Source organism: Medicago sativa, chromosome 8 (genome assembly GCF_051527215.1).
Source record: "Medicago sativa cultivar Bolivia chromosome 8, Bolivia_mono, whole genome shotgun sequence".
NCBI lineage: Eukaryota > Viridiplantae > Streptophyta > Magnoliopsida > Fabales > Fabaceae > Medicago > Medicago sativa.
Window position 1 is genome coordinate 5,901,577 of NC_140756.1, and position 67,225 is coordinate 5,968,801.

Below are 67,225 nucleotides of genomic sequence, written 5' to 3' on the forward strand. Positions count from 1 at the left end.
TGACAACAGATGCAGCAGATTGTTTTGGCAGTGAACTCGAAATTGAAGAATCCTCAGAAGATTTAGAATGCTGTGTAGAGATTTCCGAGGAGGTTTCGGGATTTTGAACACCACAGATACTAGAATTAGTCAATGATGAGTCTGTAACAGCAGAAACACCACTTGGTTTAATGGTCACAGAAACCCCCGTTGAAGCTGATGATGTCACTTTAGGCACTTCACGAGAACGTTCTGCAGTGGGAGCTTCAGCAATGTGAGGAATAGGAGTGCTGACTTTAGTAACGGGCAGAGAACTAAGAGACGATGAATTGATGAAAGCCATATTTTGTGGACCATTGTTCCCAGGATAACTAAATATCGGTGGCTGAGTGTTGGGAGTTATCTGGCTACTTGTTAACGGAAGAGAACTAGGAGGTGGATAATAGGGAGGACTGGAACTATATGAGCCGGAAGGATAATAATTCGAAGGCTGAGAAGCAGCAATGGATTTAACAGGATGGGATTGAGAAGGTACATTAGGATGCGTCCTAGCACCAGATGACCCACCATCTGAATATCCATCTGCCCTTTTATCAAGCCTTAGCTCTTCATGCGTTTCAGGGTGGGTTATCTTGACAGTAGTAGTTTTTCGAGGACCCGCAAAATTTCCACCCTGCTGCTGGGGATATGGAGGGCCGGTGCCAATGCCCATGTTGCCCATTTGATGGGGCAACTGATGACCCATTTGATGAGCGAAACTTATGTTATGGCTTGGATGCATCATCCCATGAGAGTGCATTGGATGAGGATGAAGACCTGGAATAAAAACCGGCTGTTGCACTTGTCCAACATTTCCGATTGGTATAGGCATTGGCATAGGAATATGCATGGGTGTCGAAGACATCCCCTGAGATTGAATATGTGGATTAGGACCGCCAAACTGTAAAGATGGCTGTGACTGCTGAAATGGTGTTGGCATTGAAAGCCCAGGTACAGGAACAACAGAAGGCCTCTGCATCTGGCTTGCCGGTGTCAAAGCTGGCAACTGGGGATCCTTTTTAGCCTTAGCCCCCAGATGAGTATCTCTTGCATTAGTTTTCTCGGTTACAACTGCATCATTCCTAGGTGGCTGCTGCTGCTTCGGAGCAGTAGGGATTGGCACTGAAGGCACGGGTTTAATAGATTCGTGACGAGCCTGAAAGTTTAAGAAAATAGAAATCAGGCAAAAACTTGCTATGAAAAGTGAAGAAAAATAACATAAAGCAAGCTAACTTCAAGTAGACAAAACTTGTTATGTGCTCCTCTTTCATATTCAATTTCAAAAACAGTATCTATAGTATTCATATCATTCCTTCGGAAGCATTGGGAAGTAGCATCAACTATATATAACTATACAAAAGTACGGACATCAAGGAGAAAGTGCCAAATAGAATAGAGGTGAATACCTGATCACGCTTCTGCTCATCTAAATTAGGAGGAGCTGAGCTTGTACGAGCAGGAATCTGCATATTATAAGAACATGATCAGCTACTCACCATACAATTCAATAAAACACGTATAAACCATACATTTAGCAATAATATGTCAGAACTTACAGCCACCCCATTCATAACACCAGGAACAATCGATCCAAACTGAAAAGGGAATGCCTTTGATGTATCTCCTGAGACAGACATAAATATTCAAATTACTTAACTATCACAGTCAAAGAAAACAAAAAACAACTAATCAAAAACAAATCAATCACTAACAAAACTTCATGTGACCCAATCTACGAATAACAAAAAACAGGAGTCAATCTACATTTGACTAACATACCCTTAGCAGGGCTTGTAGGAACGGTTGGTTCAGAGCTCACAGGGGGCGGTTGAGAAGTTGGTACATTTTGAGCAACTCTAGGGCTCCTCTGTGCAGCTGTTGATTCAGATGCCTTTGCAACCGGCCCATCAGATGCTCCTATCCTACCACGTAAACTAATGAATTACATAAACAAACAAAACCATAATTTACCAGACTAAAACACAAACATTATTTGCAATTGCATATTCTTCCCGTATAAAGCAGAAGGGATCTTCTCAGGTGTAGTAAGCTTTTACTGAACAGCATAACCAGACACCAAAAACCAATGAAGAGAAGAATCAGATTTTCCAAAATTAAATAAAAACTCATGTTAAAGCTTACCATGCATCTGCGGTTGTACATGAGTACCGTTATGCATGGTCCGAGCAGCGTAAGTACTGTTTGGCTCAGTTGAATTCACTGGTGAAGGGTTCACCCTATATTGCCCACCTTGTGCATTATTAGACTTTTTGCTAAAACTGGAACTGGAACACACAACATAAATAATCAATAAAATAGGAACAGAGGAAGGAGAGAGAGAGAGAGAGAGAGAGAGAGAGACCACACTACTCATAATGGGAGAAAAAAATTGTTAACAAATTAAAAATCATCAAACTACATGCAACAAAACAAGGATTTTTATAACACTGTTGAAAAACCAAAATAGTAAATTTTCACAAACTCATGATATTATGTAATTTGTCTTAGGCAAATGTTAACATGTTCCCTTAGGACACTTGTTAGTGAAGTAAATATAGAAACTTTGTTTTCGAAATTGTGTATTCAAATTATTCAAAATGTTAAAAAACCGATTTTTTAAGACAAAATTTATATTGGCTGATTCCTTAACATGTGCCCTATTAGCAAGACCCTTTGTCATATGTATATGTATTTCAAGCATTTTATTTTAATCTGGAGTGTGAACTTCACTCATGGATTCCATCAAATAAAGACTATAAAAGTGATTTTATTACCGGTAAACAACCATTTTGGGTTGTGAAATTGCAAGTGACTGTCACAAATTGGGACCTGAAATTTACGAAACACCAAAATGCTGCCTTGAATTGTCGAACGTCAGTCACATTGCTCATTCCGTCAAGTCGCTTTGTTACAATTGCTCATGTATCCACGTGGACACACCACAATGACACTTAACGTGACACATCAGCAACTGTGATAGAGAAGCAGCTTGAACAATTTGACTGACGTTGGAAAATTCAAAGGAGCATTTCGGTATTTCTTAAATTTGAGGTCTCAGTTTGACACATTTACAATTTCATGATTGGTCCAAGATGGCGGTTTACTCTTTTATTACCCTATGTAAAATACACACAAATTCTACAAAGCAAACCCAGTTTCCCAATCCAAACATAAATCACTTTACCTTCAACTCGTTCATTCGAGTCATTTTTAGCCAGAATCAATTTAACAAAACCAATTCACTCAAAATCAATTTTTGTAACCGCATAACCAAATATACAAAAAGTGATTTTGTAACCCTTTATAAAATACACACAAATTCTACAAAACAACCCCCCATTTTCCCAATCCATATCGACCAACACTGTTACACAATTCAAAACTACATATTATTCACAATTCATCAAAAATTAAAACAAAATCACAAAAACACAATAATTCAATTAAAACACATATAATGGCAAATTAGTAAACCCTAACTGACCTCCTATTAGAGGAGAGCGACGAAGCCGGTGCGCGGCCACCGCTGCCCCTTCCATGACCACCTGAGGGACCTCTCTGCTGATTAAAGCTAGACGGTCGCCCAGATTTTTGATAATAGGCGTCGTTCTTTTCGGTTTTTGGTTGATTGAAGGACATATATACCAATCCTGAATAATCCCTCAAATCACAAATTTTCACAAAATTGAAATTGAAAGAAGAAAAAATGAATTTTTTTTCCTCTTCTCAAAACTTCCCTGCAAACCCAAAAACGTAGATCCATTAAAACCGTTAAAATCATACACAATTATACCGTTAATTGAAAACCCAATTGAAAAATTGTCACGAAAATGAATGAAAGTGATGAATTTGATAAGAGAGTGAAGCAAGTACCTTAAAAGTTGAAATTAGGGTTTTGTTGAATGAAGATGATCACAGTACTCTGAGAGAGAGAGAGAGGGAGGGAGAGAGAGGGAGGGAGAGAAGAAGAAGAGGGAGAGAGTGAAAGAGAAACCAGAATTGGAAGAGATTGTGGAGGAGAGAGAAAATTGAAGAGAGAGAAAGTTGAATAGGTAAGAAAGTGAGACAGACAAGAGAGGTTAATGTGTGTGAAGATTAAGGTTAAGGTTAAGGTTGGTCAAGGTGGTAGGTTTTTTAGGAGAGATTGCGGTTCTTGTGACACCTATTCACTTCAACACTTGAACACATCATACAAATTTTACTATGTTTTTTTGAGCATATACTCTAAAAATAATAATTTATTTTTGTATGAAACTATATGAATGATTGTCTTTAGTTTTTGTTTTCCACGTGTTTAGTCCACTAAGATATGTTTGATTAGAATATTAGTGACGATGACGATTCTTCGAATCTACTCTATCTCTTTATTAGACATGATGCAGATAATTAGTGTACAAAGGTTTTGAACCATAATCAAAAGGTATTAAGTTACTCATGGTAACAAAAGACATAATAAAAAAGAAATAGAATATATGCTCTGCAGATAAATAGTGTACAAAGGTTTTGAACCATAATCAAAAGGTATTAAGTCACTCATGGTAATAAAAGACATAATAAAAAAGAAATAGAATATGCTCAAGAACAAAAGTTGAGGATATGTGAGACTCCTCCTTGATGCTTCAAGCGTTTTACTTTCTCTTGTTTTTGTATATTTTATAAGTTGTTTTCATTAGCTATCTTAGAAAACTTATGAAAATAAAATTGAAAACAATTAATGAACATGTTATAAGATGTTATCATAAGTTCTTACAAACAGTCTTACAAGTGTTTATGTCGGTACTTAAGCTTAAATAGGGCAATTCAAATAGGCTCAATGTATTGTGTGTTGTTTCTCTTTACTAGGTGGTCAATCCACCAAGTTAATCATGTTTGACTATATTGTCCTACATTAAATCAAACGTAAGTATATATTTCAATCAAGACTCAAACCATGATTTGTCACGTTGTAAGAATCTAGTTCTTTATTCTTGACCTAATTCATGACCTAATACATGCCTGCAAATCTTGTCTCTTTTATCTTAACTTTTAATTTTAGTAAAAATGGAGTGTGGTATTCTTAACTTCCACCATAAAGTAGGTAATGTATGATCAATACTATTTTAGAAAGGGTTTGAACTGAATTTTATGTTAATGATTAATTGAACATTCATTGTAAAGTTCATTAACGACATGACCACGATCACTTTATTTCTAAAGTTTTGTCTTATTTGACTCCTGCGAAACAGGCAAACAAAATTCTGACTCATGCTGCGCATGCGCTTCATTGGCCAGATTTGATATGGCGGTCTTGCATCCCTCCATCTAATGCTTTCATTTTTTGGCGTTTGTTCCACAAAAAGATGCCCACCGATGAAAACCTTCGTGTTAGAGGTTGCGTCACTGTCTCTGTAATTTTGTATGAAAACTGATGAATTTTATGTGCATTTGTTCCTCCGTTGTCCATTTGTGTTGGAGCTTTGGTCTTGGATTGGGGGTAAGCTGAGTTATATGCTCGATCTTGTATATGTTGTCTCCCTTATGGCGTTTGTTCCTACTCATTGCTCTTCTCAGGCCGCAGACATCTGTGTGTATGTCGTCGTTCACACTTTGCATATTATTTGGCTTTCGTGTAATTCGATACGGTTCTCTTCGGATGTAGTGTCTCTACATGTTGTTAAGGTCCGCTTACAGATTGCGGTGTTATTGAGCGGTAACTTATCTGTTGGTCACTGTTTATTATCGAATGTCCTTCTTCTTGATGCCTTCTCTGTTGTTCCGCACCATAGGCGTTTCAAGGACATTATTATTGTGCATTGGAAGGCGCCCTCTCCTCCTTGTATGAAGGTTAATACGAATGGGTCGATTGTTGGTAATTATGCTGCTTGCGGTGGTCTTTTTCGGGATCATTTAGGTACATTTCTTGGTGCTTTCACTTGTAATTTAGGAATTGCTTCTGTTTTTTCTTCCGAGATTCAGAGGTTTATCTTTGCATTGGAGTTTGCTGCTCAAAATGGTTGGAATAATCTTTGGTTGGAGAGTGATTCTACTAATGCTCTGCTTGCCTTCAAAAATCCTTCCTTGGTTCTAATTTCGCTTCGTAATCGATGGCATAATGCTTGTCATCTTGGTGTGCAGCTGAGATCTTATCCCATATTTACCGAGAAGGTAACGTTTGTGCTGACATGTTGGCTAATATGGGACATGCGGTTCTAGGTGCAGTTTGGCTATCTGTTTTACCGTCTGAGTTTGATTCTGATTTTTTTCGGGACAAATGTGGTCTTCCTGACTACAGATTTCCCTAATCTGTGGTAGTTTTTATTTTTTTGTTCTTTGTTTCCAAGGGTTTTGGCCTAGTCCCCCTCTTTGTATTTATTTTCCCCCCTTTTTTAATAAAATTTGAGATTGACGACATATGATGGTGGTTCTCCGGGGTGAAAAGTATAGTTGGGATGTCGGTGTTTCCTCTTGATGCATGTCCTCTTTTCCGGTTTATCCAAAAAATAAAAAATAATAACAAATATCATTACATCCTTTGGTAAAGATAACTAAATTTTTCATAAATAAAAAAAAAAGTTGGATATTATGTTAACTACTCATTTTGGTCGAGCATTTTTATATAGTATCGAAAGTAAGTATAAGTTTTATTGTGTCCACATGAAGTTGAGTGATATTATGTCGTTCAACAATGATTATATTCTAAAGTTAATGATTGGTTGGTTTTCTTTCATAAGTTTGAAATGATATAAAAATAATCGATAAAAGTAATGTGAAACAACATGGAGATAAAAATGACGGAGATAGATTTCATTAATTACTTATTCAAGTTAACATCAATATCATCATCACTAATAAAATAACATTAATTCCTTAATGAGATGAGAAATCAACCTTTCCTCCCTATATGGTGTATTCTCTCTCAACTTTTGTAGTTCACTAATGACATGTCATCTTAAGTTTTTTTCAATATGTTTTTTAGTCAGTTTATTAGATAATTGAGTTATTATAGAAGAATTTTAGAGAAGTTGTTCATGGTTTAAGGGATGATTTGTGATGTTTTCAATTGAGTCGTGCAATTCTGTTTCTTGCCTAATCCAAACAATTTCATTGGTGATTTTAATTTTTTATGGAAAAATCTGAAGTAGATAAAATAGTCACAAGGAATGGGGGTTTGAAATACGACCCTTTAAAAATTATCATGTAACTTAAAAGGTAATTCTCAAGTTGAAACTTGGAATGGTTAAGTTAATAACAGACTTCAGAACGTTCTGATGTCTGAGTGCAGAAACAGTTTAATAAGATAAATGTGTTTGTGTGTGTTTGTGTTTGCAGTAGGTAAAGAGTATAGGGAAGAGAGAATAAACACACAGAGATTTATAGTGGTTCATCCAATGTGGGTTAGTCCACTCCTCACAATCTTGTGAGAGATTCCACTATGATGCTTGAGATAACCTCTCAAATCCTGCACCTTACGATCTGTGCTCACCTGAACACTTACAACTTTGCATTCTCTAAGCCTTGGCAGGCTTGCACCTTGTTGCTAAGTTAACCACTTAGACTTTTACAACCTTTGCTCAAACTAACACTTTAGTACCCCTGAAGCTAGATGAGACTTGATTACAATTTGTGAGAAGTTTGAATGTTTGAGAATCAAACATAAGAGGGGGAAGAAGAAGTTATCTTTAAAAGAGATAACAAAGAGAATTGATTTACACTACAAAGAAGGTAAAAAGAGCCTTCAGTGATGATCAATTTAATTTTAAGAGCATCAAACAATTTCAGTTGTTTTCTTGTATGCTTTGCAATGGTGCAAGTAATGATGAGCCTTTGATCTCTATTTATAGAGTTTTTGGGCTCATATAGTCGTTGTAGGGTGTCCAATGGTGTTATGCCATGTGTCCTGGTTTCCACTAACTTTTACTTGAAAATCTGGGTGAACATTCTGACCATCAGAATGTTGTTGTGTTTCCAGGATGAACATCAGAATGTTGTTGTGTTCTTCATCAGAATGTTGATATTTATGATGTTCTTCATCTGGTTCATCAATGATGAATGTTTGATGAGTTTTTGGGTTTGTTCAATGTGTGGCATACGTTTTGTTCAGGTTTTATCCTTACTTCTCCATATGCATCAAAAGTTGCATGATAAAGTAGGATAAAGTTACCAAATCTGCATTGGACATTGTGCAGGAGAGAGAGAGAGAGGGGATAGTGGATCTGCAGCTTCATGCCCATGCTTCTAGGATATTTGCTTGATATTGATCAGAGGACATGTCTATCTCTGCGCAAGATCTCCTTCTGCTTTGCTTGCCAACATTTCACCAACTACACTGTTCATAGTTAGAAGCATGTGCAGAGCTGAACATTCTGATCATCAGAATGTTCCATTTGTTTCTACTTAGGACGATTTGTAAGACTTGTACTTGATGTAATCAATCCTAATAGTAAAAACATAACTGAAGTGCAGTGAATGCAACATCTAGGATAATATTCTCATTGAAATATTCCTAGTACTTTAATGTTCATAGTCTCTTTCCAAACTTCCTATTATTGAGATAAAAACCTATCCTCTATTTTGCTAGAAGGTTTATGTTAACCACTCTATGCTCTCGCAACTCTAGGATCCCTTCACTTTTTATTTTTGTAATATTCTCCTATTTCACCCAATAAATGTTCTTTTAATTCCTTAGTTCTCCAAAAAGAAACTCCTTCTGAATCTTAATCACCTCCCTTCATACCCTCATGGACACATCTTCATGAAAGATAGGTAGAAATTAGGGACCACACTCAACACCAAATTAATCAAAAGAATCTTACCTCCAAGGCTAATGTATTTGTTTTCCCAAGATCATGATCTCTTCCAAAAAAAAAAACCTCCAACATTGGTTGTCACATTGACAATTTTCGTGGATTAGCCCCCATAGGCAGACCAAGATACTTGAATGGGGTCGTTCCAAGTCGAGAATTAAGAAATCTAGCTGCCATAATAATAAAATTTTGTTACGCGATAGTTTCTTTCAAACAACTCTTTCAAAAGTTGACTTTTAGACCCAACGTCATCTTAAAGCCTCTCGTAACCTCTTTAAGAACTCATGGATTATAGTCGCCACTACAACACACAAAGTATTGTTCACATGTTGAAGGTGAGAAATGAGAATTACTCCACAAACCATCGAAAAAGGTTTTAAATTTATAGGAGAAACTCCTTGCATCATGACACCAATGTTGGACATTATCTGGAAGCAATATGTTCTTGGGGAAACAAATGCATTAAAATTGAGAGTATGATTGTTTTGATTAATTCAATGTTGAGTGTGATCCCTATTTTCTACTCATCCTTCATGAAGATGTCGAACAAGGCGTGGATGGAAGTGGTTAAGATTAAGAGGGAGTTTCCTTGGAGACGATTAAGGAAGTCAAAGAAGATTTTGTTTTTTCTAGATTAGACACCATGAGTAGGAAGACTGTGGTGAAGAACTTGAGCAACTTAGTGTATGGAATAATACAAAAATGGACCTAAACATGGGACACTAGATATTTTTATTTATAGAATCATATAAATGTGCAGTCTCTTGAATATAAAGTAAATGAATCACTACAATTAAAAATTTTGAAATTCACAGTCGAAATTTAACAAGTGTAGGTTGATTATATATTTAAACACATGATATATTCCAAACACTTGTATATACGATGTTGCAATTAAAAATAAAATAAAAATTAATTTTACATGAACTCTATTGTACGTGATGTGCAGTTCAGTTCTTTAATTTTAAAATGTGTTAGACGGTGATCGAAATTCTCACATGTGAAATGGTTATATTCAAAAAGCTTGACAAAAACTATAGTGCTATGTGAAAAATGAAGGGTTAAACTATAACATCACATATTTTATGTATTGTCAAACAACGGCTTTGTGATTGCATAAATGTAAATACCTAGTTTTTGGAATGAAAATGACAATACAATCAAAGAGAAGAAGTGGTACATCCAATTTAAGAAGGGTCAAACTCCAAAATTTAGATAAAGAAAGAGAAATGATATTTTGACAACCACTTTTTGACAACTTTTGGACAACTTTCTCTCTCATACTCACATGATGTTGTTATCCTCTCTCTTCCTTTTTTTCTCTCCATTGTTTTTAACCAATAAGAAGTGAGAAAAACAAGGTTGTCAACAAAGTTGTCATCAAATGGATGTCAAAATATCATTACTCATAAAGAAATCGAAGATGAAATAAGGAGAAATGTATCTATTTTCCATTGGTTCCCATCACGAGGCTAAATAATGCTCATAAAAACTAGTGCATACACATAGCAAGATAGCTAGATCAACAACACAATAGCGCATCTAATAACTATTCTCTTAGCCTCAAATATCATATAAATAAGTTTTTGATTGCATTGCAAGTTTATTAATGATACACTATTTAAATAGTTTTTTCCCCGCGTAATGGAGGTCAATAAAACATCAATTAACTAAGCAAGTGACACTTGGAATAGTATTTGTCGCTGTTCCATGAGCATTTTTACACTGAGAATAAGTCTTTGTTCCTGGTTGAGCAGAGACAATGTTATTTTGATCCAATTGAATGTTGAAACAACCAGAGGGGCTACAATTTAACTGAATAGCTACGTCGCTAGCTGAAGTTCCAGTAAATCCTCGATATGTCACATGACTCACCATCACATCTCTATCCTAATAATTTACAAAATTCACAATATATAACTATGCTATATAAAACAAGTCAAAATTATTACAATTATCGATAGATGTCATTACGCGAGAAAGGTAAAGAAAATAATACATTGTTGAAATCACAAGAGATATAATAATTATGAATAATGTAGAAAGAAATATGTACCTGAAGAATAATATCATTGTAATATTGATCTATAATTATAGGGTTCTTAACATTAACAAGGGTGATTTGGTCAAATGTAATATATCTTGCATAACCTGATCCACCCTGCAAAAAAATTGACGATGAGATTGGAACTAATATTGAGTGTAAACCATACCAAGATATCTATGATATGCTATAAGATACTATTTTCAGTAACAATAGCTTAAAGTTGCCTACAATTGATTCATAATAACAAAACTTTCATTCAGTCATGTATTCATCGATTTTTCATGTTTTGCCAAGTATATATCTATGTAATAATAAGTGGTAGCCACAAATGTATTCTCGTATATAGATTAATATTGTCAAATAACAGCTATAACATCAATGTAGTATAGCTGAATTTAAACAAACTGTTATTATTCCGTGATACAATATTGTGTTTTTGTGTATAAAAAATATTAGCATGTTTTTAGTTAATGCAGAGATATTCAAATCACATTGTTTATGTAAAAGATAAGGACTAAAATTGAATAATATATTAATATGGACAGATTTTTTTTTTAGAGATAGCATGGATGGAACTTGAAAGATCCATATTTTTATAAGAAGTATACATATATTTAACTTTATCAATTATACTCACCAGAACTGTCTTGATTCGTGCTCCATTTTCAGTCTCCATGAATGTGCAATTTCGCACATGAACATTGGAAACTTGATCATTATTTCTTTTTTTACCAAGGCTGCCAACACTGATTAATTCATAATATACATTTTTATGAGTTTTATGGAAGAAAAAGAAATTAATACATGTGCAATATAAATATAAATTTAAAACTCTGGCATCCGAAAAAAGTTTAGGAAGTCAAGCAGTCACCCTTTGATTACTACTAACAATTAATATTTGTCTATAACAAATTTATTTTCAAAGTTAAAACTAAGATTTTAAATATCAATTTACGATGTTAGATGTTTGATTTCATACAAGATTGATATCATGATTAGAGCGTGTGTCATGTTTTGAAAATCATAGATAATCCAAATTCCATTTGCATATATATATATATATATATATATATATATATATATATATATATATATATATATATATATATATATATATATGGAGAGAGATATATATTTGGTAAAAAAAAAAAGCTAAAGTGGAAATAGTATACACATAAGAAATTAAACTTTAAATATACACAATTTTTATAAACCTTATCCCATGACCAGGTCCACAAGTAACTTCGGTAACATTGATAAAATTAGAACCACCATTAACGGCAATGCAATCATCACCTGTTTATTAGAAGAAGAAAAAATGAAACTCATTAAATTTACGCAAAATTTAATCATTTCAAGGATAATGATAATTTCTCTAAAAAAAATTAACATTTATTTATACTACTGTTTAGTTCTTCTCTCTCTCTCTCTCTCTCTCTCTCTCTCTCTCTCTCTCTCTCTCTCTCCCCATAACAATTTATGGTTGACTCTCTTTTTTAAAATAATAACATAAACTTAACCAAGTTGCTTGGGCTCTAGTGGCAATGAGCTCCTTCCAAGGACGTACCCGGGAAATATCGGGTTCGATTTCCAGTGGGAACAACGCCTTGCTAGTGCGCATGCCTCTACGCATGAGCCGGATTAGTCGTCCACCATTGGTGGGTCGGAAACCGGTGCGAAAGCAAAAAAAAGTAACATAAACTTTCTTTTAAGACATACTAAATATTTAAAATATTATAAGATTACATAAAGTTTAATTACCAGATTTTATGTTGGAATTTTCTATACGGGTATAATTGGAAAAAGAAATGTCAAATCCATCCGTGTTGGGACTAGTAGCAGGTGAATTGATGGATACATGAGAGAATGTTGTATGATTGCATAGATTAACGGATACATGAGAACTCGGGCTATTGGTGATCCTTAGGTTACTAACACTGAGATCGTTGCAAGAATGAAAAAACAGTGCCTGTACCATCATCAGAAAAAAAAAATATGTCACAAAATACTCACAATCAATTCAAAATATAATTTTGGGGCTCAATTATTTAATACATACCCCAGGTCTTTCACCACCGCTTGCCCACCAAGTTGAGCCGTCTCCATCGAGTCCTCCTTGACCATTACCATCAATTGTGAGTCCATTTACATATTCAACGCTAAACCAATATGATTGTGCTTTCGAATTCGCCTTAGAGGGTGCAACTATCTGCCCTTCAAGCTGCAATATAGATAGATGGAAAGATAATATATATATATAAATTAATAGAATTTATTCATTATTTAAATCATCGCTAATTTTTGCATTTCAAAAAACATATATTATATTTAAGAGTAGAGGTTGAGAATATTTAATTGCAATTACTATATTTAAACTAATTATTTATATATGTACAAAAAATAACTATTTAATTATATATCACATTATTCGTCATAAATCTCACACGACCTTTCATTAAAAATTAATTATAATGCTGATATAAAAAAATGTATAACTATAAGAGATTGACTTTATAATCGTAATTGACAAAGTTTAAATAATCTTTGATACAATTGTTAAATAGTCATTATGCCGTTTAATTAATTATGATTTCTCCCGTTCCTAATTTCTTAAAACAAATGATATAATAATATAAATAAGGCTATCAGAATGTAATTTACTATTCCAAATGTTGACTTAAGAAATACTCCATGAGGAATGATAAAAAATATAAATATATAAATAAATAAGAATGCATGTCAAAAAATAAGAATTTATATACATATACAATGTAAGTAGAAGTTACTCAATAAAAGATGTGAATAATTGTTTCCGTAAGCTCAATTGATAAGGACATTACATGATATATGGAGGGTCGGAGATATACACCTCACTCCAGTTTAAGAGATGGAAGTTTAACCACATAACCACTTCATAAAAAAAATTATCTATCAATTTTTTTAATTTTATGATTATGTTATATATTTCGAAGAGTTTACATAGGAATGGTAAGAAAAGGGACATAAATCATGATCATCACTTGATAATCTAGACTCTAGAGATCATAGTATGTTCGTTCGTGGGTTTAGTTGCTATGTATTTCATAAAAGTAAGTTTTATGCTCTTTTTATACTACTATCGGTGTATTACTATTAAATTGAATATCCTTAAAAAAACTATTAAATTTAATAAAAAAATTACATTTTAATTTTGAAGAATAAAAATTGAATTTAATAATTACTAATATTTAAAAAAACACTTGATTTCATCTTAAATTTCAAAAATACCCATAAAAGATAAGGAATCGATATCATAAAATTAATTTAACATATGATTTGAGATTGATTGAGTCTATACAAAGTTTAAACACTACATCAAAATCATTCTCTTATTTTATTGAACAAAATTAATATTGTTTATATTAAAAATATTAACATCTTTAACATATATATACTATATTTTCATAATATGAAAATTTCCAGAGAACAATAATATACGTATATTTTTTTTAATAAGAATGTATACAAATACTTTCAATATAAAATATTAATATTTTTTAATATTATATTATTCATTTTAAACTATATTTTTATTTTTAATAATTTATCTAATATATTATAAGTCTAGTCCATCTAAATAATATTTTTTTTGGTAGAAATTCCCAAACTACAATTAATAGGTGTTATATCTTATTCTTTCAAAAATAAAAAAGGTGTTATATCTTATGTTGAATGTTAGATATATATATACCTGAACAAGAACTTTGGCGTTACAAGGACCGCTAAAAATTACTTTCGACACCATAAATGTTTTTCCTGCTGGTATAACTAGTGTTGACATCCCTGTTGCTTCACACGCACTGTTAAATGCACTAACAAATGCCTACAATTTAACACATACAATTAAAAAAGGGTCACCCAATTAGTCATAATCTATCAACCCACAAACTTCTCATAAATATAAAAAATTAAAAAATTAAATAATAGAAGAGAAAAGTTTATCATGAAAAGTATAGATATTAATTAAAATTATTAAGAAAAAGTTTATAGAAATATATACTTGTGAATCATCAGTTTTGCCATCACCATGTGCACCATATTGCATCACATTATAAATAGTGTTTGTGGTTCCACCATTTAATCTCGTACATAGACAAGGTAAAATAAAACTAAGAATCAAAACAAAAGTGAGGAACCCTTGCATTTTGACGAGATAAATGATTAAAAAAGAGGAAGATTAAGTGTTACTATGAGTCTATGATGATTTGTGAAGAGTGGTGTGGGGTTTATATAGAAAATTACATGAAAGATATTTTTTTTTTGTCAAGACATGGAATATATTTTATTAAAAATATAAGAGACTAGGAAAAAACATTTGACCAGAAAAATATAAAAAAAAAATAGGCTCTAGAAGTAATAATATTATTTTATAATCCAAATAAATGTATTAAAAAGCCATTCAACCTAAAATAAAATAGATACAAAAAAACCTAAAATAAAATAAAAATACAATAAAACAGATACAAAGAACATGGCAAAACCAACTGAAAACTAAGAGGTGAAAAAACCAATACTCGCAAGGGTTAGTCCGGGAAACGTTCAAATCAAAAGACAAATTCAAATTCACAGCCTTTACCCGCCATCTTGCTAACAATTTAATTTTGTTGCGCAATTGCTAAAGAGACAATTCTTTGTTACTAAAAACCCATGAATTTCTCTATTTCAAAAGAACTCAGATACAAGTCAACTAGATTACTTGAAAACAACTGTGAATGTCTTTACTACACAAACGAGAACCACAAAATTGGAGAGCATGCATACATACATTATTCAGAAGAACACAAGAAATCCCCAACCTCTTAAGAATACAAGTTTATATCTGACCGAAAAATTCGCAGCTAAAGAAAAATATGATGAATACTTTATTCTTTCCCACATCCATCATCCATATGAGCAACCAAAGAATTAGAGAATAAAATATCTCGAGTCGTAAAATTATCACGTTTAATGGCAAAAAGAGAAACTATTAATGACAATGCCTTATTCAAAGATCTCCTTTTAGATCCAACAGTGCAAGACACTCAACTTGAGTCAACAACTAGTAAACTCCTTTGAAAAAATGGCTATCATGTTTCCATACTCGTTAATCAGCTACATTACCTATTAAAAAATATTATTGAACCGTCAATATCTTCCTAAGGACCTAGAAAAATCTTATAAGGGTCCAACCCACTAAGATCCAGCGTAGGGTGAAAATATAGAGTTTGCACCTTAGCACGCTCAAAACCTCCATCGAAAGTTTCCGCCAGTGCCATCTTTCCGTTTTTCACATCAGTATGAGCTTGGGCAATGTCCTCCTCGAACTTGGCAAATTTCTCCTTCAGCTCGTCCCTTTCCTGAATAAACGAGACATTCTCCTCTGTCAAATTTATCACCTCCTTCTCAGCTTTATTCTTCGCATCAATGGTGTCCTACGACCTTTTCTCAATAGCAGTCGCCTTATGCTTAAACATCTCCACATCTTTTGAAGAATCTTTGTACTTCTCCTCTAGAGCCTCACACTTTCTTTCCATGGCATGCACCAGCAACAAAGATCAAAGCTCAGACATCCATGCATCCTGCACCAGCTCCGAAAACTTACCATGAAAACTCGCTTCACCATCTATGGTGGAGAAAGACACGTTTTCCTCCATGTATTTTTGGTAATCAAAATTTCACCACCTCGTCCAATTCGGCGACTCTATCACTCGCCTCAACTTTCCTAGTATCAGCTTGCCCAGTCTTCGTTTTCTTTCGTTTTGGCGAGTAAAAATATTAGGACGCTAGGCATAGCTACCCAATAAAAAGGATTCATTAAAGGTGCTACAACGTCATGCCAAATGCTCAAAGCTTGCCAATGGATGTGTAAAATGAAAACTTCGCCCATACTCCAAATATCCAAACCAACGTCATAATTAATCACTTCGCCTTGTCCGAAGACCTTGTGGATACACAAGTTTTAGTTTAGTTTTCTAGTTAATGTTTTCTAGTTAGGGTAAAAAAAGTTAATGTTAGTTTATGGAAGCATTATGTGTTCGGATTTGTCATTTCTTATATTAATTGCTATGAGTTCTACCTTTAAATTTCTTCTGTATTTTATTATCTTTTACCTTTTTCTTTTGTGTTAACTATATTCTATCTTTTATATATAACAACTAATGTAGTGCCTTCGTTAAAATAATAAAAAAACTATGTAGTGCCTATGATCATGATTTTATATTTTACTAGTATCAACTAGTAACTTTTTATTTCACGTATTTTTAACTGTGCATAAATTGAATATGGTAGCACCAGATCGACCCCAGAATCCTTGGAAAGGTTACCCCACTGGTCCAAATTGAAAATTTTGACTTATTTGTACAGTTGAAATTATAAAATATAATTTATTTGTTGAAGATGATAACAGGGGATGTTTCAAATGAGAGGAGTGTTATTGTGAGAGGGTGAGAGGAGCTATTATTAGCCTTTGGATGAAAATGAAGGGTCAAGATCAAATTTAAGCAAAAAAGGCTAGACACATGTGATTTCTTATGATTATCTTCTTCTTTTCGTTGGTCTCTCTTCTCTTCCACCTGAGATCTAAACCATCAGAACCTTCACCATCAATAACCTGATTATCTGCCATCGACCACAAATTCTATGTGTTTTTATAAACCTCCATGTAAATCTACCGATTACAGACTCTAAATATCCATGTCTATTCATATCTTTAATTCCTTCCAAATTCCAATATCCAATCTTAATCTTTAAATTTAATTTAATGCACAGATTAATTTCGTTTCTCATGTTCAGGTGTGCTAATTTAATTTAATTAATTAATTTCAAGAAAAACACAAAGAAAACCAGAACAAAGATCAATAGAAAAATCGAATAGCTCAGATTCAAACAAGAAAAGATGCAGAAAAAGAATTAGAGTTGATTCAACTAAGAACCAGAAAAAATGGTAACAGTAATACGAGAGAGAAGAGGACGATTGGGTTTTTTCTTCTTGAACTAAGAACTGAACAAATTCATCGAAGCCCAAAAATTGAAAAAGTCAAAATTGAAAAAAGTTGCAATAGTAACACACTAAAGATAAATGCAGAAGGTGATTCTTAATTTAATGAGGAAAAAATGTAAAAGCAGAAGCAGCTGAGGGTAGGCGAGAGTGGAGAAGATGAAAGGTAGAGGATGTAGTGCATGACCCTTTTTAAAGAACAATTAAATCTGAAGCGTTGATTTTAATCCAATGGTCCAGATTAATTCCTCTCATCCTCTCATTATAACTACTCCTCTCACTTGATATGCCCTCGATGATAACAAATGTAAAAACTAAATTTTTCAACTGTTACAAAAGACAAACACGTTAGTGAGGTATATATCTCAATTAAATAGTGCTAGCAAATAAGATAAAAAGGTATTGTTCTAATTATAATTGGATTATTCATATTTCATTGGCTTTTAACTTTTTTATAGGCAAATTTATAATGAGTTTAACTGGTTTTTTTTTTAAAAATTTTTTAGATGAGTTGGATTCCGAGACTCACTAGAGTCAAAATTAACCTCAACTCAAATATCATCAATGTGAGATACGAGTCAACTAATTTACAATTTTTTTTATCAAGAAGAAATGTTAAAAAACAAAGCCAAATTAAACTACAATTTCAAGCGAGCAACTTCAAGAGCATCATCCAGAAGGGAATGATGCAGTTGAGGAGGGCAAAAAACCCAAGACTTTAGAGCATCCGAAGAAGAAGCACCATGCTTAGCAAGCCAATCCGCACACTCGTTACCTTGACGGAGGGTATGCTGAAAATGAACAATCCAATCTCGATGTTGCAGTTGGACAATCTCACAAATAAGAGGAGCATGAGGATGATGAGATTGGACATCCGACATAATTAAATCAAGAGTCATCCTAGAATCTAAAGGGGGTGTATTGGATTGAGATTTTAAAAGACTATTTTAACAAAAAAAATCTTGAAGATTTTAAAAGATTGTGTAGGAATATAACAGACTTTTAAGATTTGGACGGATTTTAACTCATAGACTTTTAAGATTTGAAAGTATTTTGTGAGAATTCGTAAGATTTGAAATGACTCTATCAAATTTTAGTAAAACTTAAAAAATACAGGAGTGGATGAACGAAGATGTTAAAAAATTAAAGGTTTGCATGATAAAAAAAAATGGATACAATTTTTAAATTTACAATAACAATTTTCATGAGATTGCTCTACTAATATAATAATAAAATCAAAACTTATTACTTAGAAAGAAAACGTATTGATACTAATATAAATATGTAAGAACACAACAACAAAAATAACATAAACATGCTATAACGTTGATCTTGTGCTATAACGTGAACCACAAAAGAAATCTGGAAAAAAGAAAAAAATGACATAACGACACTCGTAGGAAAAAAAATGAAAGAGGAAGTCAAGAATAACAAATGTTGATGAGTGTACTGGGAGAACAGCCGAAAAAATATATACTTGGAGTAAAAAGAATCTCAAGAAATCTCATGTCTTTGTATGAGATTGTTAGTTTTAAAATTTTCAACTAAAAAGTCTCACAAAATCCATTATACCAAGTAATCCATTGAAATCTATACATTTTTGAATACCAATAGACAATTTTTAAGTTGACAAAAATCTTGATTGAATACCACCGGATTTTGTTGGACTCTTTAAAAAATCCTAATTGAATACCACCGGAGTTATATATAATCTTTTAAAATCTTGATTGAATACCTCAGGATTTTTTTATAACTAAAAAGTCTTTTAAAATAACCAAGTTGCTTGGACTCCAGTGGCAAAGAGCTCCTTCCAAGGACGTACCCGGGGAATACCGGGTTTGATTCCCGGGGGAACAACACTTGGCTAGTGCGCATGCCTCTACGCATGAGCCGGATTAGTCGCCCACCTTTGGTGGGTTGGAAACCGGTGCGAAAGCAAAAAATAAAAAGTCTTTTAAAATCCTTCAAAATCTCAATTTAATACACCCCCTAATTCAAGTCGCCCACCTTTGGTGGGTTGGAAACCGGTGCGAAAGCAAAAAATAAAAAGTCTTTTAAAATCCTTCAAAATCTCAATTCAATACACCCCCTAATTCAAAATTAATGTTCCTGTGGCCCGCATCATACGCAATACAAAGACCATGATTACAATTGAACTAACTTTCATTGACAATTATAGATTTAAATAATGCTATTTAAGTACCGTATTAATGAACCATATAAACCGGAGGAAAATATGCAAAATCAAACCTATCAAAGTTTGAACTCTAAATTTTCTATCATCTAATTGTTTCCTTTTCCATAGTTGCATTAGATTCATTCGGCAGGTTCACATCATGTAAAGAAACTTCTTTCACTCAATCAAAATAATTACATTCATGCGGAGATGGGTATTTCAACTTGTTCAAGATAAGGGTGAATTGGAACATTGAGAAATGTTAGCAACACTCATTTTTCAGTACTCTTTTTGTCTTTTACTTTTTTATTGGATGAAATCGATTTTCAACTTGTTCAAGATAAGGGTGAATTGGAACATTGAGAAATGTTAGCAACACTCATTTTTCAGTACTCTTTTTGTCTTTTACTTTTTTATTGGATGAAATCGATGTATGTCCTACCACTTTGTATGAGTTTTATTTTAAAGTGTAGACCCACAATGATTCAAATCAATAAAAGAGTGAGTATTAAAGAGAATGTTCAAAAAAGAGTGTTGCTAACACTTTTCCTAAAACATTTTGATCAGTTGCATTTTCTTCCACATGACATTTAATTGACGACATCACCACTTACAAGTCGTAATAGTCTGAAAATAAGAGTTGACATAATGCTTGACCATATTGTATGTTTTTGGTAGATGGAGTTTATGGTAGGATTCCATAAACGTGTGTTTAGATTGAGGGTTTAGGAGGGAGAATGGTGAGAACAATTTAATTCTCTTTTTTAAATTATGAACAATATAAAATACATATATTTTCAATAAATCTGAGATTAATGGTGGGATATATTGAGTGACTCAAATGAACAATATGAAAAGGAAAAAACTTAGCAACAATAGAGTGTATAGAAAGTCATGATTGCTCACAATCCTAGATGAAAAAGATTTGGACGCATAGACAAATAAAAAAAATTAAAAGAAAATTATTTAGTCCCATCATTTTTCATCACATAATTCTTTTCTCGGGTAAATTTTTCAATTTTTTTTTCATCATATAATTTATTTTGGTTAGTTCAAAAATAAAATTTCTGAGGTAAATACAAAGTTTTAAAGAAGACGATTAAAATGTTTTTAATCCTCATCGACAAGTTGACCGAGTCAGAGGCTTGACTTAACCATTTCGATAAGAATAATGATATATGTACAACCGTTTGGGACAACTTTGATGACAACTTTCATTTTATCTTTTTTTGTTGGTCCAAAACAATAGAAAGAGAAAAAGAAAAAGAAAGAATAAAAATATAACGTGAGTAAGAGAAAAGTTGTTAAAAAATTGTAATAAAGTGGTCGTACAAATATGATTTCTCTTTCGATAATGACCTTGGTGTAAATCATATCACGTCTCACATTGTTTGTTCAGGTACGACACATATATGAGACGGATAATAATGAGAATGGTATAAATTAAGCAAGATTCAAAAACCCCAGCTTGAAAATCGTCACTCTCACTCTCAATGTCTCCAAAACCAAAACCAAAACCAGAAGAAGTTCTGAGATTAAGGAACAAATTCGTAAGCTTTTTGATATGGCAATCAATACCCACAACTCTCATCTCTCTTCTCTATTTTACCATTATCCCCAAAACCTCATTTTCGTCTTTTCCCCCTTTCCTCTTTCTCCGACTCCTCTTCTCCGTTTCTATCTCCTTAATCGCTTCGCCTTCGCCACACCCCATTTTTCGTCCTCGTTTCCTTCTCTTTCTGGTCTTCACTGTGTTCTCCTGGTCCGCTTCGCTGCTTTGCCTTCTTGGGTTTAACCTTGACGATGATGTTGGAAGAAGAATTGTGTTCAGGGGTTTTATTGTTGGTGCCTTGTATGGGGTTCTTTACGTTCTTAACCGTCGTTGGGTTTACGTTTTGGATTTTCCCAGTGTTCAGGTTTAATTAATTAATTAATCAAATGGGTTTCTTAAAGTTTTAATTTTTTAATTTTAATTTTTTTTTTGTTATTCTGGAGCTGTAGAACTGATTTTGGTTACTTTGTTTGTTTGTGTGCAGCGTCCTCCTTTCTTGAATTATAAGATTAGGATTCCAAAGATTGTTGATGTAGCTTATAAGTTTTCCGTTGTTGGTTCCGTTTTTTCTGCTCTTGTTGCGATAATTATTCCCCACAAGTGCAGCATTGCATCATGGAACTTTGTAGCCGAGCAGATTCTGTTTTTTCTTGCTAACTTTGTTATCTTCTTCTCTTCCGAATCAACTCATGTTTTATATCGGGTTCGTTCGTGTTTCCTACTTATACAATGTTTATATTATTATTGGTACCATCATTTAGTATAACATTTAGAATTGTATTATGCTTAATATGATAGGCTTTATATACCAAGAGATCCGTATTTGCTCCCCCAAAAGGATCAGCATTTGCGGTAACAAATCCAAGCGAGCTCCTCCTTTCAGCTCTCGAGGAGAGTAATCCAACATCTCTTCTTCGATATCATGCTTATCTCGATCTCTGTATGGTTTCCGAGAACAATGCTGATGCTTGGCGGCGTGCAGCATTTTTCGAAGAAACCGGTGAGACTTACAGAAGGGTAATTGCTGTGTGCTTAAGGCCTCTGGAACAACTTGCCTCAAGATTAGCTGAGGACTTGGGGAATTCTGCCGACAAACCTACAAATCTATCCTCCCCAACAGATGTGAAGCACATAGAAGAACTGGATTACTTCCAGGTACATGTATAACTCTATTATTTGTAGATTGTTTATTTTCTGCTAAGAAATCATTTATTTTTTCCGTATAACTTGAAAGCTTTAAGATTTTGGGTGGTCACACTAAACTTTTAAACTCAACTGTAACAAAATCTCTGAAACAGTGTCTTCTAGACCTTACTGTTTGATTTGAAGTTTTCACTTTGCATATGATATTTGTGAAATTTATTTTAAATTTGTGGAGCCAAAATGGTCTGGATGGAAAATGCAGAGAAACATGCTATGATATAAAAAAAAGAAATAGAATGCACATTCAAATCTGAATCTTCGAAGACTCAAAACACTACAAAATTCTAGTTTTTATACAATGGTACCCGTGGAAATGGATAGTTTAATGCTGTTCTTGTATCAAAATTAAAAGTGACAAAACTCAAGTTTTTAACACCCTGAAACCTCATCTTGTGTTTGTTTAAAACTTAAGTTCCTGCATTGAAAACAGGGTGTCTGCATACTGACTGAAGTGAGCTTTGAAGTTTTTTCACATGGTTGAAATTATAGGATTGGATGAATTATAAAAACGATAACTTGATATAATACATTTAAGTAATGAGACTCTAACCAACTACGATGTTGTGCTGACATGATATGCTAAGCCAATACTCTTATTTATATACTATGTGTTTAGTCAATATCAAGCTTAGTATAACTTGTACAGTTCATCTATGTAACAATCCTAGACAATAATATGTCTTACTATATATTGAATTTTCTGTGTTACACCCATAGAAAATGTAAAATCGCCCCTGCAATCAATCGTCGTATGGTTGATACTTGATATATCAGCATCCCTCTTCACGTGTAAATAAATGTAAAACTAGACAAATATTTTGAACTGTTTACACAGCAAAAGCTCTCATCCTTCACTGAGAAAATGATGACAAATGTTGCTGCATGCACAGATAATGCAATTCCTGAATGTGGTTACACATATCGAGGGAAAGACCAGCCCGTGAAACATGAATTGCCACTGCCACCTTTTACATTACAAATTATAAAACCAATGGTGACAGAAAATCACTTGTCCATTGCCTTTGACAAGAATCCTTGTAGACTTGTAGTATTTGGGTCTGTTTAGATGGACTTATTTGAGTTTATCTACTGGCATAAACACTTGTGAGACTGTTTGGGAAAGCTTATGACATGTCCATTAGTTGTTGAGCTTATTTCCACATGTGCTCTCCAAGATAGCTTGTGAAAAAAACTTATAACTTATGAAAAAGTTCAACTTTATTTGACCTTTTGTTTTAAAAATAGCTCATATATAAACACTTATATGCTAAAAGCTTAATCTATAAGCTCTCAATCAAGTTGTTTATCAAAATAAGACCTTTGTATGCGAGTTAAAAAAAAATTTATTTGCTTTTCAATGCAGCCATATGCTTGGTGTTCGAGGATTGTTGCCTCACTGACTGCCCGTTCACGCAAAGAAGATAAGTTTGGGGTTGCTCGGCTTTCTGGGAGTAACGCTGCTGTGGTTTCAATCCTGTTATCATGCCTTCTTGCTGTTGAGAATTTCATGGGAAAGAAAACAAACCTGCAATCACCAAATCAGTTGGGATCTGCTGTTAAAAAAGAAAATGGGCCAGTGAATTCAAAAGCTTATGCTATTGCTGATGTTCTTAAGACATCAATCTACCAAATAGTATCTGCATTCCATGATGAGATGTTGTCTGATACTAAATCAAGTCTTCTGGAGAAGGACTGGATCACAAGCAAGAAATCACTTTTTGGTACTCGCGAGATGCTTATTCAAAAATTACGTCTTTTCCTTGTTTTTCAGGCTACCTAGATGGTACATTGTTACGTGGTTTGGTTGCTACTTAACTGGACTAAACAACATGCTTGTAAGAGGCTATACAAATTGGATGTATTCAAGTAGAGTTGATAATTATATAGTTGGTAGGGATAGAAGGAAAAGGTTCTCAATTTTGTTGTTAGAAATTTGAGATGGATATTAATCTGTAGTGATTATGTGGAACATACTTGCATATGCAGGTGAGTTATCTATCGGATTTTCTTTTTCTTCAGAATATTTAGGTGCTTCTCTGAAAGGAGACGTTTTTTTAAAAGATAGAATTGTCTCTGAAAGGATCCATTGAAAGGAGACGTTAAGCTTGTCCAAGAAGAGAGTCACATTCTAAGTTTTGTTTTCGCCTGCGACTTGATCATTACAGTAACTAATAAAATCTCAGATGTTTATTTTTTTTTTTTCAAATCTAAAATGATTTAGAAAATTGATGTGTCTACCTATAGATTTTGGTATGAAATTTATCCTTGATCGTGTCACTGTCACCATCTTGTATCATATATCATTTTCAGGGCACCCTTGGCTAGTAGTATGATCATATTGTATGCTTTTGGTAGATGCAGTTTATGATAGGATTCCATAAGTGTGTGAGGGATAGTGGGAACAATTTAATTATTTTTTTAAATTATGGACAATATATATTTTGTCTTGTGGCCAAATTTATAAACTGTTACTTTTAACAGTGCACACCAAAAATCTTTTCCTTCATCTTCATTCATGGATTTTTGCAATTCTCCTACAAACTGGTTCAATTAGCATGGTCGTTTATATGTTTTCTCCAATTTTCATTATTTCTTCATCTCTTCAATTCTCCTCATCGTTTTTATTTTCTGCATTTTATCATTCAAGTTTTTTGACATTCTATAAAATTTAACTTGGTGCATATGAATTTGGAGCATAAAGTGTTTGTTTATGAGCCAGAGACTCGACTAACCATTTATTTCCATAATAATGGTGAAAATATATCACGTCGTCTCATGTATGTTCAGATACTGCACATATATAAATTAAGCAAGCATAGCTGATTCAAAATCGTCACCACCACTCTCAATGTCTTCAAAACCAGAAATTCTCTCAACCAACAAATTATTCCTAAGCTTTTTGATATGGCAATCAATACCCTCAACTATCATCTTCCTTCTCTACTTTTCCATTATCCCCAACACCTCCTTTTCGTCTTTTCCCCTTTTCCTCTTTTCCCAATTCATCTTCTCTGTTTCTATCTCCTTAATCCCTCCACCTTTTGGTCCTCGTAAAATCAACCTCTCCCTCGCTTTCCTTCTCTTTGTCCCCATCACCGCATTCTCCTGGTCCGTTGCGGCGCTTTCTCTCTTTGGAAGAGTTGGGTTTAGGGGTTTTCTTGTTGGTGCCTTCTATGGGGCTATTTACGTTCTTAACCGTCGTTGGCTTTGGGTTTTTGAGTTTCCCATTATTCAGGTTAATTACTTAAGCTTTTTAATCAAATCAAATGGGTTTCCTTAAAGTTTTAATTTTGATTCTCGAGGAGTTGTAGAATTGATTTTGACATGTTTGTTTGTATGCAGCTGCATCCTTTCTTCATTTTTAAGAGGCAGATTCCTTTTGCTGCTAAACATGTTTGTAAGCTTTCCATTATTGGTTTCTTTTTATCTGCTATTTTATCGATGATTATTCATCACCCTTTCAAGTACAACATTGCAAACAACATTGCAACTTGGGAGGAGTTTGTAGCCGAGCAGATTTTGTTTTTGGTTGCTACTTTTGCTATCTTCTTATGTTGGGAATTGACTCATACTTTACATCGGGTTCGTGTTCCTACTTACACAATGTTTAATTCTTCATTCGTATTTTTCACGCTTCAAATGTTGTTAAATTTTGGTAGCATAATTTAGCATAAAATTTAGGATGTGTTACTTGAATTGTTGTTCTCAATGTGCATGTTACCGTATCTGTGCATTGTATTATGCTTAAGCACGAATGGCTGAAAAGAGTGCAACTCGGCATGGTTACACATTTGTAACAACTGAGTTAATCTATCTCAAGTCTTAACAATGCAAAATGAACCCCTTTTCTATATGTGTCAGTCCTCAGAAGACAGCATTCTTACATATTAATATTGGTCAAATATGATACATAGGTATTACATACCAAGAGATTCGTATTTGCTCCCCCAAAAGGATCAGCAGCCGTGGAGAAAAATCCAAGTGAGCTCCTCCTTTCAGTTCTGGAGAAGAGTAATCCAACATCTCTTCTTCGATATCATGCTTATCTTGATCTCTGTATGGTCTCTGAGAACAATGTTGACACTTGGCGCCGTGCGGCATTTTTCGAAGAAGCCGGTGAGACTTACAAAAGGGTAATTGCTGTGTGCTTGAGGCCTTTGGAACAACTTGCCTCAAGATTAGGTGAGGACTTGGGGAATTCTGCCGGCAAACCTACAAATCTATCAAAACAGTTATCCTCCCCAACAGATGTGAAGCACATAGAAGAACTGGATAACTTCCAGGTACATGTACAATTCTATTATTTGTAGATTGTTTATTTTCTGCTAAGAAATTATTTATTTTTTCTGTATAACTTGAAAGCTTTGATATTTTGGGTGGCAACACTAAATTTTTAAACTTAACTTGTACAGTTCATCTATGTAACAATCCTAGACAATAATATGTCCGAAAATATATTGAATTTTCTGTGTTACACCCATAGAAAATGTAAAATCACCCATGCAACCAATCGTTGTATGGTTGATACTTGATATATCAGCCATCCCTCTTCACGTGTAAATAAAAGTAAAACTAGACAAAGATTTTGAACTGTTTCCACAGCAAAAGCTCTCATCCTTCACTGAGAAAATGATGACAAATGTTGCTGCATGTACAGATAATGCAATTCCTAAATGTGGTTGCACATATCGAGGGAAAGACCAGCCCGTGAAACATGAATTGCCACTGCCACCTTTTACATTACAAATTATAAAACCAATGGTGACAGAAAATCACTTGTCCATTGCCTTTGACAAGAGTCCTTGTAGACTTGTAGTATTTGGGTCTGTTTAGATGGACTTATTTGAGTTTATCTACTGGCATAGACACTTGTGAGACTGTTTGGGAAAGCTTATGACATGTCCATTAGTTGTTGAGTTTATTTCCACATGCGCTCTCCAAGATAGCTTGTGAAAAAAACTTCTAACTTATGAAAAAGTTCAACTTTATTTGACCTTTTGTTATAAAAATAGCTTATATATAAACACTTATATGCTAAAAGCTTAATCTATAAGCTCTCAATCAAGTTGTTTATCAAAACAAGACCTTTGTATGCGAGTTAAAAAAGCTTTTATTTGCTTTTGCATGCAGCCATATGCTTGGTGTTCGAGGATTGTTGCCTCACTGACTGCCCGTTCACGCAAAGAAGATAAGTTTTGGGTTGCTCAGCTTTCTGGGAGTAACGCTGCCGTGGTTTCGACCCTGATATCATGCCTTCTTGCTGTTGAGAATTTCACGGGAAAGAAAACAAACCTGCAATCACCAAATCAGTTAGGATCTGCTGTTAAAAGAGAAAATGGGCCAGTGAATTCAAAAGCTTATGCTATTGCTGATGTTCTCAAGACATCAATCTACCAAATGGTATCTGCATTCCATGATGAGATGTTGTCTGGTACTAAATCAAGTCGTCTGGAGAAGGACTGGATCACATGCAAGAAACCACTTTTCGGTACTCGCGAGATGCTTATTCAAAAATTACGTCTTTTCATTGTTTTTCAGGCTACCTAGATGTTACATTGTGATGTGGTTTGGCTGCTACTTGACTGGACTAAATAACATGCTTGTAAGAGGCTATACAAATTGGATGTTGTCAAGTAGAGTTGATAATTATATAGATGGAAGGGATAGAGGGAAAAGGTTCTCAATTTTGTTGTTAGAAATTTGAGATGGATACTAATCTGTAGTGATTATGTTGAACATACTTGCATTGGCAGTGAATGATTATAAGATGTGTCTTTTTTACGTGCTTCTCTGAAAGGAGATGTTTTTTTTTTAAAAGATAGAACTGTGTCAGTATTATAGGATCCAAGTAAATGTTTAAAAGTTAAATATAAGCTTGAGAAATGTCTACTTTTCTGTCCTTTTCACGAATATGATCTAATGATAGAATTGTATTGCTACTTCGGGTTAAGCTTGTATAAGAAGAGAGGCACATTCTAAGTTTTGTTTCCTTACGTTTAAACTATCTACTTGATTTGTTTATCTGGTTGGTTTCTTAGTATCTGTTTGTTACAGCGGTGGAAGAGGCCTGTACCCACGTTTTGGCAAAAGCTACAATTTTAAGCTTCCTAAAAATCACGGTGGGTTAGCATTGGGAAGTGGTATTTATGCTCCCACCACTATACCAAACAGGCTATTAATGTCCTAGTGTGATGGTTCTGTGGTGACAAAATTATTTTGAAAGAATTGATTTTCTAGTTTTATTTTGAATGAACTACTTTTCTAAAATTTATTTTCAATGAATTGATTTTCTAAAGTTGATGTTCCTGGTGTGTATTTCTTGAATGAATTGGTTCTGTGATTCACTTCATCATTGAATACTTGAATGAATTTCAAATTATTAGCTGTGTCGACGTGTCAGTGTCCGTGTCGTGTCCGGTGTCCATGTCCGTATCCGTGCTTAATAGTAGGTAGAATTTGACAGAACTTGATGCCTATCGTATATATTTCTTTCACCTTGTAATACACTATTTATTTCATTTGAAACAAGAAACCATAAGCTGTGGTTATTTGATGATGATGATAAATTTCAACAGAAGACAACTAATTGAAAGCCACAAACACAAATTTAATTTGATGACGATGATAAAAATAATAGCATGTAGTATATAAGAAACAAAGGATAAACCAAGCAATGGCACATGGAAAATATTTATTATTTGTTTGACAACATTTATCAAATTCGCAGAACACCTCAAATTTCTACGGCGCATCAAGATAGACCTGTGTGGAAACTTGAGAAAAACAGAATCTATTCCGTTCATAGCGCATACAGGAGTATCATGGAAAAGGATGTAAATTCTCATCAGCACCAGAATGATGGTAATTGGAAGCCAATTTGGCGCAACAAAATACCTCCACGGATTAAGAACTGTTATGAAATGTGTAAAATGAATATTCTCATTTCTCATAAATGTGAAAGAGTTTACAAGAGGTATTTATAGGAAGAAAGTAAAGTATAATCATCCTATGAACAAGCTAATCCAAGTACAAACTCAATTGTAAAACTAGTTAACTTCAGACTCTAGTGATCAGAAGCTGTAACTTCAAACTCTAGTGATCAGAAGCTGTAACTTCAGACTCTGGTGATCAGAAGCTATGTAACTGCATTATTGTCTTCCTCCTTATTCTCTAATAGTCCCCCACAAGCTGAGACATGGTAAATGTCAAGCATTCCCAGCTTGGACAATAAAATGTGAAATGGTTGAGGAAGAAGTGGTTTAGTGAAGAAATCTGCCAATTGATCTTTGGAAGAAACTGGTAGCAACTTCATGATTCCTGCTTGCAATTTTTCCCTAACCAAGTGACAGTCTATCTCAAGGTGCAGTGCAAGTATCAGAGGAAAAATAGGTCCAGTTAGTGGTTATGGACAAAGGGTTGGATGGATAGGGTAAATTGTGTTCATGAAATTGAACATGTCTAGATATATGAATCTCCCTTGAGTGAATATCTAAAAGAACTGAACCTTTGAAACCAATAGAGTAACCCAGAAAAACACATTTTCTGGCTCTAGCAGATAGTTTGGATATGTGTGTTTGAAAGTAGAGGAGTAGCATAAAGAACCAAAAACTTTGAATGACTCAATATCGGGGAGTTTATTATGAAGAATGTGGTATGGTGATTTGTTGTGGAGATTTGGGGAAGTGACTCTGTTGATGATAAAGGTAGCATGCAAAAGGGCATATGACCAGTATGGAGCAGGTAGTTTGGATTGATATAAAAGAGCTCTACCTACATTGAGGATGTGTTGATGCTTCCTCTCAACCCTACCATTCTGTTGGGGGGTCTCAACACGCATAGAAAGAATGAAGTAAAAATTCAGGCCCATTGTGTGACCTGATGGCTTTAGGGGTTATATGAAACTGGTTTTCAACAAGAGAAATGAAGTTTTTAACATGTTGAGAAACTTCAGACTTAGATTTTAAAAGCACAATCCAAACGTATCTACTGAAATCATCAAGAATAGTAAGAAAATATCTATGATTATGAATAGAAGGAGTGGAAATGGGACCCCAAATATCAAAATGCAGAAGCTCAAAATTTCTGGAAGCTACAGATACACTAGAAGGAAAAGACAACTTCTTTTGTTTGGCAAAATGACATATATCACATGTGGCATTGTGATCAAAAGTGAGAGTGGGATACAATTGAGACATATGAATGAGTCTTTTGGGTGAAACATGCCCTAATCTAAAGTGCCACAATGCAGATGAAGGTATGGTTAAATTGGTATGGGTGGAAATGTGATTAACAGACAAACTATTGCACAAAGGCTTATTAAAAGAATCTAAATCTAATCTATATAGACCTTCAATCTGTTCACCCAAACCAATCATCTTCTGGGAGTGAAGATCCTGTAACAAACACTTTTTGTCATGAAAGTTGGCATGGCAATTCAAAGACTCACATATTTTAGAGATAAAGATCAAGTTCATAGTGAATGATGATGAATACAAGACATTTTCAAGATAAAATTGAGGTGAAAAATGGATAGTGCCAGCATATTGAACTAAAATTGAGGTTCCATTGGGCAAATTAACAGGTTTAGGATAAATTTTGTGATAAGATGTGAACCAGTGTGCAGAGGAAGTGATATGTTCATTGGCTCCTGAATCTAAAATCCATATATCAGACTTAGCAGAAATAGAACAAGAGAATATGGATAATATACCTGACAAGGGAGAAGAGCTAATTTGATTGGCACTGGCAGAAGGTGTGGATGATGAAGGCAACAAATTCACTTGCTGAAGCAAACTTACAGGCTGATCATACTTCTCTTGTGAGATATTGGCACTGAATGAAGATGCTTCATTGCAACTTCCTGATGGTGCTTCATTTGTTTCAAAACTACTTGAAGCATTAACAGAAGGAGTTTGTCATTGAAAATTATTTGGATATCCATGCTTGGCATAGAAATAATCCACAGTATGATTGCTTCTTCCACAAAAGGTGCACAAGCGTGGAGGCCTTGAACTAGATGAATGACCTCTCCCTCTGCCTCTGCTAGATGAATAATCTGATTTGTTACGAGAATCAGATGCATTGATCAAAGAAATGGATTCAACAATGCTTGGAGATGCTGAATTATTGTTGCTTTCTTCATGAATCACCAAAGCATAAACTCTATTGATAGTAGGAAGAGGATCCATCATGAGGATCTGAGTTTTAATAACTCCAAATTTATCATTCAATCCAGTGAGAAACTGGATGATTTGATCTTTTTGTCTGTAATTACGTGCTTCTCTCATAGCAGCACAACGACAAGGATGAGGACAAGTACAATGATGCATAGACCTATGAGAATTCAGCTCCTCCCATAGAGTACGCATCTCTGTGAAGTATGATAGGGCCAAACCGCAAGTGCACGGCCTATCGAAGTAATAGTAGTAAGTAGAGTATCGTTCCGCTAGGGAGTTGGTCAATCTAATTAACTTTTAGAAAATGATTAGAGGAGAAAGAAATAAGAAGTTGGAGAGTGCAGTTTTTGAAAGTAAATAACAATAATATTAAAAAGCCTCGGGATCATTGGTTCATCATAATAACGAATCTTTTCACAAGCAAGCCTTAAACTTATAATTATACGTTAATCTTAATTACTAAGGACAAGTTTCTCTTTAGCATAGCACAACTCCTCTCGAAGTCAGTGAGTGTATCCCTCCAACAACCACACCTATTCTCATGGGTGATTGCCTTTGGGACCCTTGAAGATCGAAACTTTATGTGTCGCAAGGTTTGCTAGACTATTCTCATGTTTCGCAAACCTTGTCTAAATTCACTTGCTCGAATATCAAAGCTCCGCGTTCGCTTTATGAATTGATATCTGTGATGATGAATTAACCATTATCAAACCCTCCGCGTTCGCTTCCACAGTTTGATAATAATTAATTCATGTTAAAATGGTGAATTTAGATTAGGAATTAAGGTAACAAATAATTAGGGTTTAAGGCTTGGCTTGATCCGGATTACGTCATTAGACTTATCCAACGATCCCAAGACAAAGAAGTCTACTCACTCATGTTCATCGTAGACATGGGGGAAGAAGAGAGAATGCGATAAAAGTAAATTGCAAAGAAGAAAGTAAATAAAGTAAAGAACTTTTATTGAAATAAAGACTTGAAATATTCAAAGTAAAGGTGAATGTTTATGGTGGAGAGCTACTCTATTTATAGCTTTACAATTGACTTAAAAACTAAGCAACTAAAAGGATAAAACGGTAAAGCTGCAACAGGGTAACTTGGGCCCGAAGAAAAAGCAGCAAAAGTGAATCTGGGGACGGGCACGACCGTGCCGCATGGCCGTGCCAAGCTTCTGAGTATGGGGGAACATATTTTTGTCCCGTATCTTCGTATTCTTGCGCTGTATTTGCTCCAGTCCTCTTTCTTTCGCTCCAAGGCACCTTCCACCATATATTCGTTCCTAAAATAAAATAAAAGACAATTTAAAGTAAAATATTCTAAAAGGAAATAAAATGCAATAAAATAAAATCAAATCTTAAATAAAACTAAACTAAATAATGCATTAAATTAGACTATTCTATGACTCATCAAAGTACTCTAAAATAGATTTTGAACCTTGTTTCAGGCTATTGATATTGGAACGAAGTGTAGCAATTCGAATCCTATCAGCTTTTGCAAAACGACCCTTAAGATCTAACCACGCATCAATCGCGGTTTCATGAAAAACCAAAGTCTGAGCAATTGGCGGAGAAACAGAGTTGATGATCCATGACTGTATGAGATGATTGCACCGTTCCCAGGAACTACGATTCAAATCCTCTTCATCAGGAACTTCCATGGAACCATCAACAAACTTCAATTTGTTTTTCGCGCCTAAAGCTCGAATCATGGAGCGACTCCATGAGAGATAATTGGATCCATCCAAGAGAGGGGTAATCTGAACAGAATTCGGACCTTCGCTTGGATGCACATAGAACACAGATTCAGTATCAACTTGATTTTGGCGAGGCATGATTGAAACGAGACGAGACGAGATCAAAGCAAGAAAATGCAAAGAAATAGCAAGGATTCACGAAGGAATCAAAGAATATGCAGAAAAAGGTTGCAGAAAATCAATGGCGAAAGGTTGAAGATGAAGAAGAAAAGTTGTTGTAACTAACTTTGTAACAAACTCTCTGCATGAGGATGAAAGAGAGAAAGGCTCTAGATACCATGTTATGAAATGTGTAAAATGAATATTCTCATTTCTCATAAATGTGAAAGAGTTTACAAGAGGTATTTATAGGAAGAAAGTAAAGTATAATAATCCTATGAACAAGCTAATCCAAGTACAAACTCAATTGTAAAACTAGTTAACTTCAGACTCTAGTGATCAGAAGCTGTAACTTCAGACTCTAGTGATCAGAAGCTGTAACTTCAGACTCTGGTGATCAGAAGTTGCAACTTCAGACTCTGGTGATCAGAAGCTATGTAACTGCATTATTGTCTTCCTCCTTATTCTCTAATAAGAACTTTCTTTGGCGCTTCCAACAAGGGTTCGACTGCAGGCTAACAGAGTCAATTGTACTCAACAGTGTCCGTTCTGCAATGACCACGAAGACAACATGCACACATTATTTCTATGAGGCAAAAGTACCCAATGTTGGCAGCGGCTGGGTCTTCGTCAAGACATAACTGTTGCGATTTTGAATTCAGGTGATATCTCCTCTATTATTTTTGCAATTCTGCATCGTTCAAAGCCTTCACAACAACCAATCATTAGCACTCTAATGTCGTGCATTTGGAAAAATAAAAATAAAAAAGTTTGGAATGATACCTCAAACACGTGCCATGTTATCTGTGATAGAGCCATGGCGTTGTTATCAAGTTGGAAGAATGCTCAGGAGGTAAAACAAACACCAAGTGTATCTCATGCGGTCAGGCAGGTTGAGAAATTGGTTAAACCATCCCCATGCAGGTACAAGTGTGATGTTGACACTTCATTTTCTGAAGCCCTGGATAGAGTGGGAATAAGAATATGTACCAAAGATGGAGAATAAGCTTTTTTGTTGGCCCGGACCGAATGGATTTCCCCTCTTCTTGATATTGATGTTGGAGAGACGCTTGGGCGGTTAAAGGCTATGGAATGGGCAAAAGAGTTACAACTATGGAACATGTATTTCGTAGTGGACTCCAAGACGATTGTAGACAACATATATGGGAAGCAGATCGGTGTATCAGAATATAATGAAATAATTAGTAAATGTGCTTACCTGCTTTGTATTGATCTTATGAACTCTAATGTTAAGTTTATTAGGAGACAGTCATGGATTAGCTAGGGCGACTCCATCGAAAGCTAGTTTCCGTATTTATTCTCATATCCCAAAATGTATTGAATCTATTATCATAAATGAGATGCATTAAGTTTGTTGTTGTCAAAAAAAAAAAGAAACAAAGGATGGGAGTGAGGGAGGTCCCCCAAAACACATTCTCACATTCTTGAGTCTGAGACTGAGAGTGCGTATGAGGGATGGGAGCTAGGCTGCCTCTCCCATTATGAGAAATTGATTTCTTCTTTAATTGACAATTATTTTATTTTTAAGGAATTGCTTTTTTTTTTATTTATTATTTTTCTCATTTTTCATCACACATTTCTTTTCTCTCTTAATTTTTCTCATGTTAGACACAAAGTTTTAAAGAAGACGATTAATATATTTTTAACCCCACCAACAGCTTGGATGAGTCAGAGTCTCGACCTAATCATTTCGATAATTGGTGAAAATCATATCACGTCGTCTCATGTTGTTGTTCAAGGTGTTCAAAACCGAACCAACCCAATAGAAAAACCGTAAACCGAACCAACCCAAACCGAAACCGTAAAAAACCGCATTTGGTTCGGATGCAATCAGATCATTTTCTTGCTCAACCGCATGGTTTGGTTTGGTTTGCAGTTTTCACTTTACCAACCGAACCAAACCAAACCAAACCGCAACATAAGAAAATTTTTAATTAAACATATTTCACCTAGATTAATAATCATAGAAATTCAATGGAAACTTTTATAGAGTGACATATTTTTTTTCTCTTGTTAGATTCCTTCTTTGCTTTTTATTTAAAAAACATATTTATGTGCTACTTGAAATTTTAGAGAATGATAAAATCTTAGTTTTTTGCATTTCTTACAAAATAGGATTACGTTTTTTCCATATTTTTAACTTGGTCTATGTCATTACCAAAAAAAAAAGACATTACCAAAAAATATTTTGGTCTATGTTGTTGGAAACATTTTAAAATGAAAATGAAATCGTAATATTTGATGAAATTTAAAACATTGCTGAAAATATGTTGTGTTTCAACTTTTTAATTTTATTTTAAGAGGAAATTGCACTCACCTCCCTTAAGGTTTATTAAAATGGCACTAACACCCCCCTCTAGTTTTAAAATGAACACTAACCTCCCTTAAGTTTTCAACAAATAGACAAACACCTCCCTTCTTAGTTAACACCGTTAAATTGTCCGTTAACTTTTTTTTTTATATAAAAAAATCATGCATGTGTAATCCTGTAACTTCCATATTCTTTTATTTTTTTTATAATGTAACTTCCATATGCTTGTCATCACATCATATATCTTTTTTTTTTCCACCAACTAGTTTTTTTTTTCTTTTTGATGATACAATCAACTTGTATCTTACTCTATTTTTTTATAATGTGTCGTTTGTTTTTTGCAATAAAATCATTCTCATTTTTTTTAAAAATTGAAGGTCTACATAAACTCATTTTTATACATATGATAATTCTTCATATGATGGCACTCATATGATGAAAAAATATATATATTTAAACACAAATGAGTATGAAACAGAAACCAGTGTAATCAATAATGGTGAAAGTAAACAACACACCAAGAAACGATGCCACGATAAGGAAACAGTGATACAAAGACGATCAAAAGCATAAAAAAAAAAAGAACAGTGAACTTAAACAACACACCAGAAACCAGACAAAACTATGCCGCAATAACCGTTGAGAGAGACAAACACAGCGATAGAGAGAATGCACATAAACAGTTGTCAGTCGTGAGTAATGAAGGAGGATGATCAGATTCAAAGATACAAGTGAGGGTAAAGATGAACAACTATGGAGAGAAGACAAAATGTTTCAATTAGAATCGCATGATTTTTTGGCGGTTTTGAGATAAAGGAAACGCAAAGGTCGTAGACCTAATTATGCTGATTTCTAACGGAGAGTTAACAGAGTGTAACAGAGGGGATGTATATGATGGTTTTGAAAATAGAGGGGAGGTTTGTTGTATTTAGCCATAACTTAAGGGAGGTTGTTATAATTTGCCCTTATTTTAATGTTGGAAACAAAAAATTTACCCTCAAAATCGAACTAAACCGTACTGCGAACACCCCTATTTCAGGTACCACACATACATCACGGATAATAATCAGAAGGGTATAAATAAAGCAAGATTCAAAAAACCCCAACTTGAAAATCCTCAGTGTCACTCCCAATGTCTCCAAAACCAGAAGAAGTTGTGAGATTAAGGAACAAATTATTCCTAAGCTTTTTGATATGGCAATCAATACCCTCAACTATCATCTTCCTTCTCTGCTTTTCCATTATCCCCAACACCTCATTTTCGTCTTTTCCCCTTTTCCTCTTTTCCCAATTCATCTTCTCCGTTTCTATCTCCTTAATCCCTCCACCTTTTGGTCCTCGTAAAATCAACCTCTCCCTCGCTTTCCTTCTCTTTGTCCCCATCACCGCGTTCTCCTGGTCCGTTGCGGCGCTTTCTCTCTTTGGAAGAGTTGGGTTTAGGGGTTTTCTTGTTGGTGCCTTCTATGGGGTGATTTACGTTCTTGACCGTCGTTGGCTTTGGGTTTTTGAGTTTCCCATTACTCAGGTTAATTAATTAAGCTTTTTAATCAAATGGGTTTCCTTAAAGTTTTAATTTTGATTATTCTGGAGGAGTTGTAGAATTGATTTTGACATGTTTGTTTGTATGCAGTGTCATCCTTTCTTCATCTTTAAGAGGCGGATTCCTTTTGCTGCTAAACAAGCTTATAAGCTTTCCATTGTTGCTTTTATTTCTGCTATTTTATGGATGATTATTCATCACCCTTTCAAGTACAAGTACAACACTGCAACTTGGGAATGGGAGGAGTTTGTAGCCGAGCAGATTGTGTTTTTGGTTGCTACTTTTGCTATCTTCTTCTGTTGGGAATTGAATCATACTTTACATCGGGTTTGTGTTCCTACTTACACAATGTTTAATTCTTCATTCCTATTTGAAATGATGTTGTAATCTCGTAATATGTTAGTTTGCCAAGTACTACATCTTTATTCGGTTGAAGTTTGTTGTGTTTGTCATTACTCATTCATAGGTTGTATTTGTATGTTGTCATACATCAGTCATGTTGTGCTTGATCATGAACAACAATTCAGCCATTGGTGCATGATTTAATATAATATTTAGGATGTGTTACTTGAATTGTTGTTCTAAACGTGCATGTTACCCTGTCTGTGCATTGTATTATGCTTATGCACAAATGGCCGAAAAATGTTCAACCCGGCATGGTTACACATTTGTAACTTAAAATAAGAAATAATTTTGAAACAACTGAGTTAATCTATACAATGCATAATGAACCCCTTTTATATGTGTATCAGTCCTCAGAAGACAGCATTCTTACATATTAACTTGAGTCTCTATATTGGTCAAATATGATACATAGGTATTACATACCAAGAGATTCGTATTTGCTCCCCCAAAAGGATCAGCAGCCGCAGAGAAAAATCCAAGTGAGCTCCTCCTTTCAGTTCTAGAGGAGAGTAATCCAACATCTCTTCTTCGATATCATGCTTATCTTGATCTCTGTATGGTTTCCGAGAACAATGTTGACGCTTGGCGGCGTGCGGCATTTTTTGAAGAAACCGGTGAGACTTACAAAAGGGTAATTGCTGTGTGCTTGAGGCCTTTGGAACAACTTGCCTCAAGATTAGGCAAGGACTTGGGGAATTCAGCCGACAAACCTACAAATGTGAAGCACATAGAAGAACTGGATAACTTCCAGGTACATGTATAACTCTATTATTTGTAGATTGTTTATTTTCTGCTAAGAAATCATTTATTTTTTCCGTATAACTTGAAAGCTTTAAGATTTTGGGTGGTCACACTAAATTTTTAAACTTGACTGTAACAAAATCTCTGAAACAGTGTCTTCTAGACCTTACTGTTTGATTTGAAGTTTTCACTTTGCATATGATATTTGTGAAATTTATTTTAAATTTGTGGAGCCAAAATGGTCTGGATGGATGATGCAGAGAAACATGCTATGATATAAAAAAGAAATAGAATGCACATTCAAATCAGAATCTTCGAAGACTCAAAACACTACAAAATTCTAGTTTTTATTCAATGGTACCCGTGGAAATGGATAGTATAATGTTGTTCTTGTATCAAAATTCAAAATTGACAAAACTCAAGTTTTTAACACCCTGAAACCTCATCTTGTTTTTGTTTAAAACACAAGTTCCTGCATTGAAAACAGGGTGTCTGCATATTGAATGAAGTGAGCTTTGAAGTTTTTTCACATGGTTGAAATTATAGGATTGGATGCATTATAAAAAGGATAACTTGATCTAATACATTTAAGTAATGAGACTCTAACCAACTATGATGTTGTGCTGACATGATATACTAACCCAATACTCTTATTTATAAACTAATATGTGTTTAGTCAATATCAAGCTTAGTAAAACTTGTATAGTTCATCTATGTAACAATCCTAGACAATAATATGTCTTACTATATATTGAATTTTCTGTGTTACACCCAAAGAAAATGTAAAATCGCCCCTGCAATCAATCGTCGTATGGTTGATACTTGATATATCAGCATCCCTCTTCACGTGTAAATAAAAGTAAAACTAGACAAAGATTTTGAACTGTTTCCACAGCAAAAGCTCTCATCCTTCACTGAGAAAATGATGACAAATGTTGCTGCATGTACAGATAATGCAATTCCTAAATGTGGTTGCACATATCGAGGGAAAGACCAGCCCGTGAAACATGAATTGCCACTGCCACCTTTTACATTACAAATTATAAAACCAATGGTGACAGAAAATCACTTGTCCATTGCCTTTGACAAGAGTCCTTGTAGACTTGTAGTATTTGGGTCTGTTTAGATGGACTTATTTGAGTTTATCTACTGGCATAAACACTTGTGAGACTGTTTGGGAAAGCTTATGACATGTCCATTAGTTGTTGAGTTTATTTCCACATGCGCTCTCCAAGATAGCTTGTGAAAAAAACTTCTAACTTATGAAAAAGTTCAACTTTATTTGACCTTTTGTTATAAAAATAGCTTATATATAAACACTTATATGCTAAAAGCTTAATCTATAAGCTCTCAATCAAGTTGTTTATCAAAACAAGACCTTTGTATGCGAGTTAAAAAAGCTTTTATTTGCTTTTGCATGCAGCCATATGCTTGGTGTTCGAGGATTGTTGCCTCACTGACTGCCCGTTCACGCAAAGAAGATAAGTTTTGGGTTGCTCAGCTTTCTGGGAGTAACGCTGCCGTGGTTTCGACCCTGATATCATGCCTTCTTGCTGTTGAGAATTTCACGGGAAAGAAAACAAACCTGCAATCACCAAATCAGTTGGGATCTGCTGTTAAAAGAGAAAATGGGCCAGTGAATTCAAAAGCTTATGCTATTGCTGATGTTCTCAAGACATCAATCTACCAAATGGTATCTGCATTCCATGATGAGATGTTGTCTGGTACTAAATCAAGTCGTCTGGAGAAGGACTGGATCACATGCAAGAAACCACTTTTCGGTACTCGCGAGATGCTTATTCAAAAATTACGTCTTTTCATTGTTTTTCAGGCTACCTAGATGTTACATTGTGATGTGGTTTGGCTGCTACTTGACTGGACTAAATAACATGCTTGTAAGAGGCTATACAAATTGGATGTTGTCAAGTAGAGTTGATAATTATATAGATGGAAGGGATAGAGGGAAAAGGTTCTCAATTTTGTTGTTAGAAATTTGAGATGGATACTAATCTGTAGTGATTATGTTGAACATACTTGCATTGGCAGTGAATGATTATAAGATGTGTCTTTTTTACGTGCTTCTCTGAAAGGAGATGTTTTTTTTTTAAAAGATAGAACTGTGTCAGTATTATAGGATCCAAGTAAATGTTTAAAAGTTAAATATAAGCTTGAGAAATGTCTACTTTTCTGTCCTTTTCACGAATATGATCTAATGATAGAATTGTATTGCTACTTCGGGTTAAGCTTGTATAAGAAGAGAGGCACATTCTAAGTTTTGTTTCCTTACGTTTAAACTATCTACTTGATTTGTTTATCTGGTTGGTTTCTTAAGTTCCTAGTGTGATGGTTCTGTGGTGACAAAATTACTTTGAAAGAATTGATTTTCTAGTTTTATTTTGAATGAACTACTTTTCTAAAATTTATTTTGAATGAATTGATTTTCTAAAGTTGATGTTCCTGGTGTGTATTTCTTGAAGAATTGGTTCTGTGATTCACTTCATCATTGAATACTTGTTATTTCTCAATTCTCAAACTCTTTGCTCTCTCTGCGAGGGCTATTCAGGAACCTACTTGTTATTTCTCAGTTCTCAAACTACTTTTGGTACTCATGGCTTTGTTTGTTGGAGATAACAAGTTTTGTTGACAACTTTGTTGAGAAACACCTCTTTATAATGAGATTCTTGTTGGTTTCCAGTTTCCACACTCTCCAATTCTCTCGTCTCTTTACTTACTATCACTTTACAACCTCCTGTTAATCGTGGTCTAGTGCAAATTGTGGTTGGTATGGCCCTTTCATGTATGCTAGGAATGTGTCTTATTGGTGCTTATGTTACAAATTATATTGTGGCACCATGAACAACAGATTTATAGTTGTCCGGAGATGCTAATAGAGTTGTGTCGGTGGCAAGATTCTTCAACACATCCTAGAGACATTTGTCTGGACACATTGAAGTGTATTTCAATAGTTAACTCCTTGTTTAATCAGATGGAAGAACTTTTTTATTTGAGTTAAAATTCCTAAATTGCACTTTTTTATTTGAGTTAAAATTCCTAAATCAGATGGAATCCCTCTGTGCCCGTTTGTCCACTTTTTTTATTGTGCAAGTATTTGAATCCCTCCGTGCCCGTTTGTCCACTTCTTTTATTGTGCAATACTACAATCCTTTTATTTTGATCCTTGTAATAAGATAAATGTAAATGTTTTTGGGGAGCTAGAAAATTATTGTGAAAGGTTATGTTCTGATAGTCTTGGATTTTCTTGGTAAGCAATGATTCTTCCTTGGAAAAATAATCTTGTGAGGTCACTGCTATTTTAATACCTTTTTACTTGAAGCTAGTTTGTATCATGAAAGTAATGATGCTAACCTAACTAACTTAAGTTGGATAGTTGAGAGCTTACTCTATATTATTTCCTTTTGTCGTGAATGCTGTTGTAGTGTGTGTGACAATTGAGGTGTCAACCATTCTATAAAAAATGGCTAAAATGATCTTGTTAAGAAAAAATTGTATACTATCTTCTTGAGACATTGAAAATTATATAGATAAATAAAAAATCAGCACAGATTTATAGAATGAGTCCTTCAGAAGCAGAAATAATACATTAACCTTCTTTGTGTTATATATACAACAAAACCAACACCAAGTGTAGCTACTTGTTATTAAGCAGAAAATAACTAAAACATGAAGAGACAGAAAAAGAAAAGTAAAAAAATCTTTCTCTATATTACAAACTATCAGCAACTATTGTGTTTCTTCTGCATTAGTGTATTCCTAGATTTTGCATTCTCTTAATAAGTCACATAGAAGAAGAAGCATTTCATTATCTCCACTCTTCCATGCTCTCTACTTTCTCCTCATGATTATTTTGTCATTGGCATCAAGGATGCTCACTATTTGTCTTGTGCTTAGCTTGGTTTTAATTTTGGGCTTAAATGAGTGCATGCACAATTCCTATTCTTATCAATCTGATCAATTCTTTGTAATTTTACTCTCCATTGAGTCCTATATTTGATAATTGCTCTAATGTTTTTTTTTATTAAAAGTAACTTCAGAATTGACTCTACTTGAAGTTAAGATTTATATACACAAATAACTTTACTTAAAACTCACTTTTAGTAAGAATCAATTTTACCAAAGTAATTCACTCAAAATCAATTCTTATCATCATCACCAAACCAACCTTTTATCTCTTATTATGATCGTTATATTAGTAGTTCTTGTTTGTAACCAAAAATAATAATTGATCTAGTAGTAACTATATACATTTTGTTTTTGTTAAAAAGACAGAAAAAAAACTATTATTACATCAAAATAGGTGCATGAAGTCTTACGATCGTCAAACTCGAGTTTTTAAGTAAACTTGTTTTGTTTAGATGAATTCGACGGGTAAACTCGTTAATATATACATAACATATATATTTATATAATACTATAAATTCATCAATAATCCAAAGAAACTTGTCTAATACTTAATCTCATATTTGTCGGCGACTTTTTTTTGTTGTGGTGGTCGGGGTTTGAACCTCGGTCCTTGTATATATTATGTATTGTCCATACTAACTGAGTTAAGCTCACGAGGACATATTTGTCGGCGACTAACAAAATAATCATTTTTATGTGTAAACAAATGTAAATTATATTTATATATATATATATATATATATATTTTTAAAGATTGAGTTAAATATGTTTTTAGTCCTTGTAAAACAGTATTCCTACAAAAATCCTATTTTTTTTTTTTTTGTGAATTGATTATCCTCTGTGCGCAACAACTACATATACTAATATTTTGAGTCGGGTAAGACCTCTATTGGTGCAAAGCTCTCCCAAGATTTAACACAGTTACATGTTGATTCGAATCCAAAACATTTGGTTAAAGTGGAAGAGATCATTTATCATCTCATTCAAGTGTTTATTGGTCTACAAAAATTGTATTCAATTTCAGTCTTCATTTTCCTTTTATAAAGACTAAATGAAATGACTAAAGTACTAATTTTTTTTTCTTTTATAAAATGTATCAAATCTATAAAATCAAATTGAATCAAGATTATATATTGTATGAAACAAATTTTTTAAAAAATATTATTGCATTTCTCTTTCAAAAAAAAAATATTATTGCATTTCGATGCATTCTTATCATCATTCATTCATGCATTTTTAATCGCAATTCTGAAAAAATATGATGTGACAATCGTTTTTTGTTAATTTTTTTTTTCTTTCGAAGCATACTTGTTAATTTACTGTTGTATTACTTGTTGTATTATTGACTTGGACCGTTTACTTAATTTTTTCTTAGTTTGTTGTTTATTATAGTATTTTGGATTAATCTTTTTTTCTTTGGGTTCATAAACAAGTTGCCCTTATAGCTTAGTGGTAGAGCGTCAGTCTTGTAAACTGAAGGTCCGTAGTTCGATCCTGCGTGAGGGCAATTGATTTCTTTTTGTTGCCAACCCTACTTAGTGGGTTCATAAACAAGTGGCCCTTAAAGCTTAGTGGTTTCAGCTTTCAAGGACAAATGGTTAAGGAAAAAGTTCACATTAACATTGTTGCCATTGGCCATGTCGACTCTGCACCGGTCACTTGATCTACAAGCTTAGACGTATCGACAAGCATGTCATTGAGAGGTATTGAGAAGCGTTCATTCAAGTATGCATGGGTGCTCTGGAAGTTTGAGACGACCAAGTACGATTGCACTGTTATTGATGCCCCCGAACACGGAATTCATTATGAACATTATCACCTGCTGATTGTGCTGTTCTTACCTTTTTTTTTTTTTGAATCAGAGCTGTTGTTATCATTGATTCCACAACCGGCGGTTTTGAAGCCAGTATTTCCAAAGATCGTAGACCCGTGAACATGCTCTCCTTGCTTTCACTATTTCTGGACTAAGTTACATGTTTTTCAGATTAAGTGTCAAGCTTGCACCGTCGTCTCACAGCTTTTGTTCTCAGAACTGGGTTCTGCATCGACGGTGGCAGGGCTTTTTCTTTTTCTTTTTCATGTTTATGCTTTAATTACTGTGTTATGTGAAAATTAATTCAATTTTGTAAGCAGCTACATTGCTGATTCGGTTTAGTAATATCGACTCTATTTTTGTAATTTTAGTCTATGGTGCTAATTTTAAATTGGAGCATTTATCGGCATGTTAATTTTTCGTCAGCATAGAATGTAACGTACGTGTAGTGTTTATGTGTTAATTTCATCGCGCTTGGAATGGATTATGTGTCATACCTGTTCTCTGATTTGTATTATGTTTGTTATTGCTGTTTTTATGTATTTGGTTGGAAAACTAATTATTATATTTATTATATTAAAAAGTGTGCAAACTCAAATGAAACACCTAAAATAAGACGAATGAAGTATTTGTCTCGTGCATTGTCTTAATTTTTTGTTTGAATGAGTACATGCAATTCCTAATCATAAGAATCTCATCAATTCTTTGTGTTTATTCTTATATCTGTTTATTGCTCTAATGGTGTTTTTCTTGATTATCTCAAATACATGAACCTTTTTTATTTATTTATTAAAAGTAACTCAGGTAGCGTAAAGTACACAACAATATGTTCAGTAGTAAGTTCAATCAGCACAACACCAAAACCATGAACATCAACAATGGTTGTTACCTCTCAAGAAAGTTCCATAGATACACAAATATATAATCCTAATGACTCTATGACTTGGAGGGCTTCTGGCATTTATGGTTTTCCGGGAAAGGGTAACAAACCTCTTGTTTACATGACTAACCCTTGTCTCCATTGGCTTTTATTTGGAGATTCCAATATTATTATTCTTTCCAACACTAAAAAAGTTGGTGGAAACCTGTATGATATTGCTAACCTAATGACCTTGATTTATAAGTTGGATAGTTGAGAGCTTACACTATATTATATCCTTCTGAAGCTTCTCAGACAAAAAAAAAAACATTTTTCCATGCTCTCTTAATGTATTTTTGTACTAAAAGTAACTTTGGTTGTCAGGGCCGGCCTTAGGCATAGACCAGGGGACGGCCTAGAGCCCATGCTGGCAGGGACCCCAAAAAAAAAAATTAAGTTGGAGGTATATATAAAATATTTGGTTTATGTGGGTACATATAGCAAAGTTCATCGAAATGCCCCAAACGTTGATATGATAAAAGGTTGAGCTGAAATCTGTTAATGTTTGTGGCCCTTCAAATTCTGAAGCACTATTTAGATTACAAATTTAACTGACTTAGAGACACTTTTACTTCGTCTAATAATCAAGAGGTTCCCACCAACATACAATGTAGATAGAATGAATTTCTAGGAAGCTCATATTGGAGTATCATATGTTCCCTCAAGCTAAAGTCCAACACCTTCCTAAGTATGCCTCTGATCACAATCCTATTTTCCTTGACAATAACCCTTATATTTATGGTACTGTGCACAAAACTAGGACTAAAAAGGTCGACCAAATTTGGCTTAAAGAGGACCAAAACAATAAAATTTTAAAGATATTTGTTCCTATGAATCTCTTCATCTTTGGAGTCTAAAGACTTTCGGCAGTGTCCCTAGCAGGATTAAAAAGCTACAATATCAAGCAAGTGATCTTCATCTTAAGATCCAAAACCAAAGAGGTGAAGTCAACGTGCTAAGCTTTATGGTTGTGATAAGAGTACACAATCATTTCACCATAAAATTAGTCAAAAAAACAAATACAACATAATTGATAAGCTCATGAATGCTACTTGCAATTTCAATGCGAACGAACATCAAGTCTACCCTATAATGAGAAAGAACATTTGGAAGAAGCTACCAATACGGTATATGGAAGAATATGCAGATATGAGGGGGGAGCTAGTATTACAATTTCAAAAAGTCAAACAAATTGTTATAAAAATATAAAGTCAAAAGAATAATGCTAGCGACATTCATTTTAACACTATTTTATGTGAGACTCGTTCTCGTGCGACCCTCCCAATACTACCACATAGTTAGGGTTAGATTAACTATCTATTATATTCTACTAAAGAAGACATCAACAAGATGGATTTAGTCGGTTATTGGATTGAATATCTAGTTAAAAAAAAAAAAAAACAGCAAATTTATATTTTACATGATATAAAGTTTGTTTCTAACCATATTATAATTTTTTTTTATCACGTAACCGTATTATAATTGATAACGCAATTTTAACTTTTGAAAGCTTTTATGTTATGCAATGTATTAACGGTAAAAGGAAGTTTTGTTGGCTTGAAAATTATTACGTTCAATCCAATGTTTATGATCCTATAAAATGATATTTTTTTCAAGGTATTCTTCGTCTATAACTAATATGAAAATAAATGTCCATCGAATTTACCATTTTGCCCCTTGGAGGGGCATTTTGGTAAATTAATTATTGAAAGTTTTTTTTAGGGTTGGCCTATGAATTTCCATTTTTGCCCCTAATCAATTTTTTAAATTATTTTCTAATTTTTATATTTTAATAACTTTTAATTATTTTCCAATTTTTATATTTTTAGCTATTTTTCAATTTTTCCTCCCAAATTCAGTTGCTTCTACATTGCCGTTGTGGGAGATTAAGGAATCGTTTGACCCGACTTTTTTAAAACTTCTCTACATTTTTAAGGAGAAGTTAGGCCGAATACAATATCAATTAAGTACTTACTAAAAAATGTACTTTTTTTGAAAGCATAAAATTGAATGGAATGAGCTTTGACCAGAAGCTGTTGAATGTTACTAAAAAATTACTTCTCGACAATTTATTTCACAAGCACCTCTTTTCAACTCACGCTGGGAACCTTTTCTTTATTTTTTAATATTATATTTTAATATGTTTTTTTTCTTCCATTTAACTTTATTTTTTTTAACCGTTCCATTAATTTTTTAAGGAGGTTCCATTTAATTTTATTACCTTTTTTTCAAAGGAATTTTATTATCTTTTTATCACTTATATATTTAATTTCAATATCGTTTAATCATCACAATCTCACAAATATTTTTATTCACGTTGTCATTTAATGATCCCAAATATTTTTTATCGTTTAATATACGATTGATGTCCTTTAGTTAAAAGCTTCAGATCTATGTAGTTTAATCACTCTAATACTTTAGGCAACTGTTTGGCCCATTGCATTGCTAAATTTGCCATCAAATCTGGATGGGGTGTAAATAGAAGATATACTAAAACCTTCACATACTTCATTTATTTGGGCCTAATTGGGCCTTAAACTCTCTTTCCTAATATATTTGGTTTTTGGTTCTAAAGGTTGCTTTATAGACCCCTCAAGTTACTTTTCCTTTGAAAAAAGCCAATCATGAGACAACTTCGATAAAAAAAGACCAATCAAAAAGTATCTTTCAATAAGTTTTTGTCATCGAACGTTCCGATAACTTAAGAGGTTTTTGAGCAAATAACCGTTTGTAGAGCAATTTTTATCCGTTGTTTTTTTTCCGAAAGACTATCCGTCGGTTTTTATGAAAAAAAATACAAGTATTCTAATATTGTTATGACAACATTTGGCATTTGCCATATAAAATCTTAGATATTGATGCTCTCAACAAAAAAAAAGTCATAGATATTGATGTGATTTAACTGGTTAACATAAATCTCATCTAGTCACTATCTACCCAAAAACTTATAAATCTCATAGTATATTATATATAGTCAAACCAAATCAAAGTTTGTGACAATACCTAATACACAATTTTAAATTTCTTATTAGGTGTAATTGGCAAACTTCTAATAAACTAAGTTTCCGTTGACTGTGGAAACTGGAAATTCACCTAATTCTTGGACGATAAGCTATACGTCTTACGTATGTAAATTCCTGTTTGCGGATAAAACACAAAAAGACAAGAGAAAATCTTTTAGTATTATTTTTGGACAAAATAAAAGAATTAAGTTAAGAACTTGCTTACCTAATTTGTTGAAGAATAGTATAACTTTCTTTGTAAATGATGTTTAAAGTTTAAACCTTAAAATTCTACCTACTCAAGCGTGGGATATTATTTTTATTTTGTGGTGGCCGAGCTTTAAACCCGGACATTGTTCATACCAACTGAGTTAAGTTCACGAGAACGTGAGATATTATCTACTTCCCCAATATTCACCATATATTTCTCTAATAAAAATAAAATTGGGAAGTACCGGTGGGTTAAACAAAAAATAAGACTTGTGAGTTGTGATCGATTTGTTCAAACCTAATAATAGGAGTACGTATTTTGGTTTCCCTCAATTTCAAACACGGTTTCCGTTTTGACCACCATATATGCAATGATATGCACAAATAATTAAACTCTTGACGTAAAAATTGGGCTACCTATAGTACCAATAGAGTTAATTCAAAAATTTAATGTCACGTGATTGATTTAAATGATGACAGCTAACGATACTCATTCCGGTTTTAAAGTTTTTAGAAAATTATTAAAAATTAAGTGGTGATAGTGCACTATTATTTCCAATAGATCTCAAAGACCCAATAGTTTATTTTTTGATAAATAGATTAAACGGTTGAGATTAATAAAAATAATAAGATTTATGATAGGTTACCTATAATGTTGGTCTACCTAAGACATTTGAAGTTAACACCATAACAAAAATGATCAAATTGTGTACCCAAAAAAATGATCAAATTGCATAATGAAGATATATTTAAAGGACATTAGTTATGAAATGCGATACCTCAAAAATAATTAACGAAATAAAAGTACAAGATGTCTAGAGTAAATATGGCAAGAAACTGTACCAAAAAAAAATATATATGGCAAGAAACTATCTTGTTCTATATTAATTAGAGAATGCTTCACAATCTTGTAGGTGAAACTATCTCTCAACAAAATTTAAGAATGAGGAATATTATTATTACTTTATCAAAACATAACTATTTAAAATGAAGTGAATTTAATTAATTGAATAGTCTAAATTTAATGTCCCTTAAATTTAAAATTACCCATCTAATCTAAATATACTCTAAAGGTATTTAGGATACCTTTTATTTTACTTACAATTTCTTCATTTTTACCACCGATCAAGTCAAGATTTGTTGACATTTGATTACTTACACATAGATATTCAATTTGTTTATTTGTTTTTGAGAGATAGATACTGAATTTATAAATAAAAAAATAAGTGTCCAACTCAAGCTATTTAAGATATTAACTGGTCAAAGCAGTCCTCTTTGACAAATGAAACAAAACAGGTCAAATAGGGAAAGGTGGCAAATGACAGAAGACATAACTACATGCAACTTGTGTTTTTTCTTCATAGTACTTTGATTTCCGTGACACAAATGTAACAAAAAAGGAAAAGAAAAACAAAAGACAAAGTTGACATTAATATACGTGTATGTGAACAACCTTGTGCTAATCACAACCAAACCTCTAGAATGTGCCATGCTTCTTTTTGTTCTTGAATTTACGGGTAAGAATTTCAATATTTTCACTCTTTCAATTCAACCCTTTTAGTTATTTTTTCTTCTGAGGCTTATTCATGTGATTTACCATATTCTGAGTTCTGCTTCATTTTGTAAGTGTTTTTGTATTTTTTTTTTTTTGAAAATTCTCATATGGGTTTTCTCTGTTAATCCTTTATGTTTTTTCTTGTTTACAACTTTCTATCTTGGTTGCATAAATTTTCATACTTTTTTGCATTTTGGATCTTAGATATATGCATAAGGGGTATTCATAAGTTGGTTATTTTTTTACCTCCTTTTTAGTTGGAAATTGTATGATGATCAGTGTTTTAAAAACCAGACCGAACGGTTGAATCGAGAATCAGTTAGTTCGTTAGTTCGTCAGTTGGTTTGATCTCAATTATACCATAATCTCGTTGAACCACACGGTTGGTTTAACCGGTTTTTATTTTTTGCAATTTTTATTTAATCTTGATAATCATTGAACCAATTGAGCCATGACCTGAATGTTTGGTCTCATTTTTTATGATTTATTCGCGATAATCATTGCTTCTGTGATTTGTTGAAATGGTTGCAGGTTGATTTGTTACAGTACATACATGAGAATCATATTCATAGCTGATTGAATTGTGTGAATGAAATGAAGTGTTTTTCCTATTTCAAATATAAACACAAAGGTAGGGGTCAAAGATCAGCACCTGAGCTAGAAGAGCAAGAAAAACATCAGTTTTCAGGATCTGAAAGAGTTACAAAGTCTTCTTGTTCATCTACCTCTTCACCTAGGGGTATACCAAAACTTTACGAGGAGAAGGGTCATAATTTGAGGGTTTTTTCTTTCTCAGAGCTCAGCCGTGCAACAAGTGATTTCAATAGGCTTCTTAAGATAGGAGAAGGTGGATTTGGAAGTGTATTTAAAGGTTCAATTAAGCCTGTTGGTGGAAATGGTGATCCTGTTTTAGTTGCCATCAAAAGGCTTAACAAAGATGCATTGCAGGTACAGACTCATGAAATTTCTATTAGAAGATATTTGTCATAGAATGCTTCAAACAAACATATGATTATTGCATTTTATTAAAGTTACTTACGCTGATTTAATAAAATTAAGTTTTATCATAGCTATTTCGACAAAATAGCAGTCGCTATTCTTCTATGAAGCACTGACACATACATGTAAATACCGGTAAAAATTTGAGAAAATAGAAGTGATTGATTGAAAATGCATGTTTCAGTGTCATTTCGATGTCTGAAACTGACACACCTTTCATATGATGTGTTGGTGCTGCATAGATATTCTTGCTTGTCTTAGTCTAGTACTAAGAATTAGAGACAACAAATTGTTTGGAGCTCTTAGTGAAGAAAATGTAATTTTTAAAAAATTTGGCCATTGAACTCGTGTTTGTGGACATTAGAGCTTGCGCCTATCTGCTTTAAGATGGTATCTTCGGTCTCAGGAAAAGTGCTTAGCAATTGGCATTCATGTGAGCAAGATTTAGAAACAAAGTTTAAGACAACTTTAAACTAACAATTTCTCAATTGTTAATAATATTGTCAAAAACATCAATGAAGGCATTAAGGATGTACATAAACTGGTTTAAAAACTAGAATTCCATTCATGTTTGCAAGATTCTTCATTTATCTGAGTTTGAATTTCACAGATAGAGATTTGCTTCGCCACATTTATTCCTTTGTTTAAAATGGTAGTGTATCTGTGTGATAGGGTCATAAGCAATGGTTAACTGAAGTTCAGTTTCTTGGTGTTGTGGATCATCCAAACCTTGTCAAGCTTATTGGATACTGTGCTGTGGATGGTGAGAGAGGGATTCAAAGATTACTTGTGTACGAATACATGCCGAATCGAAGCTTAGAAGCTCATCTGTTCAACAAAGCTTATGATCCTGTTCCTTGGAAAACAAGACTTGAAATTGCACTTGGAGCAGCTCAAGGCTTATCTTATCTGCATGAAGAATTAGAAGTCCAGGTTACAATTAACGCAATTTGAATGCTTATATATTATCTATGCTTCCCTTCACATGCCTAGACTGAAGCATGGACACTCCTCCGATTAGGCGTCTCCCGGTGTCGGACACGTGTCGTGTCTGACACCAACACCACACCGACACTTATAATTGCACTGAATTATGTGATTTTCTCAAATTATTAACGGCGTCGGAGTGTCCGTGTTGTGTCCATACCGTGCTTCATGGCTAGACCTAATCATTTAAGTTTATTCAAGAATTGGTCCATACGGTGTAATGTGCAACTATATTAAACTTAAGAATTTGAATATTGGAGACAATTATGTTTATTTATAGTACACAATTCACCACAATTTGAATGCATGAATTTATATAATTTACCAACAGTGGCAATTTGATGGAGCATTAATGTATACACTCTTGATTTTGTATATTTTTAGTGGTAATATTGCCTATCATTCAATTGTTTTTTCTCAGTTTAGATAACATTTACATCTTTTATTGCATTTTCTGCATGCTAAACTCTGCTTTTAACATTTTGTATTGTGTTGATGCAGATAATATATCGCGACTTTAAATGTTCAAATGTCTTGCTGGATGAAAATTTTAAGCCAAAACTTTCTGATTTTGGCCTCGCTAGGGAGGGACCAGAAGCTGGGGATACCCATGTTTCAACTGCTGTAAGTGTTGTGTGCCTGATATTTATTCATTACCATTTTTACTTTGCATTTGTTTTCTTAAAATTTGAATGTTTGAGACCATTGTGTTGGAATTTCCTGTGGCAAATCCCAAAAATAACTAAGGTATAGATAAGGAGAAAGAGAGTTGATACAAGCCTGAAGTTTGGCATCAATACAATGAAACTTTTGCTTTCTGTTTCCTCTAATTTTTCTGGTACCTATCATTAGTATCGTTGGATAAAATGTTTTTGGGCTGAAGTTGTCGCAACGCATAGAATAGAGATGAAGAAAACGATTGTGCAATTACTCCACTTCAGAACATGACATTAAGCTGTAGTTTTGTTTCGTCACGCTGGTTTCGATAAACCGGTTGTAATAGAATACCTGTGAATCCCCTTCAGGATACTTTGGAGTTCCTTGGTCTAGATTGAACATATACTATAAAACATATCATGCGAGTTGTATCCCGATTCGATGCAAAACTGAACTCAATCGATATGAATCTTTAGCATGTATCTATTTGGACATAAATCTCATCTTGAATCCCGATTCACTGTGATGAATCTCAATTCTTTCTAATGAATTACTACCTAAACTTAGTACAGTCAGACACTTGAATCTTGAATTATTTGATGTTCATATTGAATGATGGATAAGCTTAGAATTTGGTCACGTCATTTGTTTTTTACTTATAAATGCCATATTTTTATCGGTAATTTATCTTACGATATATAATTAAATCTGATTCACGATTACTAAAACTGTCTTCAAATTCACGATTTGAATCTTGATTTGATAACCATCTCGAACATGTTGTTTATGTCAGGTAATGGGGACACATGGTTACGCCGCTCCAGATTACATTGAGACAGGCCATCTCACCGCTAAGAGTGATGTGTGGAGTTTCGGTGTTGTGCTATATGAAATGCTTACCGGTAGGCGTTCATTGACAAGAAACCGGCCAAAAACGGAACAGAAACTATTGGAGTGGGTGAAGAACTACCCTCATGATAGCAAAAAATTTGACATGATAATGGATCCAAGACTTGAAGGACAATATTCCATTAACGCGGCGCGAAAACTCGCCAAACTTGCGGATCATTGTCTGCGTAAGAGCTCGAAAGATAGGCCGACAATGAGTCAGGTAGTAGAGAGATTGAAGGAAATAATCCAAGCTTCTGATGAAGAACAAGAACATCATGACCCTGATGAGATAAACAGTGTTGAGGTATCTGAAAATGATTCATTTGAGCATCAAGAAGAGTCAAGTTCATCAGGCTCAACGGAGTTATGGAGAAAGAGAATGGAGCATCTTGCAAAACTTGGTGAACATGTGGAGGGTGCTAATAGAAAAATGTTTATGATTCAACAGAGAGCCAATGTGTCTTCATAGTTCCATTTGTTCTCTTCTTAGAAATGATGAGTGATGGATACTAAACACAATGCATAAAGTTTTTACATGATTGATGTATAGAATGGTGGAAACACTACATTACTAGTGATTTTTTTGAGTAGCCATATATTTTGTTTAATATGAATGGGACCTAAATATAGTATATAGCAGCTCCTTAGTTGGTATTTGTATTGTTGATATGGTAATTAAGTGATTTTATTTTATGGTACGTAGCTTACTTTTCTTTTTAAATATTTGATTGATCTATTTTTATTTTATTGTTGAGATATGATTTCTCCAAGTTCAGTCAATTGGCAGTGAGAGAGTTTATGGCAGAAACTAGTCTATTGCTATCGCGATAAAAATAACACGCTGAAAACTTTCGGCATGTGCAGTTTGCAACGACTCAAGCAAGGCTAAAGCTTCTGCCTCAGGCACAGAAGCACGATAGGGGTTCGAAGCTGTTCTGTGTCTCTGAAGCATAGTCCTGCGAAGGTTTCCCTGTGAAGGTTTGTTTCACCGCAGCTGCATATTGCAAGACAAGGATTAGTTGGAGTGATGTTATTGAATGGTTTTCCACTCGTTGCATGGTTGATGATATAAAAAACTGTAGCAGATTTATTCTCCCGCAATTTATTGTTCCTACATTTCCTAAGGCTCCATAACACCATGAAGTTTACTCCAAATACTACAAAAATTTTCTGCAAAGCGAATGGATGATTGAGTGCAGCTATCTACGACAGTATCTAAGTAGATAAATTTCCACTTAGATATTGTCATAGATATGCGCTCAAATGTCTTGACATTGAACACCTCCATTGAGCAGGTTCACGCAAGTAGGAAAACAGTTGCGGAGTAGGCGCCATAGTAAGGAGAGGAAACTTTGAGGAACGCCCAACTTCCAAACAGCTCGCCAATTACCACTGACCGGTTCTTGTAAGCAGATTGGACAGTATAGGAGCCGTCGCTTGAATAGTGCCATATGCGACACTCAGCTTGAGTACTGACAAAAAGAGGCATGCTGAGTATAGCTGCTTTATCTGGTTCATCGAAAATGGAACAAACAATATTTCTGCGCGAAGACACGAGGTCTGCCGACAAGAGATAGCTGACCTTAACATCCATATGACGGGATTGAGCAGTGGTGGTGGGGTGGAGATTGCCGTCATTTCTAATCCAGGGTGTGTTACAGACATTAATTTTTTCGCAGTTGCCAACTTTCCACCTTTAACTAAGATGTATCAAGGGTTGAGAACTTCAAATGCTCCTCCATGTGAAACTTGGGTTGTGGCCTAGATTGGCCTCCAAGAAATATTTGTCGAGACTCGACGAAGGCTTCCAAATTACAAAAGCCCATGTCACCCAAGTCTTTTCACTCTACTTATCACATTTGTCAAAAAAAAAGGTGTTAACTAAATTATAAATCAACCAGTATTATTGAATTTACAGATTAACCAGCTTTAAATATCAATGCATAGTAATTAAATTCTTTGAATTTTCAATAATAAGTTTTAGACATACAATACCTTTCAAAAAAAAAAAGTTGTAGACATACAATAGGTGACCAAGAGAGACACATGAGTTTGTTTGTCTTTGTCTTTGGTGAGGTTGACTTGGACCTTTGCCTTTGGGCTTTCTAGTCCTTTTGGGCTTTGCCTGTTTTTCATTCTAATCACATTTGGAAAATAGAAAGACAGTTACTTTTTCCACCCTATGAGTTTCTCATGCGCCCCGTTTGAATTCTAAAATCCAAACTATTTTAACGTGCTTTGAAGGATTTTATAGAGTGTTTATGCCGTTCGGATTTTATAATCCAAACTGTATATGACGCAAGAGAAAATCATTAGGGTGAAAAAAGAAGGTGCCAAATAGAAAAGGTGCCGACTAAATTATACTACTCCAGCCTTAAATATAAACAAATAAATGTTAAAAATTGATGTATCTTATTAAAAATTTGAACGAGATATATAAACTTTGTTTGAATTTTTTGTTTATATTTGGAGAAAGTAGTAATTAAATTTGATGAATATTCACAAATTTCAATTACTCCAAAAATATATAAATTGACAATTCAATTTACAAATTAACCAACTTAAATTTCCCATCTACTTTGTCTGCCTTCAGTTCAGACAAGAGTGGTGCCCTCATTTTGTGCTTTTTCCACACATTATGGTTGGGGCCAGATGTGATGGTTGCTTCTTTTTACTCACATTGATTTCTACACATTTTTTTCGACTCAATTGATAGCTCCACTCCACATAAAGTTAGTTATAAACAACTATTATATCAAAATACTTTTCCATAATTTTGCATATTTTCTCTTCCTTTTGGGTTAAATAATTTTCCTCATCATCATAGAGGCGGGCCATTTAATTATTGTCATCAATAAACTCTAAAGAAAATCTATAACATTAAAAATATAAGATGTTTTTTTTAAAATAATTAGAAAAATACAAGATGATATAAGTCTTTAGTCTTTACCAAACCATTTGAATTATTTTTCAATTTATGAATATTTTGAAAGAGTCGGGATAGGATCTGTTGACATCAATTATCAAACATAACATACTTACCTCTTTACTTATTTTTTTTGGTAGAAAATAAATTAAATTGATTCAACAGTTAAATTGAACAGTTCATGATGGATAGATCAAATCTATAAAAAATAGCAAAATTTGTCAAAAAAATAAAAAATAGCAAAATTTCAAAGTTGTATGATATCATTACTCCCTAATTGATTAATTTTATCTTCTACAAGAAGATGTAAGTATGTTAATTAATTTGACATTGTGTCAACATATACTAACATTTTTTTTTTAATAATACATTATTTTCAATATACCATTGCTTAACAATTTTAAGGGCGTTTTGGTGATTCACTCAAAAACTGTGTCCCAATTCCCAAATCTTAATCTCTCTGATTATTAGAAAAGAAAATGAAAATATGTCACACACACGCCAACCAAACAAATAATTTATTAAGCAATAGTATATTGAAAATAATGTATCCTTCCACTTTCTTCTTTTCCAAACAACACAAGTAAGAAGATCCATTTAATAGAGAATCGATAGTTTTGATGGCCGTTATTGTTTGGAAGGTTGATCAACTCCTAAAAAAAAGTCGATCGGAAGATAACTTTCAATAACGGAAAAAAAAAACTAATCGAAATGTATTTCGTATTATGTTTGTGTCATCGGAAGATACATTTAGAAAAATTTAAGTGTTTTTCAGCAAACATAGAGACCAATAGAACAATTTTCTGTTGTTTGATGCTATTGAATTAAGCCTGATCTGACGACCCTATTGGGTTTTAGATCTTATGCATATTTTATACACTTTAGATCTCATGCTTTAGTTTTTTTTTTTTTTAATTGGTTTAATGAATCAAATTTTAATTTGTTACCATGTCATAATTCCATGTATCTATTCTAGATTCTACAATCTATAGATTGAGAATTTTTCTACGGATCAATGTATTTTTTATTCAAAGATAATTTTTCCATGGACACCACATGAAAGGATGTAACAAAGTTTCACCCCATCTAGATTCTCCATAAAGTATCTTCGATACTTTCTTTTTTGTTGTCTCAATTTTATGGAAAATTAAACCGCCTCATAATATTTATGATCCATTTTTTTTCCCATAGAATTTGGAAGAGAAAATATGAGAAAAAAAATAATAAAAAGGATCAAATCAAATAAAAAACACAAGCAAAAACATAGAGCCAAAATTCCTTGTTGAGTTTTTTTTTCTATCTCTCTTGAAACTCCAACAATTTTTTTTACAAGAGGTAGCAAAGATTCATCCTTGTTTTATCAGAATCTTCATGATGGAAATTAATTGCTCATAATTTTCCACTTCATAATTTTTTTTTTCAAAAATTTGCATTCATTCACACCACTCATATGTCATGTGATTTTAATTAGGCCACTGCAACTGATTCTGATCTTACAGCCTTATTGTTTGAAGAATTCTGATTGGTTTCAGAATTTCTCACACCTCTTTTGGTTGAAATCTTCCAACTTTTCTCTTTGGATTCATCAATCTCTATTTGTTCTTGCCTGCACTCATTGCTACAGAATGGTGTGTTCCCTCTGAAAAATCACAATTATAAAATTCATTTAATTACACTAATCTCAACAATAAAAATCCAAATAATTAAAAAAGTTCTCTAATAATCCAAATAATTATTTTACATCAAATATTAAATTTTTTCTAGATCTGTATTATTCAATGAATCTTGTACTTGAAAATTGAAGTCAAAATTTCTAAAGCATAGTACAAGAATAAGAAGAAGAAAAAATATTAGTAGTCCTTATTATGAGTTATGACCTACATGAAAATTAAGTGTAAAACAAAGTATAAATATTCATCCGGGGTGTGACAAAAAGATGAAGGAAAATTGAGGTAATTAATGATTAACTAACCTGTACATAAAGATGTCTTTGTTTTGGCCAAGAGGTTTTCTACAAAGATAACAAGCTTGGAGGAAGTGAGGTTCATCATAGAAATCTTCACTTCCACCATAATAAAACATGCTAGATTTTGGAGAAGGGATTGAAGAAGATGGTGATGAAGAAGAGAAAGAATAGTTAGCAGCCATTGGTTGAGTTGAGAGATGGAGAGAAGGAGTTGGGAAAAGCAGGGAGCTGAATTGAAGGAAAATGGGCAATTATATAATGAGAGGGTCACAGAAATTGGACGGTATAGGGTACAGCACATAGCATAGTATATTAGTATATAGTATATAGTATAATACTAATATAATAATAAAGATATTCACAAATCATGAGATTTTACTATTGTGTTTTCTTTAGGCTTTTTTGGTTGAAACAATATGTTAATATGTTAATTAAATGAATATTGTTTTTATTCTAGCAATTCGGAGTTTGGTCGTGAGGTAAGGATAACATGACCAAAAATCATTCCACTTAAAAGTTGAATTCGAGTTCTCCTAAACAATTCATCATTGATGAAGCTCATTAACTCTTTGAGCTTAATTATTTGTTGTTTATCAGATATATTATATTGTAGAATAACTATTGCATCAATCAAACTACCATCTATAAAATGTATTTAAGTTTGTTGTAAAAATTGATAAACAATTTATATTATATTCTTTTTAAATTGAAAGTGAAGCATGATTTTTCTTAAACTTGTTTTCAGTTGGTGAATAATTCTCTTAAACTTTTATTCATAGACTAAATGATGTTTATAAAGAGTATATTGTGACTATCAACGGGTAGTTGATCAGAGTGATAAAAGATTCGTGCATTTTAAGTAAATGATTAAAGATTTAAACTTTAAACGTTGCATATAGATAAAACCTCATTGGTAGGAAAAACACACATGTATATATGTTGTATACGGAGAAAATCTTGTTGGTGTTAGGAATTAGATTAACTTTTGTACCAAATCGGTTTTCATTTTTCTAAAAAGCCAAATCTGCTTTCATGTGAAGATTAATCACTAATAAATAACTGTGGTGGATACGTATCCTATAAAATTGTTTTATTTTTGACGGAATCCTACATAATAGTTAAAAATGAGCATATTGTGATTAAAAAAATATATATAATGTGAATCAAATTATTTTTCTCAATAAATAGATTATTTTTTCATTTTTTTAATATGGTATTGGTATTATTAGCTGTGTATTTTTAATTCATAATTTTGCAATATTATTTCACAATAAAATAATTTGATATAAATTCTTTTAAGGAAATATACACATTTTTGGGGAAAAAAATATTACAGCAAAGTTTTTTTAGGGGTACAGTAAAGCTTTTATTTACGAGTTATTTTAAATAGAAAATAAAACTAAAAAGCAAAAAGAAAAAAGAAAAATTAATAATTTAGATTGTTTTGCTTTAGATGTCGTCATCAAGGATGTAACATGTCGAAAAAAGGTATTATACTTTGTTTTTAGGTTAAAAAGGTATTCCTGTTTAGCTTGTCAAATAATTTTCACAATTGCTTAAAATAAATATATACAAAATATAATACTTATAGCTTATAAAAAAATGTGTCAATGAAGATTGACTTAGTTGATAAAAAACTAATTCAACAACAAAATTGTAGATTCAACTCTCAATGAATGTGAGGACTTTTTAACGAATGGTTTTTTTTTAGTTTGCTGTAATCTGGCCATAAAGCCAACTCCTTGTTATTAATTCAATAATACATTACTTGTTTTCAATTTAATTTTTATCTATAAATATTTCATAGTTTATTTTTCAATTTCATATATTATATGTTATCTTTCAATTTAATCTCTATAGTATTTTTTAGTATATAGTTTAATCTCTATATTATAATACACTGTGAATATCACATAAAATTTCATAGTTTATTTTTTAATTTCATATATTATATGCTATCTTTCAATTTAATCTCTATATTTCAATACACTGTGAATATCACATAAAAATTAAAAATATTTTTTTTTCCATTTATAACGTTCTTTATTTATTTAGCTCCTTTATTTCACTATACCTTTTTTTTTTTTGAAAGATTTCTCCATTCGATTATTTCACTATACCTTTTTGATCTCAGTCTAATTCAATATACAATGAACACGATAAGTATATTATGTGATATAAAGAGTGAAAAAATGTGGTGGTAATAAGCGTTTAAGAATTATGAATGTTCTAGTATAAGAGTTGTTCACTAAAATCAATCATGTAATGAGTTAGACGAAAGCTTCATTGACGAGTAGGGACCATCCAAATGCCTTACAATTCATGGTGTACCAGAATAGCCCACACTAGGGCCATATATAAATTTATCTTTTTTGAAAAAATAAAATTGAGGAAAAAAATAAAAATGAAAATTGAAAACCAATGGCTGTTTTCAGAGGTCATGGAACTGAAACTTGAAATTTGAAGCTGTTGGGACCAGTTCATGCATTTTGCACTTTTTTCCAAAAGAACTTTTCCCAACCTTTTTCAATATTTGGCCTTTTCTTTGTTGTACTATTTTTACTACTACACCCATTAAATTTTTCAATATTTGGCATTTAAATTTGTTGATCTTTACTCTAAATAATAATAAAAATTGTTCTGGACCGTCTAGAAGGTCAATCTCATACTAACACGTGGACTAAACGTCTGATAAGTGCTAGGAAGTGATACTTTCATGTTATATTTTAAGCACTTTTGTTACTTGTTTTGCAAGTAATTTAGGGAAAAGCCGAGATAAAAGTGATAATTGCCTTATTACGCTTTAATTGCCTTACTTTACCCAATTGTGCAGGATTTGACCTCAAGACACTAAGCAAGTATGAAAAAGCCAAGAAAAGTGCAAAAGGGCTGCAGGTACCCCATTGCTCGCGAGGCGAGCACAGCAGCTCGCAGTGGCGAGCATCAAAACAAAGCCAAAAAGCCGTGAGCACCCTCTTGCTCGCGAGGCAAGCAGAGCTACTCGCCGTTGCGAGCAAGGGCGGTTTGACCCTCCCAGGGTGACGTGGCAGAATCTTAATGGTGAAGGAAACAGAACTCGCCATGGCGAGTAAGGCTGCTCGCGAGGCGAGCTCAAGCATAGTGGGAATTCTATAAATAGCCCACTTGCTATTCTTTGTATATATCTTAGGAAATATCTAGGGTTTTTAGTTTTTCTTAGGCCTTCACTTGTAAGATATTTTATAGAGAGAAATAGAGTAGTTCTTCATAGAGTGAGAGTGATTTTGGAAGTTGGATCTTTCTCCTTTGTTGAGACATCACAAGGTGTAATGAATCTTTCCTTTTCAATCCATCCTTGCAAGGCTCCCATGATGATGTGTAGCTAAATACTCTTTGTTGGGATGAGAGGTACTTGATCCTTGCTAAACATGTAATCTTTTGATCTTGCAATATATGGTTCTAGCAATTTATATTCAATATTGTTGCTATTCTTGTGTTAATGCTTTCAATGAGATTCAAGATGCTTTGGACACAAACTCTTGAATCTAGAGCTAGAGTAGCAATATATCTTAGGTTAACTTACTTGACATCTTTGTTAATCTTGTGATAATCACCATAATCAAGAGTTAAATGCTTTCGGATACTTAATCAGGTTGGACACGGTCGATTAGGTTATTTGATCGACTTTGTTATCGTTTAAGGGATTTGGACACGATTGTTTAAACGATATCTTAGAGTTAATTATATCACTTTGGACACGAAAGATAGTTTAGAATTGATTGTGATAATGTTGTTTATAAAGCTAGAATTCGTATGGATCATTAGGCTACGTGTGACGCTTGGTTAAGGAACGCTACTCCTAACAAGTTTCAATCCTTATTTATCTCAACTTTTACTTTTTGCAAATTAGTTTAGCTAATCACATTTCAAACAAACAAGTACTCTTAATACTTTGAATGATAATTGATGTTAAACTGTCATTGATAACGCACTATTCCCTGTGGAGACGATACACGAATACTTATCTTGTTTGATGTTAAAAACAACTTCATCAAAATGGCGCCGTTGCCGGGGAATGGTGTTAAGTTATCGTAGATAGTACGATTGATTTATCATTTTAAGCATTCGTACATAATCCGTAAATAGTTTTCTTTATTTGATAGTCGTTTGTACTAACCCCTTGTTAATAAACAAAGAAAAGTTTCTTGTTAGTTGTTTCCATTTTAGGATCATCACCTAGTCAAAATCATGGCTGATCATGGTTATAGCAACTTCTATACTCCACCCGAGTATGAATCCTATCAACAGTATCAGCAACATTCTTATGAAGATGAAAGATATTCGGTGATAGAAAATACTTTGAACATCTTCATGCAACAATCCATGATAAACATGCAAAATACCAACCAGAGATTGAAGAATTTATCACTTCAAATTGGGTTGATTCAAGCACAAATCATGGATAACCAAGCCAACAATCAATCCACTTTTGGAGAACAAGGAAATAATCTAAATATGTTTGAGAAAGTTGGAGAGATTGTTGAAGAAGTTGTTGTTCAAAATGAGGAAGTTACAACTGTTGATATTGAAGAAGTAATGGTGGTTGAGAAAAAGGAACGGTTACTAATCAAGGAAGACTTAATGGAAGTAAGGGGGAAGAAGATGAACAAGGTAGAAATTGATCGGGTAATTGATGAAATTAGTACCTTGTTCAATAAACCAAAGTTAGGGAGGTCATGGACTCCAAGTCATTTGTTCCTAAAGTTCATGGAATTTCTCCCAAAGCGAAGGAGTACAAAAGATGATGTGCTTTCCATTTCATTTTGGCCGCCCTAACCAAAAAGGCGTCGAGCTAACGACGTAAAACAAGCGCTTGTTGGGAGGCAACCCAACTTTGTAAGTCTATTTATTGTTTTAAGGCATATTAGGTATTAGAGTCATGTGCATGCATCAAAACATCCAAAGCAGGGGCCAAAAAGAAAGCACAAATTCAAAATTGTCATTACTCGCGAGGCCAGTAAAACTGCTCGCCACTGCGAGCTAGCTGGTAGTCAATTTGGTCAAGCGACCAAATCACTCGCCACTGCGAGTAATGTTGCTCGCGAGGCGAGTAAGCTCAGTTGGGCAGTTACACATTCCAAGACCACTAACTCACATTAACTCCCCCATTATTTTCCTTAACCACCCATTTTTACTTTTCCCTTATCATTTTCGTTTTTACACTCTCTCTCATCAAAAAATTTTCACATTCTTCTCTCTAACATCATCACTAACCCTAAATCTTCAAAGTTTCAATCAAAGTCAAGACAAGTCCACTCAATCTTTTCTATTTATTTTGCACTTGCATCAGTTTAATCTTCCAACAGGTTTGAATTTTTTCTTCTTGCTTCAGATTTATTTTTATTTTTGAATGCATGTAAACCCTAGGATTAGAAGATTGAAATATTGTTGAAACTTTTGTTCTGATTTTGCCATATGCCTAAGATGAAACAGAATCATACACAATTTCGTATTGCTTTTCTTTCTAAGCCACATCTTTTGGTTAACCCTTTTGTAAATTTTGAAAATAAAAATTAGGGTTTTGTGGCATAAATTTGAATTACAAAGCAAAGGCATGATTCAATTCATCTTTAGGTCATTACCAGGGTCGAAAATGCTTTATCTAGGGTTAGAATTCATGAGACTGAACCACTGTTGTAAAAAAATCGATTTTTGGCCAATTTCTGGGTCACTCGTCGTGGCGAGCTTCATCACTCGCGAGGCGAGTGTTCATCCTGAACCCAAATTTTTATCTGTTTGCTCGCCACTGCGAGTAGAGCTACTCGCGAGGCGAGTAGCTTCAGAACCTGAAATTTTTTGTTCTGGTTTGAAGTTTTAGTGATGCCAATTGTGCTGATTTGTTTCCATACAGATTTTTAACTGTTATATTGTATTGTGTATGGATTTCCTGGCTGTTTTGCAGGTATGGCTCCTAAGAATCCTCAAAAGAGAAAGAAGGGTGAAACCTCTGCACCCCAATGCTCTAGAAATCAAAGTTTTGACCCAACCAGATTTAAAACCTGTTACCATCAGGATAGGTACGTCGAGTTACTCGACCAAAACATGTGGGCTGAGAGAGTGTTTAACATAAGCCCTAACGGACCTTATGGGGAAATTGCTAAACTTTTAAAAGACCAAGGGTGGGATAGACTGTGCAACCCCATCACCAACTTAAATGATGAACTTGTGCGTGAGTTTTACGCCAATGCTCTTCCTGAAAACCCCCTCACTGATCCCTTTCTATATGAGACTGTTGTCCGGGGTCGCACCATTAAATTTGATAGGGCAGCCATCAACAAATACCTTGGCAATCCCTTCCAATTACCCCGTGACCACGAGTTTGATGAATTCCACACCAAGAGAAACTTGGGGCACTTTAAGGTTGATGAAACTCATGAAGAAATCAAATGATTTCTTTTGCTTGAGGGTTTCAACTATGACAAGAGTGAAGCCGGGAGAGAGCATCGCTGCCAATACAAATTCATGACTAACCCAACCAAAATCATCCAGAAATTTATCCTCTATAATGTCATGCCTAGTAGCCACATGTCTGATTGTGTTGTGGAAGTGTGCCCCCTCATTTACTATATCCTTAATGACAAACTAGTGGACATAGCTCGAACCATTGCTTGGGAGTTGAGGAAAGTCACTTTACAAGGGAAGGGTGAGCCACCAGCCCGCCTATTCTTCCCCGGTCTCATCATGGGACTCATTAAGGATACCGGTATGAAGCTTCCTTCATCCGTCCATGAGAAAATTCGCAACCCCATCAATGATACTTTCATCACCCGTTTCATCATGGGTGAATCTAAGAAGGATAAAGGTAAGGGTAAGCAAGCTTCATCTTCTCAGGCACCTCCTCCACAGGAAGAACCCATGCCATTCCAACCCACTGCTGCCTTTGATTTTGCTAGCTACGTTCAGTGGCAGCATCAAAGCAATATGCACACTTGGAATATGCTGACAGCTCAAAACCGTGCAAACACCTACTTCCAACAATCTCAGTATGTCATGCAGCAGCAAGTAGGCTACCCACAGGAGGTGATGGATCAGTTCATGACACCACAGGCTTTTCAGACCTATGTTAATTGGCCTGAGGGCATGCCAGGTCCATATGGAGGGGTTGGAGACTTTGCAAGTCATGAGGATACAAACTTGGGAGAAGATGTAGGTGATGATGATGATGATCGAGATGATCCGGCAAATGTACCGAGTGCTACATCAACTCACGATGGCTCGGATGATGACATGCAATCTTGAGGAGGAGGAAAATATTTGAAAGCTAGTTCTTCATAAAGTGATTTTATCAAGCTTTCAGTCATTTCTTGCTGTCTTCCTTATATTTCATTTGCTTTCTCTTTTGATACTTTTTGAACAATGTTACTTCTTTTTGTGTTTTGACTTGGCACTATTGACTCAGTTTATTTTTGTATTGGTACAATCGTATTGTGTTATGTTGTATTGTGTTTCGTTGGTACAATTAATTTAATTAGTATTGTGATGTTCGTATTTATATTAGTATTATTTATTTTCGTATTATGTTAGTTAAATTCATGTTTGGCACCTTTTGTATGATCAAGTACCCTTTGTGGTTTTAATAGCCAAAGTTTAAATTTTAAATTCTCAGATGATTGATTTTGATTCATAGTTGTGATTAAAGCGCAAAGTCAAGGTACAAGTTTCCAGTTTTTCTAGGTTTTTACTCGAATATGAAACGAGTGCTTAGTACAAATTTCATTTCATTTAGTTCTTTACAATAATATATTTGTTTGTGAACCACTTAGTTCTAGCTAAAAGTGAGGAAACCTCAAATGTTTGTACATATGCAAGGAGACCGGAATTTATTGTTTAACTCGATTGTGTTATTTTAAATCCAATAATTGTTTTAAATTGTGTGAAGGCATGGAAGTGATCAAGGCACATTTTTGTTAATGAGTGAAACTTACTTGACCACAAATAGCCTACCTTGTGAGAAGAGCGAGTACTTGCTAACCCACTTGAGCCAAATGAATCGGAGTCATCAATTATGAACTGTCAATTCATAAGCACAATGCTTGATGAAGTTGCCTTTAAATTTTTCAAAATTCAGTTCATTCTTAACGCACTTTAGGACTCTGATATGTTTTTAATTGTTGAACCCTAAAATTTCATTGTTTATTTGTCCCTTTTGCCTTAGAGTAGAGGAACATTCAAATAGGGTATTTTGATTCAAGTTGGGGAGAGAAGGTAGATGTAAATTTTATGTCAAGTACTATGGTGTAATTTTATCTTTGATCAAGACAACATGGTGTTGTAAATACAAAAAGAAAAAGAAAAGAAAAACAATGTGTACATGAAAAGAAAAAGAAAGAAAATTCCAAAAATAGAATAAGTTGTTAAGATCAAAGTGCTTCATGTGTAAACACCATGGGTTTGTAATGATTGGTAGGGAAGATTGTGGAATTTAATCGTTGATACAAGGAATGTTCCTCTTTGCTAGGCTTTTTGATTTCAATTGCCCCACATATGACATTTCTTTTGT

The 67,225-nt window shown here is 33.7% G+C and overlaps 8 protein-coding genes and 1 non-coding gene across 20 annotated transcripts in view; 6 read left to right on the forward strand and 3 right to left on the reverse strand.

Annotated features, from left to right (window-relative positions):
* The window catches only part of EIF4G (eukaryotic translation initiation factor 4G), a 10,158-nt gene extending 6,037 nt beyond the window's left edge, over positions 1 to 4,121 (reverse strand). For 2 of the 11 annotated variants that reach the window (XM_085735876.1, XM_085735874.1), the window contains exons 1-7: positions 3,892 to 4,121; positions 3,503 to 3,755; positions 2,161 to 2,297; positions 1,798 to 1,935; positions 1,575 to 1,642; positions 1,425 to 1,481; positions 1 to 1,174 (exon numbers count right to left, since the gene is read on the reverse strand). The exon at positions 1 to 1,174 is cut by the window's left edge and continues 164 nt beyond it. In XM_085735876.1, coding sequence (XP_085592002.1) covers positions 1 to 1,174; positions 1,425 to 1,481; positions 1,575 to 1,642; positions 1,798 to 1,935; positions 2,161 to 2,297; positions 3,503 to 3,657 — 1,729 coding nt within the window. In that variant the 5' untranslated portion in view covers positions 3,658 to 3,755; positions 3,892 to 4,121. Of the gene's footprint in view, positions 1,175 to 1,424; positions 1,482 to 1,574; positions 1,643 to 1,797; positions 1,953 to 2,160; positions 2,304 to 3,502; positions 3,756 to 3,891 lie in introns of all 11 variants that reach the window. The other 9 variants (XM_085735884.1, XM_085735879.1, XM_085735875.1 and 6 more) reach the window with 5 other exon arrangements.
* Positions 4,122 to 5,535: 1,414 nt separating this feature from the next.
* On the forward strand, positions 5,536 to 6,299 carry LOC146896418 (uncharacterized). The gene is made up of 2 exons (XM_085733235.1): positions 5,536 to 6,124; positions 6,211 to 6,299. Exons 1-2 carry the CDS (start codon positions 5,536 to 5,538, stop codon positions 6,297 to 6,299), a joined length of 678 nt encoding a protein of 225 aa, XP_085589361.1.
* Positions 6,300 to 10,313: 4,014 nt separating this feature from the next.
* LOC146896419 (putative polygalacturonase At3g15720) lies at positions 10,314 to 15,152 on the reverse strand. Its single transcript, XM_085734922.1, has 8 exons — positions 14,888 to 15,152; positions 14,579 to 14,710; positions 12,908 to 13,069; positions 12,610 to 12,817; positions 12,063 to 12,144; positions 11,486 to 11,594; positions 10,858 to 10,962; positions 10,314 to 10,691 (listed from the first exon to the last, which is right to left on the reverse strand). Exons 1-8 carry the CDS (start codon positions 15,029 to 15,031, stop codon positions 10,464 to 10,466), a joined length of 1,170 nt encoding a protein of 389 aa, XP_085591048.1. The 5' UTR covers positions 15,032 to 15,152; the 3' UTR covers positions 10,314 to 10,463.
* Positions 15,153 to 21,479: 6,327 nt separating this feature from the next.
* LOC146896420 (uncharacterized) lies at positions 21,480 to 24,815 on the forward strand. The gene is made up of 4 exons (XM_085733268.1): positions 21,480 to 21,955; positions 22,076 to 22,294; positions 22,390 to 22,746; positions 24,158 to 24,815. Exons 1-4 carry the CDS (start codon positions 21,533 to 21,535, stop codon positions 24,572 to 24,574), a joined length of 1,416 nt encoding a protein of 471 aa, XP_085589394.1. The 5' UTR covers positions 21,480 to 21,532; the 3' UTR covers positions 24,575 to 24,815.
* Positions 24,816 to 25,120: 305 nt separating this feature from the next.
* Positions 25,121 to 28,798, forward strand: LOC146896421 (uncharacterized). The gene is made up of 4 exons (XM_085733269.1): positions 25,121 to 26,029; positions 26,137 to 26,376; positions 26,709 to 27,077; positions 27,925 to 28,798. Exons 1-4 carry the CDS (start codon positions 25,643 to 25,645, stop codon positions 28,339 to 28,341), a joined length of 1,413 nt encoding a protein of 470 aa, XP_085589395.1. The 5' UTR covers positions 25,121 to 25,642; the 3' UTR covers positions 28,342 to 28,798.
* An 8,434-nt stretch (positions 28,799 to 37,232) lies between these two features.
* LOC146896422 (uncharacterized) lies at positions 37,233 to 41,016 on the forward strand. The gene is made up of 4 exons (XM_085733270.1): positions 37,233 to 37,679; positions 37,785 to 38,021; positions 38,512 to 38,850; positions 40,264 to 41,016. Exons 1-4 carry the CDS (start codon positions 37,287 to 37,289, stop codon positions 40,678 to 40,680), a joined length of 1,386 nt encoding a protein of 461 aa, XP_085589396.1. The 5' UTR covers positions 37,233 to 37,286; the 3' UTR covers positions 40,681 to 41,016.
* A 3,180-nt stretch (positions 41,017 to 44,196) lies between these two features.
* On the forward strand, positions 44,197 to 44,268 carry TRNAT-UGU (transfer RNA threonine (anticodon UGU)). Its single transcript has one exon. It is a non-coding gene; the product is annotated as a tRNA-Thr (tRNA).
* A 5,797-nt stretch (positions 44,269 to 50,065) lies between these two features.
* On the forward strand, positions 50,066 to 54,492 carry LOC146896424 (putative serine/threonine-protein kinase PBL19). Of its 2 annotated transcripts, none has more exons than XM_085731369.1 (5): positions 50,066 to 50,327; positions 50,792 to 51,208; positions 51,932 to 52,192; positions 52,748 to 52,870; positions 53,697 to 54,492. In XM_085731369.1, exons 2-5 carry the CDS (start codon positions 50,855 to 50,857, stop codon positions 54,261 to 54,263), a joined length of 1,305 nt encoding a protein of 434 aa, XP_085587495.1. In that variant the 5' UTR covers positions 50,066 to 50,327; positions 50,792 to 50,854; the 3' UTR covers positions 54,264 to 54,492. The 2 variants fall into 2 exon arrangements, with proteins under 2 accessions (XP_085587495.1, XP_085587494.1); XM_085731368.1 differs by having other exon boundaries at positions 50,066 to 50,222.
* A 3,492-nt stretch (positions 54,493 to 57,984) lies between these two features.
* Positions 57,985 to 58,883, reverse strand: LOC146896425 (FCS-Like Zinc finger 3-like). Its single transcript, XM_085731370.1, has 2 exons — positions 58,693 to 58,883; positions 57,985 to 58,359 (listed from the first exon to the last, which is right to left on the reverse strand). Exons 1-2 carry the CDS (start codon positions 58,866 to 58,868, stop codon positions 58,188 to 58,190), a joined length of 348 nt encoding a protein of 115 aa, XP_085587496.1. The 5' UTR covers positions 58,869 to 58,883; the 3' UTR covers positions 57,985 to 58,187.
* Between the last annotated feature and the right edge of the window lie 8,342 nt (positions 58,884 to 67,225).

What these genes read in the sequence shown, in the direction of transcription:
- LOC146896418 (XM_085733235.1), top strand. Translation starts at nt 5,536, where the DNA reads ATGGCGTTTGTTCCTACTCATTGCTCTTCTCAGGCCGCAGACATCTGT. An exon ending in GCATAATGCTTGTCATCTTG is followed by an intron (nt 6,125 to 6,210) that starts GTGTGCAGCTGA and finishes ATGCGGTTCTAG; the next exon opens with GTGCAGTTTGGCTATCTGTT.
- LOC146896419 (XM_085734922.1), bottom strand. Translation starts at nt 15,031, where the DNA reads ATGCAAGGGTTCCTCACTTTTGTTTTGATTCTTAGTTTTATTTTACCT. An exon ending in AAATTCCAACATAAAATCTG is followed by an intron (nt 12,145 to 12,609) that starts GTAATTAAACTT and finishes TCTAATAAACAG; the next exon opens with GTGATGATTGCATTGCCGTT. An exon ending in ACAATGATATTATTCTTCAG is followed by an intron (nt 10,692 to 10,857) that starts GTACATATTTCT and finishes GTAAATTATTAG; the next exon opens with GATAGAGATGTGATGGTGAG.
- LOC146896420 (XM_085733268.1), top strand. Translation starts at nt 21,533, where the DNA reads ATGTCTCCAAAACCAAAACCAAAACCAGAAGAAGTTCTGAGATTAAGG. An exon ending in TGGATTTTCCCAGTGTTCAG is followed by an intron (nt 21,956 to 22,075) that starts GTTTAATTAATT and finishes GTTTGTGTGCAG; the next exon opens with CGTCCTCCTTTCTTGAATTA. An exon ending in CAACTCATGTTTTATATCGG is followed by an intron (nt 22,295 to 22,389) that starts GTTCGTTCGTGT and finishes TTAATATGATAG; the next exon opens with GCTTTATATACCAAGAGATC.
- LOC146896421 (XM_085733269.1), top strand. Translation starts at nt 25,643, where the DNA reads ATGTCTTCAAAACCAGAAATTCTCTCAACCAACAAATTATTCCTAAGC. An exon ending in TTGAGTTTCCCATTATTCAG is followed by an intron (nt 26,030 to 26,136) that starts GTTAATTACTTA and finishes GTTTGTATGCAG; the next exon opens with CTGCATCCTTTCTTCATTTT. An exon ending in TGACTCATACTTTACATCGG is followed by an intron (nt 26,377 to 26,708) that starts GTTCGTGTTCCT and finishes TATGATACATAG; the next exon opens with GTATTACATACCAAGAGATT.
- LOC146896422 (XM_085733270.1), top strand. Translation starts at nt 37,287, where the DNA reads ATGTCTCCAAAACCAGAAGAAGTTGTGAGATTAAGGAACAAATTATTC. An exon ending in TTGAGTTTCCCATTACTCAG is followed by an intron (nt 37,680 to 37,784) that starts GTTAATTAATTA and finishes GTTTGTATGCAG; the next exon opens with TGTCATCCTTTCTTCATCTT. An exon ending in AAGAACTGGATAACTTCCAG is followed by an intron (nt 38,851 to 40,263) that starts GTACATGTATAA and finishes TTTTGCATGCAG; the next exon opens with CCATATGCTTGGTGTTCGAG.
- LOC146896424 (XM_085731369.1), top strand. Translation starts at nt 50,855, where the DNA reads ATGAAGTGTTTTTCCTATTTCAAATATAAACACAAAGGTAGGGGTCAA. An exon ending in TTAACAAAGATGCATTGCAG is followed by an intron (nt 51,209 to 51,931) that starts GTACAGACTCAT and finishes TCTGTGTGATAG; the next exon opens with GGTCATAAGCAATGGTTAAC. An exon ending in ATGAAGAATTAGAAGTCCAG is followed by an intron (nt 52,193 to 52,747) that starts GTTACAATTAAC and finishes GTGTTGATGCAG; the next exon opens with ATAATATATCGCGACTTTAA.
- LOC146896425 (XM_085731370.1), bottom strand. Translation starts at nt 58,868, where the DNA reads ATGGCTGCTAACTATTCTTTCTCTTCTTCATCACCATCTTCTTCAATC. An exon ending in AAAGACATCTTTATGTACAG is followed by an intron (nt 58,360 to 58,692) that starts GTTAGTTAATCA and finishes GTGATTTTTCAG; the next exon opens with AGGGAACACACCATTCTGTA.